This window comes from Neomonachus schauinslandi, chromosome 5, assembly GCF_002201575.2.
Source record: "Neomonachus schauinslandi chromosome 5, ASM220157v2, whole genome shotgun sequence".
Taxonomy (NCBI): domain Eukaryota; kingdom Metazoa; phylum Chordata; class Mammalia; order Carnivora; family Phocidae; genus Neomonachus; species Neomonachus schauinslandi.
Window position 1 is genome coordinate 81,341,892 of NC_058407.1, and position 72,089 is coordinate 81,413,980.

A 72,089-nucleotide genomic window follows, 5' to 3' on the forward strand; every position below is an offset into this window, starting at 1 on the left:
CAAACACTTCTCATTAGAAGGGAAACCCCATGAGGGCAGTGTGTTGTGTCTGTCCCTGGCATAATCACGATGCCTGGGACGGAGCAGCAAAACAAATCATTGTTGAGCCAACATATCTTGCAAAGTGAGCTTCATTTTTGATTCAAGACTGCCCTGCAGGACAGGGAAGTGGGAAAACTAACAGCCCTAGAGCACTGACGTGTTCCAGGCATGGTGCTAGGCACTTTATGTGGGTAATCTCCTCTAATCATCACAGCCCACCTAAATAATTAGGTGGGTATTATCACCTTTTCATGGATGGCTGAACAAACTCCAGTGGGTCAGGTGCGGGCCTTTTTTTTTTTTTTCAGCGAGGCAGCAGAAGAATCATTGCCTGAATTTCAGTCTGTTTGACTCTGCCACTTGTATTCTTTCCATAATGCTGTGGCCAACATGCTGGTGTGGGGAGCACTAGACATACCTGCCTGTCTCCCACTGGGGATAAGTAGGAGGCAAAGGCGAGAAGTCACAGAAAGAGATGCCTGAGATGTAAACTAAATCCTAAATGTTGGTTATTATTATCGAGAACCCATTCGTTTATTAACAAAAAAATATGGGAGCACCTGGGTGGCTCAGTAGTTGGGCGTCTGCATTTGGCTCGGGTTGTGGTTCTGGGGTCCTGGGATTCCCGCCCCCCCCGTTGGGCTCCCTGCTCGGCGGAGGGCCTGCTTCTCTCTCTCCCACTCCCCCTGCTTGTGTTCCCTCTCTCACTGTGTCTCTCTCTGTCAAATAAATAAAATCTTAAGAAAAATATGTATCGATCACACAGATGCATGTTGTTTGCACTTTACTTAATAGGAAATATTTTATGATTTGAAGCAGAGATTCTGAATACTCAAAAACTGACATCAAAGGAAATGATAGAACAGTATTTCTCAAAGGTGATCACTCAGTCACCTAGTTGAAAACCATCTGGGATACTTTTAAAAATCTACCTTTCTGACCCCTACTCAGACAGGGAATCTGAATCTCTGTGGTTATAGCTCCGTAACCCTGCATTCTTAACAAGTATGACTGGCAATTCTTTTGCACATAAAAGTTTGGGAACCAGTGATAAAAAAGTATTGACTTAGTTTGGTAATAAGCTATATATATATATATATATATATATATATATACATACATATGGCATCTGGAATTAAAGTAAGATGTTCAAAGAATAGTGGCAGTGCCAAGATAAAGCACAACTGATTGCTAGATTTTTAGACTTTTTTTGATGATGTGGTTTTAGGAGTTTTGAAATAAAATATAAAATACCTTTAGTAAATTTGAATATATAGAATATCAGCATGCTTAAAGTCAAGAGTGAGGTGACCTGTCACAAAATGGGTTGGGAAAGGGTGTCAGTTAGGGAAAGGGTGTCAGTTATGTGCCTTCTAGGCTTGGAAAGAACTTTCTAAAAAGACCAATCTAAAATGGCTAAATTGAAGTAAACTGAAGACCAGAGGTTGATTCATTTATCCAGCTCTGTATCCCAAATATTTAAAACAGTGCCTGGAACATAGTAGGTGTTTCAAGGCCTTTGTTTAATGAATTAATAAAGACAGGCAGAGGAAGAGAGTAATATGTGTAAAATAGATTAGAATAGTTTGATCATGATTATTGTGAATAAAGAAGTCAAGAAAGAATATGCTGAAAAGGAATCCTAGTGAGATAAGACAAGGACAGGGTTTTAATTAGACAAATATGGTCCTTACAGGAAAGTGCCTTCATGCAAACAAATAAACAATGCAAAAACAAACCTGAGCTTTGTATAGGATTAAATCATCAGGCTACTGTCTGTGTATATTATCGTGGGAGCAGCAATTACTACAGGAGGACAGGGACCAAGTCTGTTTTGTTCTCCATATGATCGTAGTACTCAATAAATATTTATTGAAAAAATGACAGAGTTTCCACATGAACTGGAAAAGAAAGCTTTTAAATGACAGAAAAATGTCTTGTAAAAAGAGGAAAAAAAATCTTTTTTTAAGGTCTTTATTTTATTTTATTTTTCTTATGTTAGTCACCATACAGTACATCATTAGTTTTTGATGTAGTGTTCCACAATTCATTGTTTGTGGATAACACCCAGTGCTCCATGCAGTACGTGCCCTCCTTAATACCCATCACCTGGCTAACCCATCCCCCCTTCCCCCTTCCCTCTAAAGCCCTCAGTTTGTTTCTCAGAGTCCATAGTCTCTCATGGTTCGACTCCCCCTCTGATTTCCCCCCTTCATTTTTCCCTTCCTTCTCCTAATGTCCTCCATGCTATTCCTTGTTTTCCACAAATAAGTGAAACCATATGATAATTGACTTTCTCTGCTTGACTTATTTCACTTAGCATAATCTCCAGTCCCATCCATGTTGATGCAAAAGTTGGGTATTCATAGAAAAAAAATCTTTACAATGGCTAACCAATAGATTGGTGATCATGAAAATAACAAATCTTCATAGGACTGCATGTTCTCAGTCTCTTTAGGGTTTAATAAAGTCTCCATCTGATTCTTTGCCTGTCACCAATGCCTTTCCTTCAATGCCACTTTCATTTTACTGTTTCAAAAATTAGCTATTTAATTAGTCTTTGTTGAATAGTTCAATCAGTGAATGAAGAGTACTGACTTGGGCCCAGGAGGGGGAGGTGGGTGATTGAAAGCAGAGGAAGAAGAGAGTTGTCCTCATTCGCTTAGAATTCTCAGAGTGACACGAGATCCAGAGACCTTTGAGTAGGCATATTTCCCATATAGCTCGAGGCCTGATTGTTGGGATCTTGAGGGGAAGGGTGTTTGCTAAGGTAATGGCTGCAAAGGTGGGTTCAGCATTGTTAGAAGAGGCAATCATTCCTTTGATCTGGGAAGTCAGGCCAGAAAATGTATTGTGGGAAAGATGGTAAAAAGTAATCCTAAACCTAACAGGAGTTTCAGTGGAAAAATGCCTCTAATTCAAGCAGTGTTGTAATGTTAACATCAATGTGCGTCTCATGGCTCAAGCCCCGCATATTGCTTTGGAAATAAAAGGAGATTGTGTAAAGAATTAGCAATACAAGGCATTTTTAAGTGCTTTATTGCAGAGGCCTGTGATACTCTGTGAAATCTATGCAGGCTTTTTCTTCCTGCTGTGCTTAATTTCAGAATCTGATGCTATTACCTATCCTTGGAGGAAAAAAAAAAAGACTCTCTGTTAACTCTTAAAGACCGAGTTTAACATGGCACTTGCTTTCAACATAATCTTTCTGACATTTCTTGGGAAGAGAGAAATGGTGTATTTAGCCACAGGTTTGCCTTCAAGTTTAGTACATAGGATTGCTTCTAGGGGGCAGCATTAGAGTAAGGGCAAGTTGGAAATAAATGTTGAAAGCATAAGTTTAGAAATGGCTCAATCAGCTTGAAGAACAAGGTCCCTGAAAGAGTTGGCATAGATTGTGTTTGGCATGAATCCAGACCTGAAGCCAGAGAGGTAAATGTGTTATAAGATCAGGCAGAAGAAGGCAGAACAGGAGTGAACTCTTTACAATATAGGTGGCTATCTTCTTGGGACATGAAGACACGCCCACCAAAAATAAGTTCCCTGGCATGCCGCCATCACTGTGCCCTTTCTTCTGTCTAGCTTGAAATAACAGTTGACCTTGATTGATAGTTTATTATTGCCAGGCATTGTGCTAAGCAGTTTATTTTTATTTTTATTGATTCTTCCCAGTACTTCTCTAATGTAGATGTAAACGTTGCCCCATTATAAAGATAACATTGAGTTTGCCCCAAAGTAGCATAGCTGTGTAGTGGTGGAATTGAGACTTGAACCTAGAGTGGTCGATTCTGAAGCCTGGGCTTTTACCTATGGTAATATGGGAAGTATATTTTAAGTCCTGTTGAGTCATCCCTCAAAATGATGCTTATATTTCCCCCTTTCTTTATAGATGCACTTCTATTACCCGAGGATAGGCTTTTTCCAGCTTATTTCGGACCTACTGCGAAGTTCCACAAACTAGTGTCCCTCCTTACAATCTGCTGTGTTTACCACTGTCAGGTCAGTCTTCCTGACATATTATTTAAATCATGTGGCCCCTTTCTCAAAAATTCAAAGTGCCTGAGTCCTATACACAGATGGGACCCAGACTCTTAAGTCTGGTTTTTGAGGGTCTTACAATCTATCTCCAAGTCTTCTATCTTTTCAGGCTCATATTTGAACTTTTCCCTTTGAGAATAATTTGCTTCTGATCTGGATTCAAGCTGAACACAATTTCCCAGATGACTCCCAAAGGATCTGCAACGTGTCAGCCTTATCAGCTCTTCTCAGAATGCTCCCACCAGAGGCCATCCCATTGCTTAAAAAGCCACTGCTCACACCTGAACACTGTCGGACTCAAAGAATTCTTCCAGAGTTTCTTTTTCCATCTGCTTCAAATTTGCTCATCAATTGGCTTTTCTTGGTTTTTGATCCACTTGTCTATATTTCTGCTTTCTCTTTTTGTTTTGTCCCTTCATTCATTCAGCAATCAACAAACATTTATGCAACACCTACTATGAACCAGACACCATGTTAAATGTCAGTGATGTAGGGAGTAGGCACATACCTTGTACACAAGGATTTAAAGTCTATGAGGGAAGATAAACTTTAATCAATTACCTGCATTTATGATTACAAATTGTGCAACTCTATTTCACAGAAGTATATACAATCTATAGGAGAAGTATCTGATATATTTAGGGGGGCCAGTCAGAGGAGGCTGCCATGAAGAAGTCACATTTGAAGAATGGCTAATGAGGTAAAGAAGACAAGACAAAAAACTTTTGAGACATGAGGAGCAGCATGTGCAAAGATTCCAAAGAGGGGGAAGGGTATATTCTTGGAATTACAAGGCCAGCATAGCTGGAGCCAAGTGATTGGGAAATGAGGCTCTAGAAGTAGGTTGGGATCAGATCATTAAGCCTGATGGGCCATGTTAAAAAGTTGAGTCTTTACAAAAAGGGTGATAAGAAAACCACTGAATAGTTTTCGGCAAGAAACTAATAAAATTTGTGGCTATAGCATGTAGACCAAACTTAAGAGAGGCTATTGATGTTATTTACACAAGAGAAAAATGGTGGCTTGGAATTGGACTCTAGCAGTATTGTTAGAGATGAAGACAAGAGGAAGGACTTCAGGAAAAAAACATGAAAAGTCACCCAATTTCAGGTGCTTTGTAAACTCTGCCTTCCAACCCCATTCCAGCAACTTACTGGGATATTCCCTCTGGTAATTACCCATTTGTTTCCATGTTTTATATGTTCAGAAGAGAGATGTATGAGACTGTATGTCTCCTGAGATCTCTCCTGGCTGGATCTGTACCCGCTGTAGCCCTTGACTATTCACTCAGAGAGATTTGACACAAAACATATAGTGCTTCCTGTCTACATCTGTATATGTGTCTTTGCATTTCTATGTGTTCCTTTTGTATGTATCATCCCTTCATTTAGATTTCCTGAAACTCTACCCATCTCTTAGTTTCCAAATTAAAATTTGCTATTTCATAGCATCCTCATAGAATATACTGATCGGAGATCTCTCCTTCTGATCTTACGTTATTTACATCTATAACCACTTTTATGACTTAATTATATATTGTACCGTATTGTAAGCATGTTGTGAACATGTCTTATCCTTTGAGATATAACTGTGAGTTTGTGCTTTGGAATGTAGATGCTGTAGTTCATTATTATACCCCTATTTTGGATCATCATTTACCTCTTTTGAGCTGGGCAATTTACTTAACCTCTCTCAGTCTGTGATTCCTCATCTGCAAAATGGGGATAATTATATCAATAAGCAGTTGTGAGGAATCAGCGAGAGAATGGATACAAAGTACTTAAAACAATCCTTGGCACATAATGAGCTCTACCATATGATGACATTTTATGGTTATAAATGTTACTCTTTGAAATCAGAAACCTGTATCTTATTACTACTTTGCCTACTTGGAGCTCAGTAAATATTTATTGAATTCAGATTTGAATTCAACTTTATCACTTTTGCGAGGGGGTACAAATATAAATAAATCTTGGTTATTGTTTGCAAGAATCTTGATTTGATAGGGGAGCTAGTAACATAAGCTGGTAATTATGTATCATTGTGATGGGTGTAGTGATATACTATTTGAGAGCACAGAAGAGAGGTTGGGAAGGGTCTTCTAAGTGAATTAATGTATGAGTTGGGTATTTTAGAAGTCAGTTAAATACATATTAAGATAATGTATGTACATTGTGTAAACTCAAAGTTCTATAATAAATAGCCCTCCTGTCTTAGTAAGGACCATGCCTACTCCATTGCTACTTCTTTTAACTCTGTATTTTTTTTATTTTTTTTTCTTTTAGAGAGGGAGAGGTGTGGGAGGAGCAAGGGGGGAGGGAGAGAGAGAATCTTAAGCACTAGGTGTGGAGCCTGACACCCGATGTGGGGCTCCATCTCACAACACTGAGATCATGACCTGAGCTGAAATCAGGAGTCAGACGCTTAACCAACTGAGCCACCCAGGTGCCCCACAAGTCTGTATTTCTGAATCAAGTGTTTACTCCTTATTTTTTTTTTATTTAAGGAAAAACATTATTTATCTATTTCTTAGTATTTGGCTTTGTTATTCTACTCTTCCTCTACCTTGCTGTCCTAAAACCACACATATTCCTTTTCCCTTTCTTCCAATATAATTTCATCCTTTCATTTGTGTGTGTAGGAGGGGTTAAATCAGTTCAGGAAACAGTTACATTGACTATGTAAATGTTGTTTATCTCTGAGAATATCATGTATTTATTACTTTTACCTTTTATACAACTTCTTTGGATTTCTTGGAGTTAATGATGATCTATATTCAAACCTAAAGTTTTACTAGGATTGTCCAATGTTAACTGGCATCCCTAAGTCAAAGCTTAAAACAGGTGAGTGGCACATCCCGGGTGGGTTTTAGGGGCAGTCAGCCTCAGTGGGAAAGACCATTTTATTACTTACACAATTTAGAATTGTTGGAGCCAGATGATAATAAAAAGCCCACTGCTTTTAGTTAGTTATATTATGCTTCTTAAAATTTCTGCAGACTTTGCACCCCTTTATTGCCAGCACTTGGGCACACTGCTCCCAGCAACCTGCACTTTGTAAGGCTCTGACTTAAGCTAAGTAGGGCAGGGAGTGGTGCTCTGAGAAGGGAGGTGGGTATTCCAAGCAGGCAGTTGGACATAAGTAAAAAGGCGAGGAGGTGAGAAATGGCATGGTATGTTTGTGAAATTACAGAGAGTTTGGTGTCAGTAGAACATAGTAGAGACCAGCTGAGATGAGGCCGTGATTGTTGACAGTAGTCAGATCAAGGTGATATTTTTATCATAGACTCATATGCACCAGATTCTGTCTTGTAGGTCATGGGGATCCTTATAGTGTTGAGTAACAAGGTCAGCTTTGCTTGTGAATGAACTAATGATGTGTTACCCAAAAAATGGAAATCTGGCTCCTTAAGTCGGCAGTTAAAATGCTGTCTTTCCATATTTGGTGACATATTAATACTTTAGGGGTACCCCATCAGTAAAATTTTTAGAGTACACAGTTCTCTAGAATGTGCATATGCTGTTCTTTAGCTAATATTCAGGTCACAATAAACATTTAGAACAAGGTTCTGTTTAAATGACAGTAAAAGTAACAGTGGTAGTACATCAGAATTCCCTGGACACCAACTCTGACATGTAAATATGTGTGCAGTGGGTTTACTGGGAGGGCTTTTGAGGGGCTGAGAGAAGCAGGATGGGCCTAAGGAGAGGTTGACTATGTCACACCTGAGGCTTCAGCTAATCTCTGGGAAGTTCTGGAACTGGATGGCTTCTTAGAGATGTCCTGAACTGAGGCAAGGGGGCCAGGCCTCTATAATCTCACATTGGTGTTGGATATGGGCCATCCCTGGGAAGGGAGTAAACTTTGGATGAGGACAATTCTTAGGAAGGGTCTTAGATGTGAGTCTTCAGCAGCCAACACTCCTGGAAGCTGGGAAATGTGGGCCACTAGGTAGCATGCCACAGCATCCACTAAACACAGCTTTCCAGAGAATTTTTCTCTCTGTTTTTTTGAATTCTTATAGATTGTCCTTGAAATATGGCTAAAAAAGAACTAGCAGTGGTCTAAGATAAACAGTTTTGCCATTTTCCTGTGTTCATTTATATTTACATTAGTATTATTTGAAAATCCCTAGATTTTTGTTTTGTTTTATAGGAAGTCTTTATTAAAGATTAATTAATTAATTTGGGGGGGGAGTTGAGGGGGAGCAGGAGAAAATCTTCAAGCAGTCTCCCCATTGAGCATGGAGCCTCAAGTGGGGCTTGATCTCATGACTTTGAGATCATGACCTTGGGATCCTGACCTGAGCCAAGTCAAGAGTCAGATGCTTAACCGACTGAGCCATCCAGGTACCCCTTATAAGAAGTCTTTTTGAAATCTTTGTCCACTTTATGAAGGTTAAGTTAGCTAAAAATTAGACAATGTAATCCATAATCCATTTCCTGAAGCATATGAGATTATAATGTGACAAAATGATGAAAGAAAAGAGAGAGAATGGCATTAACATGAACTTCTTCCTGTTGTGAATTGAGGGCCCTCGTGGCAATCTATTAATAGTTAGATGAAAACATAAAACCATTCAGAAAACAGTATTGCATTTCCTTAAAAAATTAGAAATAGAATTACCATATGATACAGTAATTCCATTATTGGGCATTTACCCAGAGAAAATGAAAACACTAATTTGGAACGATATGCATACTACTATGTTTATTTCAGCATTATTTACAATAACCAAGATATGGAAGCAACCCAAGTGTCAATCAATAGATGATGGATAAAGAAGATGTGGTATATGTACACAATGGAATATTACTCAGCCATAACAAAGAATGAGATCTTGCCTTTTATGACCACATGGATGGACCTAGAAGGTATTATGCTAAGTGAAATAAGTCACACTAAGAAAGACAAATACCATATGATTTCATTTATATGTGGGATCTAAGAAACAAAACAAACAAACCAAAAAACAAAAAGCAAAAACAGAGCCATAAATACAGAGAACAAACTGATGGTTGTCAGAGGGGTGGGCAAAATGGGTGAAAAGAAAAGAAAAATCATGTGGATCATCTTGAACTTCTAGCTTTGGATAAAATGTCTTTATGGAATGAGGCCAAGGGAACATTTTAATTGGACGTAGGACAGCTGACTGGACATAGACATGTGGTGGTGGAAATGGTATCTCTGTGCATTGGTTAGAGGAGAGGAATTCTTGCCCAGTATGTGGACAAGAGTGTAGGCCTAGGTTTTTCAGGTTCCCAGATGGGCATCTAATTCACTGGTCTCCTAATTTTTTTAGATCATGTATATGTACCATTAATAAAAGGATTATTATTTTACTAGTGGTAAATATCCAAAAATAGAAATTAAAAGGGTTGAGATAAAGAGGGAATAAAGAGTATCTATAGAACAACTAATTTAAATATATGTAATTTTTTTTCTATCATGCCAGTATATTATTTTTTGCATGCACCTTGAAGACTTCTGAACTAGATTTCTAGAGAATAAGTTAATTACTAAATGGGGAGAAATTGCACTGGAGACAAATTTTGACCATTTTTTGAGTTTGACCCATGTAACTATTTAAATAAGATCATGTGAACTCCAAGTATTAAAAAATAGATCAGGTTTTAGAATACAGTTGTGATGCTTTAAAATATTTTAAAACTCGTGGAGGGAGTGTGTGTGTGTGTGTGTGTGTATTTGTGTGTGGAGTTAAGGTCATAATGACTTAGCATTTCCTCCTGTTTAACAATTCCTCATAATTAACTAAAAGGTTGGGGCCACACTGACACCATTACCCCTGTGTATATCTGGCTGTAATTTATGATCCATATCCTGCTTTATATTCCAGAATGCTTTTACTTATTTTTCTCTGGTTCATAAACTTATAAATCAGTTACATGTGATAATTAAAAGATACTTTTATTTATATCATCTCAGCAATAAAGAACCTGAAAAGACAAAACCTTTCATAAATGTAGTAAGTTCTTCATGTCTGTTTGGAATTTTCATGTTTATAAGCATTTTTCTGGCAAAACTCAGCCCAGCTTAAAAGAATTATCCCAGATTCATCTTGTGTCTGAACTTCAGATAGCTTAGCTTCTTTATGAACATCTTTTATTTTGTTAATAAAAATTCATTTTAGTTGTGTTCTCCTTTTTATACTTAATAGTGTGCTTATAAGATACTGGTTGCTTTGAATTTCTTGAAGGAAGCAAGTAAATACATCTCAGGTAGCATTACTTTTCATCATAGATAAAATTAAAAGGTAGCCAGATTTGGAACTAGTATACAGAAATCTTAATAAGGATCCAATCATGGTCGGCTTCCTAAGGAAACCTAACTATATAAACTTAAGGATAGTTTGTAAATTAAAAGGCAGAAACTTCCTTATGCTAGAGAGTGCTATTTTTAAAAATAATTAAATCTTATTACTATTTTTTTTTATGTACACACTAATGACCTCTCCATTATTGAGTAAAGGACATGTATTATCTTGACAGGTTGTGCCTTGAAATCTTCAGGTGATCATATCCATACTTGCTCTTATTCTCCTTACAACTATTTGCATATTGATCTTAATAATTTAAAATAAAAAATGTTGTGCTTGACTAATATTAACCATTATTCACTTATTTAAAATATTTTTATTGAAAGTCTGTTCTTTGTCACATGTGACAAATGTTGAGTAATGGGGTTACAAAGGTAAGCAGAAGAGATTTGGTCCCTGCCTTTATGGAGCTTCCAGTCTAGTGAGAAAGATGGCGGTTAATCATCTAATTGTGCCAACAAATAGAGAGAATAGAGAGACGTTCTCTTCTTTATTGTAATTATGACTCGTAGCTGGACTATGAATTTAAAAAAATCACGTAAGCATAGAATACTAAAGAAGTGATAAGTTTTAAATATTTTAGGATTTTAAACAATGTGCTTTATCAGTGTTTCACTGTTTATCAATTTGCCAATTAATTGATGTATACCCAAGGTTTTAAGTATGTGTCCCCTGAGTGATGATCCTTGCCATCTTCTTGGGTAGGTTACACCCATAATATATAGTCTATGGCATTTTTTTTTTGATTTACTAAAAATGGCGGGAAAGCTTAAAGGCATTTGGCAAGGAATTTAAGTGCAGAATTTGTGTACATTTTTTTGAATTTTATTCCAGTTTTATGAAGTAAAGAGAACTTTAGTGGTTATTAAAAACAATTTGCCTTTATTTTTTCCAAAACATTTAATCTAGTGCCACTAAAAACATTTGCCCTCATATTTTATTAGCTATGTAATATTTAATGAATTTACCCAATTACAATAAGAAGTAGAAATGACATAAACAGACTTGGGATTAAGCAGCAATTAAAGTGGTTAAAGTGGGTGTGTGTGGGTGTGCAGAGTGGACTTTTTGCCATTAGGGTGCCTTGGTCAATAAGTTTCACAGAAGGAGGGGAACATATTGATTACTCTGGTAACTTGGTGAATGTAGGTTGACTAAGAAAGTTGTGCTGTATTAGTGATAAATACTATGCAGTGCATTATGGCAGAAAAGGAAAATTATAAGGAGATGTTACAGGGTAGTTGATTTATTCTGGAAGTCATAGAAGGCTTCCAGGAGGAAGAGACATTTTGGCTGGGATATGAAGAGAGATGGGGGAAGTAAATAGGTGGAGAAGGTATGGGTGAATATGGAATATGGAACATCACGGACAAACTCTGATGTGGGCTACCACTTGGAATGCTGAGGAATTAAGGCGACCAGAGTGGCTGGGGTACAGAACAGAAGGGCAAAAGTTTCAAAGAATGAGGCTGGAGGAGGAGGGTCTTCCTATGCTGCTCCTATGGATCTGGGGTTTTTATCGAAAAAGCAAGGGCAAATTAAATGATTCAGATTTGCATTTTAAAAAGATCACTCTGGGGGCTGCTGGGTGGCTCAGTCGGTTGGGCGTCTGCCTTCGGCTCAGGTCATGATCCCAGGACCCTGGGGTGGAGTCCTGTGTCGGGCTCCCTATGCAGCGGCGAGTCTGCTTCTCCCTCTCCCTCTCCCCTCCGCCCCGGCTCTTGCTCTCTCTCAAATAAATAAATAAATAAAATCTTTAAAAAAATAAAAAGATCATTCTGGCTGTTGTTTGGAAGATGGAATGGATGGGGCATCATTTATGTAGTGATTAGATAGTCTAAATAAGAAATGTCCCTGCTTGATGAAAAACAGAACCTAAATTTATCACAGGTGTAAATCTTTTCAATACCCAGGAAGACTTGGACCTGTATTTTCTATAGTGCACTTTGCTTACCATTTTCTCCTTATATATTTGTATTTATATTCATGATTTCAGCACAAAATATTTTCAAGACAATAGAAAAAAAAGGAAAAGTCAATCTTTTAAGCCTGTACCATGCTATTGACTTTCTTTGAAAGGACAACAAGTGTGTTTATTTTATCACTATCAGTCCAAAAATTAACCATGAAACATCATTCTCTACTTTTAAACTATGTGTAACAAAGAAATGCTTTATTGCAACTTCATCAATAATTCAAACGCCACTTAAAAGAAAGTAGGACAGCATAAGGAAAAAAGCACATTTGTTCCATAATTGAGTCGATTAAATAGTATTGAGTCCCATTGTCATCTTTATATTGATGAAACAACTTTTATAACTACAAAGAGTCTAATAAGTAAGACCTCAGAATTATGAGGCAATGTCATACACATTTCTGTATTTTTTTATATTATAGAGTACAAATAGCAAAAGCAACCTTTACTAATGTGCAATAATGAAGGAACAGTTTTTGAAAAGTGCTCTTATTGGGATTTTAGTAGTTCTCAAGCCTGCGCAGTAATAGCCCAAGCTATTTTGGAACTGTGCATACATTAGTGTTCTGGTGCATCATGATACAATAATGTGTGAAAAAGTATACGATCGCACCTTGTTTAAATTTGCAGTTTTTGTGCATAATCCCACAGTGAGCTCTTGTTAGGTTTTGACTGTATATAGGAGAGAAAGTTTATAGAAGCCCACAGACTGGGGTTGGATGTAAATATCTGTGGAAATAAAGGTTTTTGTTCTTTATTGAAAGATCAAGAGTTAAATTTATATTGTATATAACATTTTGCAAATCGAACCTATGGTTAGTTTTACCCAGAGGAAGCTTCAGAATGTACATATATAACCATCCTAATGAAAATGCATATCTGCTTATTTCATATTTGCAGAGTATGAGTGAAAAGTACCGAGTTTGATTTTTAAAAACAATTGTGCTATAATTTGTGCATTCATATTAATGTTGTTTTTCAAAATTGTCACCCAGAGAAGCAAAACCCTGATTCCAATGATGCCCTTGTTCAAAACATTTTGGAAAACTTCCTCTCAGAAGTGTCTTTTGAATCATTTGCAAGCCTGACTAAAACATCCATCTCATTACTTTCTATTCGTATTTTATACCAAGATTCATCATCCTTTTTTTATTCACCAGAGTTGGCTATAAATGTCTCTCTGAAATGATGAAAATGGCTAAAATTGACTTTCAAATTATGAAATTTGTCACCATTGAGGATATTTCGAAGTGTGTATGCATGTGTGTGTGTTACAGACTTAGAAAGCACTTTCAGAAGGTGGTAGAAATACTGTGGCTGATGGCATCCTTAGGGTAAGCGAGTGGTGTTCTAAGGGGAGACCTATGAAGGGAAAGCACATGTAGATGACATGGTATGTTTGTATAAAAACCAGTCACATTACTTTTTAATGACACCGGTTGTTAGTTTTTACAACGTATACAAAGAAAAATGCAAATAATGTTTCGGAATGCAAGGCCAAAATAGCTTACACAATTAGTAGCATATTTTATCATTAAGACAATTAAAGGATTAAAGCAACTACAATACTAATCCTATGTTGGCAGATTCTTCAGATAATGGTCCCTATGTGGGAATGTCTCTGTATAATTTTATCTAAATACTACCATTCACTGTCTTATCTGTAAACATGTGTGTTTTTATTAGCATCTTACATAATTCATACTTATTTTCATGTCATTTGAAGGTACTATTTGGTAGCATTTGAAATTTTCATTTTAGTTGACCTCTTCACATAAGTAATTGACTCAGTTTTTAAAACTATTAGTGCTTGTTTTCTTAACCATCAGTAAAGAACCAGTTACATGTGCTTGAAATGTAAAATAATTGAATTCCAAATGTTTTCTCAATTTAAGAAATTTGTGGCCATTTGGTACCACTCACACAATGTTGTGTATTGAATGATTTATGAATAAAATAAAAATGAAGTAGTAATGTATGTATCCAAACATTCACCATATACCCCCAGTTGAACATCTTTATTGTGTTCTTTCTCAAATGGGTAGGAAATGAAAGAAATAATTGCCAGAGAGACTCAGTTGAGTAGTTTTTATTTTCTGATTATTAGAATTGGAATTAGTGCTGTTTAATGAGAGAGAAAACAATTCAAATAAATTTTTTCTGTGATCAGTTTTTGTGACACTGTACCCTATTGCTTCTGACTTCCAGCTTTGCACATTAATGATAGGGATCGAATGCCTGTATTTCAAGAACGTCACCAGTTGCTCTTCGAAAATTGATAGATTTAAGTGCAAAGCCATGTTCGAATACGAAGGTCTCGTATTCAGTTTTGTGCTACTTTCCAGTATCGCTAACTCACCTCTTGGAGACAATAAAGTTTTCTTGTTTAAGTATGTATGTTTTGTATGTAAGTTTTGTAGACTGATTTGTGTTATACTGATTCTTTTATCCTGGTTAGCTATGATAGCATTTCTTCTTTACTGGTTTTGTAGTACTAAATGTACTAAATTTCCTGAATGCCTTTATCCTCAACTATTCTAAAAATTTTAAAGCACAGCGTTTATGCAGGAATTGTTCTAGACTAATAGTTATTTCCTTCTTATTTAACATCTTAGATTGTATTAATGAAATTGGGTGCTGTTTTGTTTTTGCAAAAAAAGCTAGTTTTTAGGTAAAAGGGGGAGCAGTTTTGAGGTACTAAATCAAACAATGAACTGTATGACACCTTTAGTTCTTTGGTAACTTTATTTTACCTATTAACTGTCATGGGTTTTTCACAACAAATGTTGTTTTTGAAATTCCATTGAAGGAAAGCATAATATTGTGATAATGTTCATTTACAATATAATTATTCACTGGAAATTTAAAAATCTGTAATGGATTATAAAATAAAATCCCAGTAGCTTTTTTGTTGCCCAATAAGAAAAGTAGATTCAGAAACTTGTATTATAAATGTAGCGTAGTACTGCTTACCAAAAGTTAGGAGTTTTATTCTTGTAGGAGTTAAGCTAGTAAGTAATGTTTATATAATCCTGATAAACATTTCTCCATGACTGAATTTTGAGTGGAAAACTTTATTTCCTAAAAGGCTGTATGTGAAAAAAAAGAAAAGAAAAATAGGGCCTATCGTCTGATTGTGAGTAGTGTGTGTGTGTGTGTGTCTGTGTGTGTGTGTGTGTGTTTGCGCGCGCGCGTTTAGATCCAGTTTAATACCAACTAATGCCAACATCTGGCAAAGAGATGGAGATCTGGGAATTTGTTGCTTGAAACCCTGGGACAAAGTGTTCTGATCTGACCAGCAAACATAGCTGTGGACTTGAACTGGAATCTTCAGGGGCAGAAACGTCTTAAGTGTCTGGAAAATAGGCCTGTTGAGTCACCATGAAGGCACTAAAACAAAACTAATTTTAAGCAGGTCAAAGTTCAGTGATTCTCTCTGGAATTCAAACTTTTTTTAAGAGTCTCATGTTTAAGAGAAAAGGGTCAAAGTTGATGCACTGTTACAATGTTTTGAATGCTTTCCCTTAAGAACAGCCACCCAAGCTGGGATTATCATGAGGAACTGCAAGGCTGGCACTTCAGCGTCTGGGTTAAAAATATTTTAAAGCAGTAAATGCAGTCAGTACAGAGAGATCCCTGGGAGCCTTTCTATTCAAAAATGTGTGAGCTCAGGGCAGCGACTGCAATGTAATTTAGGGCAGTGTATGCTTCATAGCTTTGGAGAATATTGCTTCCCACTAATGTTCCATCAGAGGATGGTAGGATAGTAGTAATTTTAGAAGGTGGTATTCCTGTTTGTCTTACATCGAAAACTTCAGAATAAATAAAAGGACATATCAACTGAGCAAGAAATGTAACTATGGAAAAGTACCAATGAATCTAAATTTGAACTGAACAGATACAAAATCAGCATGGGTGTAGGAATATTTTTAAGGAGGAAGCTACACCAAAAGCGACTTCCCAGGGAATGGATCGCACAGGTATGTACCATGTGTGACACCTAGCCTGCAGAAACTTTCAAGAGAGTGTCTTGTCAACAGCGAGGTGCTTTAGCTGTGACCCGATGTCATGCTGTTGGATATTTGAATTGAGGGATTATTTTAGAAAATGAAACATAGGGGATTTAATTTCAGTAGCTGGAATTCAGATGATATCTGGATATCCTGTGGATGCCAAGCAATTAGCTAGTCGGAATTCCTTGAATGAGATTGTATTGGGATCGTAGGATGGCCTCACTATGAAGTGAGTGATTCCAGGACTTTTGATGTTAAAATGTTATATACTGCAGCTTATTGTGATTGACTAGGCTTTTTCTGAGACTGAAGATCTCATTGCTGACTAGAGACTTAAACAACATTCTTAGACATTAAAAAGAACCTATTATTTTATGGGTTTTGTCTAGGAAAAGGAAGAAGAACATTTACTCTGCCTTCAAATTTAGCAACTCAGCTAAAAGCCCTGGTGTAACTATGAAATTTGGCTGGTATCCATAGTCTACTAAACTTATAAAACTTTGGTTATTAGCTGTTTTTTTTTCCATGATACCAGTTGCAGAATAATTCTGTTGCTCTTCACCATAAACCTATGACACTCACTTTGAAGAAGTTTTAATTATTCAGTTACTTATTCAGTAAATATCAGTTATTCCAATTTGAGGAATTACATTTTGCATTGTGTTTACTGTGTCTCAAGAGATATGAACTCAGTCGTGTCTGTTTATTTTAATGAGATAAGCCAGGCACATGTGATAATTTTTTACCAAAACAGAATAAAAATGCATGAAGAAGAAGGAAAAGCTGAGTTATTATTGTATGACATGATGACTCTTGTACAATTTTTAATCGGAGAGTGATCTGAGTTGGGCTCAAAGATGGGAAGATGTCACGCGTGTTCTATGTGGTTCCTTTAGGTTACAGGTTAATAGAAAGCAGTCCTTGATTGGATTCTTGAACTCAGTTATGTTTATAATTATTAACGTTGTGAATCCTGCTTATTTTAATGTAGTGATGAAGAAAGAAGAATAAGAGAGAATCAAATATTACAGGGGTTAAATTAGAAAAGGTCAAATGCCAAATGTTTTCAATAGCTGGTGCTAGGATGATGATGCTGGGATGTTTTAGGGTGAGTTCTTAGATTTCTTTGCATCTTAATTATGGACCAGAAATTTAAATTTGTGTGCAAGGAATTTCAAAACAAAATTTATTTACCATCTGAACTGTATGAAGAAATAGAAGCATCAATATATTCAATATTCTAATTTAACTCCACGTGACTAGTTAATAGTTTTATCACAAGCAACCCTTAAAAAAGCCGTAGCTCTGGACTTTTGCCCCTCTGCATGGCTTTGCAAAGAAAGCTTTCAAAGAGAAGAGTCTTAAATCTGTCTGATAGTAAAATATCCTGATCTGTTTTCATTTCCCTCCATCTCTAGGCTCTGTCAGCTGTTAAACTTGTGCTAGCCGACTGCTGGCTCCCCATGCTGTGCTGATCCTTTTGTTTAACTGGCATTTCTCGTAGCTTCCCCACTTAAACTAGCTATCAGAATCCTATAGGTCAACCAGATAGTTTGCCTTCTCACAAGCTCACCTGAAACATCTTTTGAGGTAGGGCCTGTGATTTCATGACAAATAGTCACCTCAGTGGGGAGCTGCAGAGCTCACCTCTATCTTCCAAGGGTTAACCGTAACCTATAATAATAATTTGGTGACACAAAATGCTTCTTTTTATGCATTACCTATTTCCAGAGGCCTAATTTAGGTTTGTATCAAAATGGATATCACAAACAGTACAGCTTCCCGCTGAGAAGCAAAGTGCTACTGAGAGACTTTCTGTGATTCTTTTGGTGGCATCTGGGAGGGGTGAAGAAATCCTGGGGGAGTGAAGCAATTGTCAGTTGTTTATAGAGTAGCTGGGACAAGCCCTGGTGGAGAATGGTTTTCAAAAGCAGAATAGCTTTGTGGAATCGTTATATCAGGAACAGAACTTTGTTCTATTGCACTTGCTACGAGGCAAATTTTAGAACAAGGAAAACAGCAGAAGTGGTTACAACAGATGCCTTATTTTTCTGTATGATTTTCATACTTCATGCTCTAGCAACAGTGACAGTGTTTACCCAGGTGTAAATACAAACATAATAATATAGTACTGGGGAAGTTTTAAACCTTAAGAGTCCGTTGAGAGTCTTAATTCCTCATCACAGAATCCATGGTCATGCCAACGTCAGTCCAATTGGAAAAGCAAGCCAAGTTAATCTGTCGGTGTGTCCCATCTTTAACCATTTTTAAATCACCCAGTGTCTACCCCAAACATGCTAGGCTCCTTTATTGTCCAAGTTCTTTTCACAAAAGAAAGCAAATACAAATTTATAATTTTTTTTTTTTTTTTTACTTAACTGTACCCAGGAGTATTTGTTCTTTAAATAGAAACGTATGAAGGATTGTTTTTCATGAATGTTTACTAGACTTAGAATTTCTGGCTCTTCTAGTAGTTAGGGATGGGAAAATATAGCAATATGATTTTGCAGAAAGGGTCTTCCAGCGAGCCCTGGCTTCACACCATCTAGGCTAAATTGCCGTTAGAACTACGCCTGGGAACTGATTTGAGCCCAAATACGGATGGTAAATGACCTGCGGTTTTACAATTCAGTGATGGAGATGTTTCTACATTTCCACACTTTAGGTTCTGTGGCAGCTTCCAGCTGCAGCAGCCTTTTGCCTTGACTGTGCCGCATTCTTGTACCTAGTGAAGGGATGGGAAAACGTCAAGGAGCCAGGCAAATTGTCAAGAACTCCATCCCCAGAACTTTAACTCCCGCTCCCACTTCAGCCTTTTGCTCTTGCATGTTTTCTGAGAATGAGGGTTTTTCTTGGCCTGCTGCTTCCCCAAGTGGCCGGCCCTTGCCTCTTCACTGTTCTCCGGGGATGTGTTCCCAGGGTGCCCATTTCCCACCCGCCCCTGGGAGCACCACGAAGGAGCAGCTGTCCTTGCTTTCCCACTCCTACTCCAAGGAGAGGCTTGGGTGCACAAGCTTCTGTCACATACTTAATTTGTGCATCTCAGGCACAGCTTGCTCAGCTCTGCATTTTTGGCTCAGTGAACACACTGAACTTGTCTGTATAGGTGTTCGTCTTGGGGTACAACCATCTAGGGGTAATAGACATGGTTTCTCTTTTCAAGGACTCAGTTGTTAAGAGTATTTAATGGCTATTGGGGGGGGGAACACTGATATTTTTTTTTTTTATGTGCTGCATGTGACATGTTCATGGTATTCTTTTTGATTCTTTATAAAGCTGTGTAAAAACTGGAATTTTAAGGAGTTTCTACCATAAAGACTGCTTTCAGACACATTATACCTATTTCCTTATTTAATTGGCTATAATTCATTTTGTAAGCATTTCTCATTCAAAGCAGGAAGACTTTCTACCACCATGGTCTAAGAGTTTGGTCACTTTTCTTAGGGATTGCTTAGATCTTCCTTGTAATAGCACCTCCCTGAAGAAAACCAGAGAAAAGAAATAACATCAAACCTTCAACTGCAGCTTTTGTCCCATTTAAATTGCAATAGATAATTTTGAAAAACTGTAAGTGGGGTGATGATGTAAGATGGACTTTTAGTTCTCCTTTCAAAGTTTCTTCTAATTTTTGTGCTTACTTCAAAAGCTTTACCTAGAATGAGAGTACATTCATGTTGTTTAATGTCCTTTGTTTTCATGGTATTGTTTTTTATAATGATTGGTGGATAGAAATGTGCCAGGGCCATGCTTTGGGATCTGAGCCTCCTTTGGACCCCATAGGATGTCAATGGACTCATTAGGATTTAGTCAAGTTTTATGCATTATTCATAATATACATTCACAGCGTGCGCACTAACGACTGTCTCCTGTGTCTGCTTAGTCAGAACCATTTGCATGCTGTATTATGGAACCATAATACAGAATGCATTTAGCCACATTTTCTGTATTATCCTTAATATATATTGTCATCATATTCTGTTATGGGGTATGTGGTGAATGTGTTTAAACAATACCATGCACTTGTGCATTATGATTCCATAAAAACAAATGTATAATAAAAGTCTTGATGGAAGTAATTATTGCATATGTGCAATAATAGTTTCTAAAAAAGCCTTCATATTATTTCTAGTTTGCTTTTATTGTTTGATTATCTAGTTATTTGTTTTATGTTGCTTTATGCCTGCTGGACTGATGTCCTGAAATTTTTAATTTTGAAAACAACATACCTTCTTTATCCCTCTCATATCTTACCTCATTAGTTTCCCTAAATGAGTATTTAAAAATATAATACTTAAAAGAGACTCGATGATTAGGAAAAGCATGTTTCCTAACTACCAATTAAAGATCTGTAGGGTATTTGTTATAAAGAGTCTGTGCTCCATGTAGCAGCAAGAACTGTGTTATATATGTGAGAAATTAACATCAAATTATTAACATCAAATTATCTTCCATATCCAGGATCTAGAGGTTCTGAGTTCAAAGTCAACAGTGACTTCAATACGTTTAAGGGGTTGTCACTTTATCTCTTTATCTTGGACATCTTGCTTGCAAAATGGAAATGACCACTGTTTAATTGCAATAGAATATCAGATTCATTATGTCTTTTTTTTTAAATGTTGATTTGGAATAGACAGAGGGAAAAAAACTTAGAAATACATCTCTGTGTCACAGGTGTGAAAGAAAAAAGAATTTATTTAAAACTTTAAAATGGTAACTTATTGAAAAGTTATACTGTAATGTGAATCTTAAGTGCAGAATATAGTAAAAGGATTCATTGAAATTTTTAAGTCTTTTGTGAGCATTACTGGTGGTTTTCAGTAGTTTGAAGTCATCTGGTTTCTGGTTAGCTACTAGTGAACTCATTTTAGAATGCTCACTTTGAAAACTGTAATTCATTTAGTGTCCTCCAAATCTAGTGCTTTTGCAAACGACCACTTTTTATTTCATTATGAAACCATTTAGGAACAGATTGGGAGTTAGAACATATAGAAGACAGTAGTTTTAGTTTGAAGGGCCATTAGTCTTTTTATTGATAATGACACTTTTAACAGTAATCTGTTTTACTCATAGTCTTATGAAATTTATCTGTTTTGCTGGACATTATTGGTGAATTTATTCAGATAAACAATCTCACTGAAAATTTGAAGTGTACCATGGTAATATAGCAAGCCATCCTTCTCTTGTCTCCTTTTCAGCAAGTTTGATACTATGCATCCAGATAAAATGGCTCTTTCAATACTATCCATATTCTTTGGAAATCTAAAGGGTATATAAACTTGGGGCGCATGGGTGGCTCAGTCGTTTAAGTGTCTGCCTTTGGCTCAGGTCATGATCCCCGGGGTCCTGGGATCAAACCCCATGTCAGGCCTACTTGTCCTTCTCCCTCTGCCCCTCCCCTCCACTCGTGCTCTCTTTGTCTCTCAAGTTAAAATAAATAAATAAATAAATAAATAAATAAATAAATAAATAAATAAAATCTTAAAAAATAAAGGATATATAAACTTGATGCAAAATCTGACTAAATATCTTTTTTGCCTATCTCAATATATTATTCTTTATTTCTCCATTGACTTTTACATAGTTGTTTGGGTCATGTGTGCATGTTGAGATGTCAATAGATTAGAATCTCCTGGTTCTAGATATAATTCCAAATATGGTGGATTGAATTACAAGTAGCCAAATCTCAAAATAGGACAGTGGAGGATATGCTACTCACCCAAATTTAGATATTTTGGTTGTCTGGAGTAATATGAATTTGTCAGATGAAGAGAGATAAATTGAGTATTAGAGAGATAGATAAAAGGGTGCATCTCCTTAAATGGATGTTTTTCTGTAATACAGGGAGGGAAAAGACCTCAGTGACTTCTGTCTTGACAAGCTATATTCTTTCTACTTTCATTTGATATTTCCTCCCAGTAGGCTTACTTAACAAAGTTGATCACTTTGTCCAACTTTTATTGTCAGTTTAAATAGTTCCCCTGCCCAAAAAGTCTTCAGGTTAATTCTGGCTATTTTTTTTTTCCACATTTTTAGAGAAACTGTTGATCCTCAGTGTATATGTCTGGATGAAGTAGAATGACTAAAAATGTTTTGTTTGTATTTTTACTTATTAAGATACATTTATAAATCAGATGACTAGAAACTACTTCAGTTTTTTAAAACCATAAATTTTTATATAAAGGAGTGTTGACTCTAATTCAGCACGGTCACTTTCAAAGCTATATACATCTTTCAGTGATAGTGAAGTTGTTCAGAATATTCCGGGAGCACCTCCACTGGAACTGACGTAGAGGCTGCAGTATACTCTCTTGATGATCTCAGTGGGCAAATTTTTTAACTTGGAAGAGAGGTGTTGTATTTCAAAATAGTCAAAAGATATATTTGAGCCAAGTCTGGTTAATAAAACAGGCAGGTAGTCAAAAGGGGAGTGGGTGTGGAGGGCAGTACAAATTGTGGCGCTCAGGTAACAGATCTGTTTTCTTGGGTCCGTTGTTAATTGGAGGATGAGAAAAGTGTTAAGCTCCAAAAGTGTTTTAAGCAATGGTAGTAACAGGAAGATGAGTACCTAGTTTCTTTTTTTTTTTTTTTTAAAGATTTTTTATTTATTTATTTGAGAGAGAGAGAATGAGAGACAGAGAGCACGAGAGGGAAGAGGGCAGAGCGAGAAGCAGACCCCCCGCCGAGCAGGGAGCCCGATGCGGGACTCGATCCCGGGACTCCAGGATCATGACCTGAGCCGAAGGCAGTCGCTTAACCAACTGAGCCACCCAGGCGCCCCGAGTACCTAGTTTCTTAAGTTCAGTTACTTGAAGGACCATACTTACTTTCCTATCAAGGTTTAAAATAGTTTTAAAATATGTTACATTAATTTATAAGTTATACTTTGCATAATCACAATGTATTTCAAGGCTTTTTGTGTTCATCTATTATAACAGACGTACAAAAATGTGTCCATTTTTATAGCTTGGTGTGTGCCTGCTCTTTCCAAATTATGAAAAAGGCAGTCTTTCAAAACCATTAATTCCGAGCTAAGATAAGGTGTTCAAATGGAAAAATAATATGTCTTTTTGGCTTTTCAGATTATAATTTCAATATTTCCAGGGCCTAAATATTTTAAATGTAGATTTAATTTTTTTTCTGCTTAATATTGGTCAGAGGTTGCCTCAATTTTCATAACAAAATTTATTTCAGGGAGTTTCTGCATCTGAACTTATTTGTTGACTCTTTAAGACCAGTCTGGCCACTTGTGGACTGGTGCAGTTGCTTGCAAATAGATCATTCTGTAGATTAACAGTAAGAAACATAGCCAGTTATATATACAAAGAGAATTTCATGACTAACATACATAGTAACAAATTTTTAAAAGACTATCATTTTGGAGACTTACTTAATAATAAAGTGATTATTCACCAGCTCATATCATTTTCATGTTAGAGGGATTTCAGGTATGCCTATGTCCAAATCCCTCACTTTCATAACCCCAAAGTTCCTTGGAATGCTCCATCATAAGGAATAATGTTAGAAGGGTTGATATAAGCAAAAGTAGGTTCAACAAAGAATGTTGGATTAAGAGAAAATAGCTGAGTACTATTTTATCTTATTGCAGATAATTTGAAAACTCAAATTATTTAGGGAATTGCCATTTCTTGAGGATTAAGAAATAGAATAAATTTTCCTAGTGAGGTGACTACTGGGGAAAATTCAAATTAATGTATATACTAAAAATAAGGTTTGGATTAGTTGAATTAGCTATCAGTTTCTTTAAATTTGAATTAAGTTTGATTTGGCTTTGTAAATAACCTTTGTTTCTGCCATGAGTTTACCACAGACAACTTTTTTGAGAGTACAATGGGATCTTAGCAGTTTTAATAGATTTTAGCAGTTTTCTTTATCTCTGTATTTCTATGTAAATTTCAATTACAGATTTTTTGGTTTAAATTTTAAGACATTTCTCTTTAACCTACTCTGTACAATTGCATATTGCTATCACAGTCTCTAGTCCAGAGAAGAGAATCCACTTACTTAGCTAAGTTAGGAAGTTTATCCTTCCTCTATTTCTACCTTTCTCCTTTTGTCCTTCCTTCCTCCCTCTTTTCTGTTTTTCTTGTACTTTAAATCCCTAAATCAGCTCTTATTACATATTGGATATTGAGTGGAGAAGGGCAATAAAAATTGCCTTTCTAGGAAAGTTCTATGTATTATTCTTACAAGACTACTCCTAGTTCTTAATGGCTTAAATATATGTTGTCCATTAGTCCTATAAGACACCCCACCTGGTTTTTTGTATTGCTGCTTCAAAAATAGCCTGGGAGGGAGAGAATCTAAAGCCATCATCTGGGTTTTTGTCTCAGGCCACTTAATTTCTCTGAATTTCCCTTTCTTCACCTGCAAAATGGGGTTTAACGCATAGGATTTTTGTGAGCATTAAAATGAGTCAGTTGCATGAACACATTTTGTAAACTGTAACATTCCAGTAGATGTTAGTTGTTCCTTCCTTGATTTGGTGAAATACAGAGCAGCAGTGCAGCTAGACTTACAATTATTTTTATTGATGGGTTTATGATCTTTTTTATATGCTGTATACCTTTTGATAAAGTTCAAACTTTATCGTTTTCAGCTGGAATGGCACTAGTTCTGCAAGTTATAACCCCTGGGGGGAAAAAAACCCACAAGGTCTGCTTTTGGGTTATATTCGTTTTGGTTGTTCTACAGTTTGGAATAAGGTTTCTGACGGTACCTTTGAGTGTTGACAGTACCTCCTGTGACCTTTATACTTGAACTCTCCCACGATTCTGCTCCTTGTTTTCTTTTTTTTTTTTTCTTTGACTAATGTCAATATAAATTTTAGTTCAGGCCTAGGGGATAATGTGTATATTTTCTTTTTGTTAATAGGTATGTGGTATATAAATCGAGTATTTATAACTCATTATTTTGATAACATGCTACAGAAATCCCAGTAGCCGTGTTTAATATTTGTTTTAGGAAATTTGCCACTGCAGACAAATTTATTTTAGACTGACTTCTCTGAAGAACAGTGAATTAAATGGTGGGGAAAAAACCCAATGTGGTAAAGTAATGTGATATATTATCTGAGTTCATGGGAGCCATTTGTAATCTTTCTTTTCTCAGAGATTTTTTTTTTAATTCTCTCTGTATTTATTGCTTGTTTCTGTCCTCTATATAGTAGCTGGTCTCTAGACGTGGGCTTGTACCGATGAGTTATAATTCCAAGTGAAGTGATAGGGACAAGTATTTCTGGGTGTGGAACCTCCATTCTGACTTTATGCAAGTCACTTGGTCTCTTTTCTGCCCTCATTCTCTTTCTTTCCTAGTTTGTGAAGGAAGCAGTTACAACGCATTTTGCAAGATTGCTCAGAGGCCTAAATGAGATAATGTATGTGAGAGCTCAAACATTCTGTCATTGAAAAGTGGCATTCCAATACTAGCTATCAAAATACTGAGTATTTGCCTAGTAAAAAAAAGACAAACTATAATGCCCAGCCTTTGAGGGGTGTTTTGCAGAATTTTTTTCAAGATTTTAAATTGGCCAGTCGAAATAGAATTTTAAAACTGGGACATCTTTAATTCATACTCCAAACCCACTGGAGGAAATTGAGGGTCACCTAAATAAGTAGGAGAATTGGTCATAGAACCCAGATCTCCTGGCTCTCTGGCTGGGCTGTATCCTCCACTCTGAACATGGCTTGGTCCACCATTTGTCCTCCTTTGGTATTAAGATATCTTTCAAATGAGAGTGATATAATAGCAGTAGCATTCACCCTTCTCTCAGAAATGAGGGACTCTAGAGAGGCATTTTCCTTTTGCTTTCTTTTTCCCCTTGTGGTTATTGACAAAGCTTGGGATCATGTTGAAACTTGTTGCAACCACCATGAAACTCTTTCAACTTTTAATAGTTATCACCCTGATCCTAATTAACAAGTAGCAAGTATGATTATGCTCCAATAAGTTGGAAAGACTTATCAGACTTTAATATTTAGATGAGGAAAAGACCTCCAGCCATGGAAAAAAAAATCCCTGTTGATATTTTCCATAAAAGGGGACGTACATTCAAAACCAGCAGAGCCAACTCTGCCACTTTGTGTAAATGCAATCCTGAGATGTGGCTAAGAAGAGAGCATGTTAGTCACGGCTTATATTAACACAGTGTCCTCTTGATTTCGTTGGCTTCCTTCTCATGAAAATGCTGCATAATGAGCCATAAGGAGGTTATTCTTTCTTTATATTTGCCCTGAAATAAAACAAAAATAATACAAATTATTAAACTTGCATTTAGGGAAGTGTGTGATGAGGATAGCTTTTTGTAAATGAATGTTTTGCTAGTGTCATCCATTTGAATCAAATAAGTAATGTGCCCTAAAGGAAAAGTAACTTTTAAAATCATATAAACTTAATTCACCATTTCTAAAATAATTGATACTTACACTTATTACAACTGGTGGTGATTCACTCACTCACTCTCTCAGAAAAATAGCTCTTTTTCTTAAGAAAGAAGTAGGACATTCAGCTCCCCTGAGAAACAAGTTGGTTAAGTGCTCATGTCTATGTTCCTCAAGCTGCTCCAAGGTGAAGAGTTGAACCTAGATGTTGACTATGGTCCGGGTTAATGTACTTATTTGCAGAATGTCAGAAAATTCCCATTATTTTCTTTAAGTTATATTTAGCAACATTTAAAGAGACAAAAATAATCTACAATAGAGAAAATGAAAAGAAAAACAGAAGTAGAGTCCCTATTACTGGTAGTGTTTTTGGTGGAATTTGAAAACAGAATTGTTGTCTCAGTGAAATAACTAGAGGTTAGTTCAAGTCATGTCCCAAAAGAGGTTATAACTAGTTTCAGAGTTCCTGTATATGGTTTCAGCAACAAATATAGCCCATAAGTTGGTCAATGAGGTTCTTACTAGGTGCCATGCACTATTTTTGGCATTGGAGCTAAAGCAGTGAACAAACTAGACAGCCCTTGCCCTCAAGGAGCTTACAATCTAGTGAGCATGACAGAAAATAAACTATTAATAAAGAAATATGATACTTTATAAAGAATAAGAAGAAATAGCAGAGTATGATCAAGAGTAGTTCCCAGGATCTGCTTTGGTTGGGGTAATCCAGGAAGACGATGACATTTGAGTTGAAATCTGAATGATAAGAAGGAAGAATCTGTGTGATGATCCAGGAGAACAGGTTTCATGGGAGAAAGACTAACATTTGCTGGGGCCCAGTGGTGGAGGAGAGCCTGGCTTGCTGTGGCCGGGAGAACCCACTTTCCTTCTTTTTTTCTTACACTCATTACACTTGTCATGCCTCCTCTCCCATCCACAATCTCAGCTCATGGTCTTGCATCCCATTTCTTCTAGAAAGTTAAATGAACAAGAAGAGGATTCTCAAAACTTCTGTCACCATAGCTATGTACCCACTGGCGTATACTCTGCCTTCTCCTCTTTCCTGTGTATGCAGTGTCACTGGTCTTAGTAAAGGCTCACTCCTCCACCTGTGCACAACATCCTACAGTCTGTTTCCTCTGGCCGGCTCATACATTACTCCATCCATATCCTTTCTGTCTCCTGCATCATCAGTTTTTTTCTTTATTTGGTCCATCTTCATCACTGTAATCTCTAAACATTGGCGTGCCCTAGGGCTTAATTCTTGGACCTCTTCTCATTTGTATCAAAACAAAAATCTTTGTTCATCCAGTCTAATGGCTCTAAATGTCCTATGTACACTGATGACTTCTAAATATATATTTGGACACCAAGCTCCTCTGAACTTTAAACTCCTATATCCAACTGCCTAGTTGACAAATGTCACTGAATGTTTAATAGGCAATTTTATATAATAGGTACAAAAATGAACTCCTGCTTTCCCCCTGCTTCTCCTACAGTCTTTTCTTTTCTTTCTTTCTTTTTTTTTAAAATATGGAACGCTTCACAAATTTGCGTGTCATCCTTGCGCAGGGGCCATGCTAATCTTCTCTGTATCGTTCCAATTTTAGTATATGTGCTGCTGAAGCGAGCACTCCTACAGTCTTTTCTATCTCAGTTATGGCAACTACATTCTTTCAGTTGTCCAGGAGAAATCCTTGAGATCATCCTTATGCTGTTCTTTCTTTAATATCCTAGTCTCTCAGGAATCTTGCCTTTTCTACCTTTAAAATATATCCAAATTCTGACTGCTTCTTACCACTTTTTTAGCTACCATTTGAGTTCAAGCTATCGTCATCTCTCATCTGGATTATTTCGGTAGCCTCCTAACTGGTGTCCCTGCTAACAGCATTGCCCATCTCTAGCCAATTTTTAACAGACAGTCAGAGTGACCATTTAAAAATGTAGACAGATCATGTTTCTCCTCTGTTCAAAGCCTTCATGGTTCCATCTCTCTTATGAATCAATAGCCACGATATTACTGTGGCCTACAAGGCCGTCATATTTGTTATTGTCCTTCCTTTCGGACCTCCTAGCCTAATACCTTCTCTTTTGTTTAGTCTGGTCCATCCACACTTGATGCTTGTTCCTCAAATACTCCTCACACTCTCCCACCCTGCGCTTTGGCACTTGCTGCTCCTGCTGCATAAAATACTCTTCCTCCAGATACCTGCATGCCTTGTTGTCTCTCCTTCTGTAGGTCTTTACTCAAATGTATTTTCTTAGTGAGTCCTTCTCTGGCCATCCTACCTCAAAATTCAACAGCCTTTCCACCCCTCTTCAAGAACTCACTTGCCTCCTCTCTTCCCTTTCTCAACTTCCTGGTTTGTTTTTCTTTGCAGCTCTAATTACCATTTTGAATTTACTATCCATTTTCTTAGTTTTCTTGCCTCCCTCAACTAGAAGGTAAGCTCACTGAGGAGAGAAATATTTGCATGTTCTGTTCATTGCTGTATGCCCAGTACTTCCAAGTGCTCAGTAAATAAAAATGTATGAATGAAGGATTGAATGTAAAAACATATGAACCAGAGAAAGATGAAGGTAGCAAAAGTTGTATAGTGATTTAATGAGATGGAATTTCATTTCTAGGGTTCTAGGATCCAATGCCATGTTTAATTTTCTGGCTCAGAATTGTTTCCTGGGCATAAAACCAGTTTAACTTTGAAAGAATAAAGATATTTTTAAAAGGAATAAAGATTTTTAGATCCTCACTTGGAAGTATAATGATCATGCAAATCCTACATACTCATACCTTATTTAAGGAAGTTAGGAAATACATAAATGAGCTATAGAACATTGCTGTATAGGATTGCAGAAGTTTTGTTTCCTAAATATTAATACAAATATCATGTTAAGGAAGTAAAACAATTTAAAGTAATGGTTTTTTAAAAAACTTACAGGTGTAAAAGAGAAGCATATGGTTGAACAGAGATTGCCAATGAAATTGACAGATGATTAACATTCATTAAAACTTTTAATTAACACCTTGGAAAATTCCATAAAATGATACTGTATGTAAATGACTATGTGTGATATCTTTGAGCATTCTCTTACCTGTTTTACAGAAGGGAAAAAATGGATCACAAAACTGCTTATGATACAATTTTCCCTAGCCCTGGGTTTGTTTTGAGTGTTACCTACTTGTGTCAATCATGCCAATTTGAGCTGCCAATATTCTAAATATATTTGGCTGAGATATAAGTGATTCTTTGTATATCCTGGAGGAAAGAAAAGCTATCTTTTAGTTTCTTATTCTTTCCTTTTCCCCAGCATTTTCTGATTAACTATGGGAGAATTTGAGCCTTAACATGGAGCTTTTCCAAGGTGATTTAAAATCAGGTTTGTTTAAAATCTGGTTAATAAAATTTGTGATCAGTAAGTCACATATAAAATAACACTGAAGTTTGTGAGAAACTGATTTTCTGAGGGATTCAAGACACTGAATTGCACTTTGTTCTCTATTTGAAACTACATTTTCTTTTGACTGTTTGTGATGAAATGGGAGTGGTTTTCTTTTTTTTTTTTAGATTTTATTTAACATAACATAATAAAAAAATAAAAAAATAAAAAAGTAAAGATTTTATTTATTTATTTGACAGAGAGAGACACAGCGAGAGAGGGAACACAAGCAGGGGGAGTGGGAGAGGGAGAAGCAGGCTTCCCGCTGAGCAGGGAGCCCGATGCTGGGCCTGATCCTAGGACCCTGAGATTATGACCTGAGCCGAAGGCAGACGCTCAACGACTGAGCCACCCAGGCGGCCCTGGGAGTGATTTTCTACTTGAAAATAGTAGTAGTTGGTGTCAATAAGATTTCCAGATGTTTGGGCGCCTGGGTGGCTCAGTTGGTTAAGCGACTGCCTTCGGCTCAGGTCATGATCCTGGAGTCCCTGGATCGAGTCCGGCATCGGGCTCCCTGCTCGGCAGGGCATCTGCTTTGCCCTCTGACCCTATCCCCTCTCATGTGTTCTCTCTCATTCTCTCTCTCTCAAATAAATAAATAAAATCTTAAAAAAAAAAGATTTCCAGATGTTTGTAGAGGTATAGCTACTATACAGTTGTCTTATTAATTTTTAAATTAATTTGAATTCTGATGAAAGGACAGCTTTTTAGTGTTTTGCTGAGAGAATTGTGGCACAAATATAAGCTTACCTGCCTATTGCTAATTTTTAAACCTTTAGGGGAGGGTGACAAAAAACATACAAATATGTTTTCTTTGACAGAAAACATTTGTTAATTGATAATATGTTTGGTCAGGGTTAAACATCCATTGGTGGTCCAGAGTCATCATTAAGGATATGAATTATAGTTCCAAGCTGTCATCTCTTGAGACCCAAGGACTGCCTAGGGTATATGACTCTCTTTTTTTCTGTCTGCTTGTAGTAATTGCATTAAACTTCCTCTGCTTCTCTTTTTTGATACTTTCTCCACCTTCCCACTTCCCCTATCTTATCGTCTCTCTGCCTTTCTCCACTGAGTTTTCCGTGCTTCTGAGCTTAGTGCCTGTTGACTTGGCCATTAGATCCACACTCAGCAAGTGATGGCCCCCCTCGTTTTATTTTTTTTTAAATTTATTTATTTATTTTAGAATGAGAGAGAATGTGGGTGGGGTTGGGGGGAGATGGAGAGGGAGAGAGAATCTCAAGCAGACTCCCTGCTGAGCATGGAGCCCAGTGCAGGACTCTATCTCAGGACACTGAGATCATGACCTGAGCCGAATTAAAAGTAGGATGCTTAACTGACTGAGCCACTCAGGCACCCCTGATGGCCCTCCTCTTATGAGCTGCATGGTCATGTAGAGTTATGAATGGTTTTCGGTCTTTTTGGAGATTTCTGTTTTTAAATGCTATTCATTTTATTAATTAGCTGCTCAAGATGTTTCCTCTTTGGTAGAAAGGCAGCAAGACATGGGGGGCTAGAACTGGGTGTCACAGCCATTTCAGATGGCTGAGGTTTGGAAAACACTTGATATATAACTGAGGCATTATTATAATTTAAATTACTAAGTATGATTTTAAAGGATCAGTTATAATATGCCTGCTTTTGAAAGCTAATGTGTATTTTAGGTTCAGTGTTTAAATTCCTTAGAATAAGTTTTTATTTTCTTGTTTATTGTTTAGTAAGTATTAAGATTTTAAATCATTCTACAGATTAATTTAAGGAGTTAGCACATTGCAAGTAAATATAAAAGCTTTAAAGATACAAAAGAACAAATTTATATTATTATTTTTATCTTTTCTAGTGTTAGGAGCCTAAATGTTTTGAAGCTGAAACATAAAGAATGGAGGAAGAAACAAAAAAATTGTACTGAAAATACCAATTAAGCATGAATGTTGCCTGATTTATAATTCCTTGTACAGAGATTATAAAGAAGAAATATAGCTCACGAAGGATGAGATGCTCTAAAATTGTAATTCTGACTATATAATTGAGAATAATCCTGCTGAGAAAGAAAAGAAGTTAAATAAAAGTGTAACTATATCTGGAACTCTTTGATAAACTCAGAATTTAAAGGGGTAAGTATCAAAGATACAAGGGTACAAAGCGAGGGCCTATTAAGAAAAGCATGAACTTGAGGAGAGTTAATGATCATGGACATTCATTCATTCTACAGACATTTATTGGGAACCTTTTCTATGCCACATTATCTTGTTTGCACTGTGAGTACTAAAATATAATAAGATCTTTGCTCTCAAAAATCTACTGTGATAACACTGGACTATAATATTAATAATTGACACAGCAGAGGAAGAACTCCTCTTGTTTTGTTTCCAAACTGGAAGGTTGAGGTTTCAGCATACTTAAGAGGAAATGAAAGCCTATGCTGGAGTAAAGAATAGAATAAGGGGTGCCTGAGTAGCTCAGTCAGTTAAGTGTCCGATTCTTGGTTTCGGCTCAGGTCATGATCTCAGGGTTGTGAGATTGAACCCCACATCTGGCTCTGCACTCAATGGGGGGTCTCTTGATGATTCTCTCCCTCTGCTGCCCCCCCTCAAATAAATAAATAAATCTTAAAAAAAGAGAATAGAATAACAACTTCTTACAATGAATTCAAATCTCCAGTCCAAGATGAATGTATATTTGAACTTACAGAAGAACTTGCTTATATAGTCGTGAAAAAAAAATGTTGGGTAATGGGTAAATGAGAGCATGAGATATTTAGGTAGATTTTTGGTAGGAAGAACAACTGAACTCATAGATAATTGATTAATGGATTAGTGTTATTGGGATATGGACACTGACCTTGCCCTTGTCTTTATTGACAACTTCATTAAAAGTGTGCTCACCAGATCTTTAGGTGACAAATATCTTGAAGTGGTAACTTACATATTTGATCAAATAATCAGGATTCAACGTACAGATAAATGTAAAAGTAGTATGTAAGGCTAAAATGATACTCTTGAGAGTGGTTCCTTGGAAAAAAAGAATATAGATTTAAATGGTTAATAAGCCAGTGGTTTGATGGTGGTATTGAAAGAAGTCATTGGCTAATTGTTGCAAGGCCCTACTGATAAACTTGAGGAGAATCAGAAGCCCACGTAGGGACATCGCAACTGTCTTCAAATATTTGAAGATCTGGCATATGGGAGAGATAGTAGATTGCCTTTATGTTGCTCTCAAAGAAATACCAACAATTAAATGAAAATCATATTAGCACCATGAAATGGAAAGCCTCCAAAAAACTAGAGTTGCCCAACAATGGAGAGGACTGCCTTATAAAGTAGTGAAAAAGTCTTATTATAGAGAAAGAGGTGGACCATTTGTTAGGATAAGAATTGTGTTAGAAAATCTCTAAGGTTTCCTATCTTTAAAATTGTATAGTTCTGTAGTTTCACAAACTTATCATGACAATTTGAAAAGATAAGAGGAATTTATTTCCTCCAGGGGAAATATGCATGTGAGTGGGGCATTTTTTTTTTAAACGGATGAAACTCAGTGGCAATCCTGAAAACTATAATTAAAGTCAGAATAGGGAGTAGCTATAGCATTTTCCCTCAAACATTTCTGTGCTGTTCCCAGATAAATACAAAAGTATGTAAAGAAACATAATGGTCTGAATTTGACCCCTAGTTTGTCAGAGAGGAAAGGCATAGGCATATATTGGAGATCCCTTTAATTATTCCCAAGTATTCTGCTTCTCCTTTGATTAGAAGAAATGCATGCCAGGTTACAAACAAGAGATTTCATTTGGGAAAGCAACAACCCTTGCCTTTGTATTGAGTTAAATATGGAGATTTCATCTGTAAGAAGAAACCATATTGGATTCCTAAGTACTTAAGAAAATACCTAAACACCACTTTGAATGTTCCTCAAACCTCATTAGGCCTACTTGATTGTTTTTTTTTTTTTCTATCAAGTTAACACAAAAGACTCTGGGTGGATTATAGAGTCCTTGTTTGAACAGATTCTACTTGAATTTACACATAACTCTATATACCTGCGATCCTGGATGTGGAAAAGACCTGAAAAATAACTTGATATGAAGTTCCTTATGTTATAGATGCAGAAATTGAGTTCTAGAGTGAGTGCTCAAGGCAATTTTATTTGGTTAGAAACAAAGTTAAGATTAGAACCCAACACTTATGACTTCCAGTGAATTCACATCTCTTTCTGTTGTACCATTCTCTCTACCTCTTCTTTTAAACTATGCTGCAGATATTCAGTGTGTCAAGATACAGAAGGAAAAAAAAAAGGAGCATATATCCACATTGTCTTCATTAAGTTAAAGGTGTTATATTTAAGTCTTAAGTATTTTTCAGTTTTATTAAACTTTGATCTCTGGAAATAAAGTAAGAGTCAGTTGTTAAACTTCTGGTGAAAACGGGAGGGATGGAAGTAGGATTTTGTGGTTAATTTCAAAAAGGATTTAGAGCTTATGACAGTCTTAGCAACTTTCCTAAATTATGTAGATTACTACTCCAGTAGTAGAGAGATCAAGTATCAGTATTTTAGGACAGCTTTTAAACTGGGAAAATCTAAGACATCTGAACAGAGTATCACTTTACTAGAGTTGATTCAAGTTTCTGAACTTCTGGCGGAGAGGAAGGTCAGCGTGCTTGAATACTTTGCTACAAAGTTTTCAAGAGTTAAAAATCTTTTTTGTTATGATTCTTTGTTTTTTTCTCCCTTGTGATTGGAATATAGATTTAAGTAGTGGTACTTCATTGTTTCAAGCAATAACCAACTCAATACTGGATTTAATCATGATAATGGATAGTCATTTAAAATGTATTGCAGTGATAATTTCAATGTGTTTTTTATTGAGCAAATTCATAAATGACTATCTGACTCACTAAAATTTATGATAAAAATCAGAGGTGATCCATAAATGTTTATTGAATTGATTCCATTGAGATTTTGAAAAATGAACTCAAATGTTATATTTAGAAATAAATCAATGCAATTTGAAGTGACTAAATGTTTTTTGACAGCTCCTGATCAGTAATTTCTAGGTTCATGCCATATAAATTGACATAGAGATTTCACATAATCATGGAACCTTTGGTATGTGGAGAAAGAGGTATGAGTAGGTTAAGTGGGAGGTGAATAGATTATCAAAAAACAGTTAATTTAGAAAATTAAAAATTATATGAATTTAAAAATAAATTCAGATATTTGAAAGCAAAAGTCAAAAGAGAAATAATTGTTCTGGTTCATGTGACTTCAGGGAGGAGGACAAAGAGCAAAGGGAGGGGGGTGGTGTAGAGTTTTTTTGCAGTAAAGTAGTTATAGTAATTTATTGCATGTCTTCTGTATACCCAGCCTATTCCAATAAAGTATAAGTCACATTCCCTCGTCCTACAGAATTTGCTTTCTTTGGGAGTGGAGACGTGGAGACAAGGCAAGACGCTCACATACGAAGCAATTTGTTATAACTGCCTAAGATTTGTGTGATTGTGAAAATAAGTGGAGTGCGCTCTAAAGATTATCCTTTCTTGGCTTCTCTTCTTTCATTTCCTTTTCCAGCCAGGAACACTTAGTTGCTGTTCAGCATGAGTACTTATATCCTGGGACTGACTCCTCATCCAGATTCATGTGTGTAAGAAATTCTTGCTGGGGCCAGATCCTCGCCTCAAAAACATGCTAGTACCTCACATGTGTTCTTTCTCCACAGAGCTTCTACCTTTTGATTTAAATTCCCTGATTTTAATCCTGTTTGATCATCAGAATCACCTGTAGAATTTTAACGTTCAGGCACTGTCAGAATCTCTGGGGCTATTTAACATTCAGGCACTGTCAGAATCTCTGGGGCTATTTACCCAGGCCAGTGTATTTTTAAAAGATGCATACATGTGTTTCTGATAACTTTTAACTATCCAACTTCTGTTGCCAGTGATCTGCATCCCATTTACTTATCTACCTGGTCTTCCTGCCTGGTTTTTCTCTTCCTGCCTATATAATGACCCCTCCAAAGGGTGTTTAATTTGATTTGTCTTAATCAACATTTGGGGACATAACTCTTTTAAGATCATTAAAAATTTGAAAATTGGAACCAGTTGATTGAATTGTAGAGAACCAGATCCAGTTAAAAATCTCTGTCATATGGGGGCACCTGGGTGGCTTAGTCAGTTAAAGCATCTGACTCTTGGTCTCAGCTCAGGTCATCTCTATCATATGCATAGTCTCTGTTCTGGGCAGTGAATATGTATTTATCCACTTTATCATCAATGTGTGGAATATCCTATTTTTTTTTTGTATTTTTATTCTGTGTTCTGTAGTTGCTTCCAAAACACACTGTGCTCACCTGTGTGTTGATTGTTGATAGCAAGATGAACAAATGTCTATTTTGAGCTTGAAAATGCACTTGTTTTCTGTAGCTACCCGATTGCGGAAGTAATTTGAGAAAGGTGATTCCAGTCTATTTGAATAATTTTTCTAATGTAGTAAACATAACTTCTTATTCAGATGACAACTCTCTTCTTATTTATTCTTAAAATGGTTTGTGAAGCCATTAATACAGATTAAGTGAAAAGAAATCAGATCAGTTTTTACTAAATTTTGTGGTCGATATTCTCAATGTCTAACAATAAAATATGATTGGGAATGTCAGATTCATTGTCTGGGTTTTATGACTGTAAATGGATTTCTGGTTCCAACATTAAAGTACAATCTGTTTGACATGATTTACATATTTAGTGTAGATAAGACAAAGTTAACGGATTTGCTTCAGTAACATGAGCTAATTTTCTAGTTATTTGCTGGGCCAAGAGCATGACAACCATATAGAAGTGTGGATCAAATAAAAGCGAGGGCCTCTTTATAGCTTGCTGACAAGAGGCCAGCACATTCCACAAGTGCTGGGTCTGGTTCATCTATCTAACTTCCCAGAGGTTAGGAGGTCCAGTATTACGTGCTCCCATGATTCTTACTGGGCTAATGGCATTTTGGTCATCATTATTAATTAGTTTTTATCCCCAAAGAGAATTTTAGGAACTTATCTATTAGTATTTCTTATGTTTGTGAAATATTGGCATAAATAAATTCTGGCTCTGACATATCTCATCTGTCATCTTTTATTTGTTGCCATAAATGTCATGGTCATTTTTATGTTCATATAAGGTCCATCACTTTCACCCTGAAGCAGTTTAGAGACCACTTATAGAAAAAAAAAGGTGGGAGAGGAAATGATGAAGCAAAGCACAGAGAGTGAGTAGAGCAGAAGTCCAGCATAAAATGTAATGGATCTCAAAGTGGTTACTTGGCTTTTACTATCTTCGGAACACTTTAAACCAAAGGATTTGCTTTTGTAGAATTTTGGAATTGAATGTAACCTTAGAGATAATATAGTTCATAGGCTTCATTTTAAAAATAAGGAAAGAATAGAAAGGTTAAATGACATGGTCATGGTCACACAGATAGTGGTATTGTCTACTGACTGGCCATCATGCTGCTACTTATCTTTATTTTTAGGATGAGAAAGTAGGTCATTCGCCTCAGAGATTCAGGAAGGCTAAGATCATCGGTACCTCGATTTGGCCCAGTGAATGGACAATTTGTTTTTGTGGCTGTGTGGTCTCTGTCCTCCTTCTCAACTGCGCCTTATTATTTACTTCCTTCAGGGGACCTCTTTATGCTTTCACGCTTTAGCATTGAGCCTCCAGAGTTCTGCCCTGAGCTCACTGATCTGTGCACTCTTCATGCTCTCCTTAGGCAATCTTATATATGATTTATTTAGTACTTCTTAAGAACACCACACCGTGCTAGATACTGGACTAGATACTGGGTAGTGACAGAACAACACTTGGATCATGGAGTAGAATGTTCTTGTCCATTCTTAGGGTTTTAGCTGCTGTCTATATTCTGAAGATTCTTGAATGAATAGCTCTGGTTGTGATTGATGCCCTGAGCTGTACATGTGTAACTAGCTCAGATGTCCCACACAAACCTCAAATTTGACATACTTAACATGAACTTCATCATTTCCTCCCTCCCCCTTTCTTCTGAATATACTTTTCCTCCTGAATTCCATATCTCAACATCGAAGTCACTTAGCTACTCCTTCAGAAAGTTGAAAGTCACCTTTTGATTCTTGTTCTTTCCCTTCCAATGGATAATTCCTGGCCCCTCTATCTTACTCCCACTCTCTTTTGGATTTTTTTTTTAAAGATTTTATTTATTTGAGAGAGAGAATGAGAGAGAGAGAGCATGAGAGGGGGAGGGTCAGAGGGAGAAGCAGACTCCCTGCCGAGCAGGGAGCCCAATGCGGGACTCGATCCTGGGAGTCCAGGATCATGACCTGAGCCGAAGGCAGTCGCTTAACCAACTGAGCCACCCAGGCACCCACTCCTGCTCTCTTTTAATCCTTTGTTATCCCTTGTCTTTTTTTGCAGCAGGCTCCTGACTGGACTTCATTTCTTCAAGCTTGCTTTCCTGAAATCCACTCTACACTGGGCTGTTGGAGTGATGGTTTAGACTAGAGTGTAATCTAACCACATCAATCTCTGCTTAAAACCATTGCTTGGTTGCCCATATTCTACAGGGTAAAGCCCAAGCTCCATAGCATGGCACTCAAGGTTATCTGTTACCTGACTCTACCTTGTGCTGCTGTTTCCTGAGTCATGTTGTTTCTTGAGTCAGAGCTTGCTTATGCCATTTTCTCTGCTTGGTCAACAATACTCCAACTCATGCCTCCCTGCATTTGTCATTTGGTTAAACTTAAAAAATATATTATAAAAAATTTCAAATAATCACAAAAGGAAAGGTAAAAGTACAAAGAATTCCTGTATTCAACATTGGTTGTTTAATTTATTCCTCCCCACCCCCTTTTTTTTAATTTGCAGAAGTATTTAAATGCAAATCCAAGATACCATACAATTTTACCCCTACTTCAATAAGCATCTTCAAAAGTATGAACATATCCTATATAACAACAGTGTCATTATCAAACTAACAAAACTGGTAGTAATTCCCTTGGAATCATCTAATTCCCTGTGCATAATAAAAATTTCCAAGTTGTTGCAAAAAATATTTTTACAATTAGATTGTTTGAATCATGATCCAAATAAATACCACATATTAAATTTGGTTAAGTCTCTAATTCTTTTTTAATCGAAAACAGTTCCCACTCCTCTCTCTTATTAATGCTATTTTCTTGCAGAATCCAGGTCAGTTGTCAAATAGAATGTTCCAGAGTCTATATTTATTTATTTTTCTTCTGTGGTGTTACTTAACTGGTTTCTAGATCCACTGTAGAACTATATCCAACTGTTTCTATACTGAAGATAGGAAATGTTTACTATACATGGAAATTAGTTGCAGTGGCTTGATTAGATTCAATTTCCATTATCTATCTGCCTGCCTATCTCTCTATCATCTCTCTTTCTGTCTTTTAGTGTGTTAAGATGGATCAGTGAGTTCAAGTGGTGACAGCCTCATCCCTCCCTTATAAAATTCACCATCAATCATTGTGCAACTAATGGTTTAATCCACTGATGATTACTGCCTGAATCAATTATTTCATTAAGGGTTGAAAAATATTAATTGTATAATTCTGTAATTTCTTTCACATGTACTGGCTGGGACTCTTTTCTAAAGAGGAATTTTACTTCATCACCAAGAGCATTTGGTTGCTCTGAAATACAGATTGTAGGAGAGGATGGAAAAAAATACTAGTTTTTTCACTTTGATTATCTGGCTAAATTTTTTTTTTTTTTTTTTAAAATACTTCTTTTTTTTTAAAGATTCCACTTATTTATTTGAGAGAGAGAATGAGAGAGAGAGAGCATGAGAGGGGTGAGGGTCAGAGGGAGAAGCAGACTCCCTGCTGAGCAGGGAGCCCGATGCGGGACCCGATCCCGGGACTCCAGGATCATGACCTGAGCCGAAGGCAGTTGCCCAACCAACTGAGCCACCCAGGTGCCCTATCTGGCTAAATTTTAATCATCCTTCAAGGCTCAGCTTACGGGATTGCATCTGTGGGAAGTCATTGTTAATCATTCAGAGCTAAAGTAAATGTTACTTGTCCTTTCCGTGAAATTCCATGCTTACCTCTGCCCTTAGCTTTCTCATGTTGTATTGAAAGTATCATACTTTTTAACTGGAAATTCATTTCACTGTAGATGATTTGCCTAAAGCAATGCTACTAAACCCAGTTTGGTAGAATAAAAACTACCCAAATAATTTTTTCAAAATCATTATTGCCTCTCATTTTTCTCTGAGGCAGTTTTTTAAATTGAAGTATAGTTGACATACAAATTACATTAGTTTCAGGTGTACAACATAGCAATTTGACAAGTCTATACATTATGCTCACCACAAAGTGTAGTTACCACCTGTCACCATACAACACTATTATGGTATTATTGTCTACATTCCCTATGTTATATACCTTTTATCCCCATGATGTATTTATTTCATAACTTGAAGCCTGTATCTCCCATTCCCCTTCACCCTCTTGCTCATACCTCCACCCTACTCTCCTCTGGCACACCAGTTTGTCCTCTGTATTTATGGGTCTGTTTCTGCTTTTTTTTTTTTGTCATCTTTTTGTTCACTTGTTTTGTTTTTTAGATTCCACATATGAGTGAGTCATATGGTATTTGTCTTTCTCTGTTTAACTTATTTCACTTAGGGTAATACCCTCTAGGTCCATCCATGTTGTCACAAATGGCAAGATACTCTGTTTTATGGCTGAGTAATATTCTATACACACACACACATACACACACACACACACATCTTCCTTCATCTATCAATGGACACTTAGGTTGCTTTCATAGCTTGGCTATTGTAAATAATGCTTCAATAAACATAGGAGTGCATATATCTTTCTGAATTAGTGGGTTTTTTTTTTGTTTGTTTGTTTGTTTTGGGTAAATACCCAGTAGTAAAATTGCTGGATTATATAGTATTTCTATTTCTAATTTTTTGAGGAACTTCCATACTGTTTTCCACAGTGGTTGCACCAATTTACATTCTCACCAACAGAGCGTGAAGGTTCCCTTTTCTCCACATCCTTGCCAACACTTGTTATTTATTGTCTTTTTGATACTAGCCATTCTGACAGGTGTGAGGTGGTATCTCATTGTGGTTTTGATTTGCATTTCCCTGATGATGAGGGATGCTGAGTATCTTCTTCATGTGTCTGTTGGCTATCTGTATGTGTTCTTTGGAAAAATGTCTATTCAGGTCCTCTGCCCATTTTTAAATTGGATTATTATTCTTATTATTCTTATTATAATCCAAGTTGTATCAGTTCTTTATATATTTTGGATATTTACCTCTTACCAGATGCATCATTGCAAATATCTTTTCTCATCAGCAGGTTGCATTTTTATTTTGTTGATGGTTTCCTTTGCTGTGCAAAAGCTTTTCATTTTGGTATAGTCCCAATAGTTTATATTTTTGCCTTTGTTTCCTTTGCCTGAGGAGACTTATTTAGAAAAATGTTGCTAAGGCTGATGTCAAAGGGATTCTGCCTATGTTCTCTTCTAGGAGTTCATGGTTTGAGGTCTGGCATAGGTCCTTAATACATTTTGAGTTTTTTTTTTTTTTTTTGTATAACTTAAGTGGTTCAGTTTCATTCTTTTGCATGTGTTGTACAGTTTTCTCACACCATTTAGTGAAGAGACCATCTTTTCCCCATTGTATAGTCTTGCCTCCTTTGTGATAGATTAATTGGCCATATAATTGTGGGTTTACTTCTGGGCTCTCTATTCTGTTCCATTTATCTCTGTATCTGTTTTTGTGCCAGCACCGTACCATTTTGATTACTGTAGTTTTGTAGTGTATCTCAAAATTTGGGATTGTGATACCTTCAGCTTTGTTCTTTCTCAAGATTGCTTCGGCTATTTGGGGTCTTTTGTGGCTCCATACAAATATTAGTATTATTTGCTCTAGTTCTGTGAAAACTGCTATTGATATTTTGATAGGGAGTGCATTGTATCTGTAGATTGTTTCTCTGAGGCAGTTTTGTAAACTTGTATACATCTTGGAGCATTTTTGTTCATTTTTGTATTTAAAAAAATTTTATTTTGAATTGGTTGTCAGCTAGCTGTACTTGCTTCTTAGATCTGAAATAGTTAAAAGTTGAAAACATGGGGCGCCTGGGTGGCTCAGTCGGTTAAGCATCTGCCTTCGGCTCAGGTCATGATCCCAGGGTCCTGAGATCGAGCCCCACATTGGGCTCCCTGCTTGGCCGGGAGCCTGCTTCTCCCTCTACCTCTGCCTGCTGCTCTGCCTGCTTGTGCGCTCTCTCTCTCTGTGTCAAATAAATAAAATCTTTAAAAAAAAAAGTAGAAAACAATAGAAATGTTCTAAAATGGAACACTACTTAAATTATGGTATCCCAAGCAGTGAACTAGTATAAAGTTATTAAAAATAATATTGTGAAAAATGTAACTATCAGCATGTAAAGATTTTTATCTTCTACTATGAAGTGGCAGAAAGAGATTACAAAAAATATGCTGTGGTCCCATTAATGTTTTTGGTCACATTTGGAAGTGTTGCTACATTATTATTATCATTGTTATTATTGTTCTGCTAAGAGGAAAAGTTTTAAGGTCTCTTAATAAGGCAAACACAGCCTGGAGTCAAATTACTCTTTAAAATTTCCTCAAATTACTCTTAAAATTTCCATAAATTCTCATAAAAATGCAGGATGTTTACACTAGGAGGGACACTCAGGAAGCTGCACTGTTTGGAGGAGTGCTAGACTCACATCTTCTACATATAGCTTGGGTGTACAAGTCCTCTGGGTGGACAGCAGGCAGGAGAGGTGGATGCATGCCTGATGCTGCCCCTCTGCTTGCACACAAAGGATCTGGATGGACACACATCAGGGTGATAGCAGTGTATCCCTGAATGGGCTGGACTTTGGGCCCCAAATGAAAGGCAGAATAAGTTTTCTATATGAATAAATTATAAATGCTTGTGGTCTAAAAGGTATCATTCAGGTTAGATTTGGGGGCATTGTCCTCATGAAATCACTGTTAATAAAATTTGTATCTATAATGAATTATGACTCACATTAAAGGGAAAAATGATATACAAATGAACTTTGTGAATGCTGTCATTCTGAGGTGTGTGCTTCTGTATTCTGTTTACGCCTTGAATAGGAGTTCTTAAACTAGAGTGCATAGATGACATTCAGGGGTATTTGGATTCTATGAAATTATGTGTAAAATTTTAGGTGTATGTGCATTTTGGGGGGAAATTAATCATAGCCTTTATCAGATTCTCAAATGTGTCCATTCTTCAAAATAAGGCCATTAGTTTTTGTGCCCAGAACTGGAATAAAACAGATTTTTACATGTATGGAATTTTGGAAATATCTGCCTGACCCAAAATTTGGCTAGTAGGTCAGCCTATGAATGTATCATAAGATATATTCTGATATCTCATAACGTCCACTTATGATGCGAATCAGAAGTATTTATGTAAGAGTACTATCCCAACTAACCCCAATTTTACATCCTTTCATTTGCACATGAAATATGATATACACATTTAGAAAACATATTTTATGTTTTTGCTGCTTGAAGCAATGAAATTAATTAACACCCCAACTTTTTGTTGTTGTTTTTTTTTACTAGTTCTGAGCTTTCCAATGAATAATAACTAGCTCTTTATTTTCTTATATATTACTTTAATTACCCATAGAAATTAAACAGAGGGGGTAAGAAAAATATCACACTAAATCAGGGATCTAGGAGATAGAAATCAGGAGACCCATCCTCTGGAAATGGACCGAGGAGGCAGGGACAGGCGACAGGCCTAACCAGAAGTGTTAGGGAGTCAGAGCTCAGAGCCGAGAGGTCTCGGAATTACATTAGGGGTTTTTATGACAGAGAAGGAAGTGGGAGGGGCTTATAGTGCTTTCAACTCAGGGTGAGTTATGTGAGTCATGTGTTGGTACCATTCATTTACTCCATAAGATAACATTTAAATTCCCCAAACTACAGAAGAGACGGTAGAAGCTTAAGAATATCAGCTGTGGGGGTTGGAGGAATGGACAAAATAGGTGAAGTGGAGGTCCAGGCTTGCAATTATGGAATGAGTAAGTCCCAGGAATAAAAGGCACAGCATAGGGAGTAGAGTGGATGGCATTGTGCCAGGGTTGTATGGTGACTGATGGTAGCTACACTTGGGACGAGCATAGCATAATGTATAGACTTGGTCAATCACTATGTCATACACCTGAAATTGATGTAATAGTGTGTGTCAACTCTTCTTCAATAAAGAAGAGAAAAAGAAAAAGAATCAGACGTGGGGCCCCAAATCCCAAATTTAATCCCAGCTTGACCTTGGGTGATTTGCTTAATGCTTCTATATCTCAGTTTCCTCATCTGTAATAAATGAGCTTACCTCATAATGTTCTTTTGATGATTAAATTAGTAAATATGTATGAAATGCTTAGAACAAAGTGTAGTAAATGTGTGCCTCAGCTGGGCTGGATAGAGCTGTGGGAACTGGTTGAGGAAAAGGGAAAACAGGAAATGCTAGGAATATAGGAATATCTGCTTGCTGCCCCTCAGCCCCCACAGACACCCAACCCCTGGCCTTCCAGGTATAGGAGTGACACAGTTTTAATCTGAATGACATGCTATTAGGACAGTATTTTACATAAAAATTGATGGACTCATGGTGCATATATGTTTGAGAAGTTGTGTAATAATTGCCTGTAAAATAAAGAAAAAAATGGCTTTTGATCCACTTGGCTGGTTGGTTGCCTCAGATGTTGATGAACTTAGCTGTTTAACAGTGCTATGACAGCATGAGTAGTTTCTTGTTATTAGAGCACCTGTTTTCTCTGGGTGTGTTTACAAAGTTCTTATGGTTAGGTTTATCTACCTCATGGCTAAATATGGACATATTTAAAAGAAGTTCCATTCTAAAAGCATGATGCATATTGACTCTTCTTACTTTTTAAAAATTGTTACCTAATTCAATAACATCACAAGAAACTACCACCTTTTTCTTATTTTTAATTTTCATGACATCTGTTCTCTTATATTGATTCTATTCCTCCAGCGAGTTTCCACTTCACTGTCTCTGTTGTTTCTACGGCTTCTTTCTTTGTTCCAGATATAACTCAAGGTTTTGCACATTGCAAGCTTTTTGTTTGAGCTCGATACTGATATTATACAGATATTGATCTAATTTAGCAGTTTGAGCAGTTGTTTCTGAAGCTTACAAAAAAACAAAAACAAGTAGGCACAATGGAGTTTCTTGTCTTATCCAGACTTAGGCATAGGTTTATGACATATTCAAATCTCAAAATTGTTGTACTAATGCTACAAGTAAATCCTAAAGTCCCCCACAAAGATTCTGGTTTTTTGTTTCTCCTTGTCTGCATTGCCTTCTCTCTATGCACAATTTGCAACCCCCAGGATTGAAAGGTAATACTTTAAATAGTTTTGATCTTTTTTTCTCACCTGCACCTCATCTTATCTTAGATGCAGTACGAAAAAAAAGTGAGAGCAGACAGGGTGGTTGGAAATATTGTAATTGCACCTTGTTTGAATTAGCTTGAGGCTCAGTTTGCTAGGCTTTCTAATCTACTCATCAAGGTAGATATGAAATCAAAAAAGATGAGACTTTGTTTAAAAAAAAAAGAAAAGTAGAGGAAGATTTCACATCATTAGCCATCGTGAACAAAAGGGATGAGGAGTGTTTATGTACACAATTTATTTTCATAGTTCTCTATTATTTTTGCATTTGACATCAATTTTGGAAACATGGTTCATATTTTGAAAATAATGTGCATATACTTTAAATTTTAGGTTAGTCATGAAGGAGACTGTGGCATGCTTGTATTTGTTTGGAATATTATTAATTCTTATTAAAGTAGTTACATTTGCATATTTTGTTGATAACTGTTTTCTTTTTTTTTTTCTTTTTGCCCAACATGGGGCTTGAACTCATGGCCCCAAGATCAAGAGTCGCATGCTCTACTGCCTGAGCCAGCCAGGTGCCCCTGTTGATAACTATTTTTACTTTCAAAAATATACCTGTGAATTAGGTATAGGTTTCAGTGAAGATCCTTTTAGTGACCTGTAATTTTTAAATTTTTAAAAATGTCCACATTTATATTTTGAAGATATTATTTTCAAGGCCCTAAAGTCTGTCCTGGGGTTGATATTTAGAAGACTTACCATTTAGTCCTGTAAATATAAGCACAATGGAACTGCTGACATGACCTAGAGTCTGATAAATTCATAGCTTAAAGACATAAGTGTTGAAATTATTAAATTGTGCCATAATGATCAGAATAGCTCTAAATGAAAATTAGGCTATAAAATGGCTAAATTAACTCAACTGGTTATTAATTAAATTAAAAAGACTGCTATGAAGCAAAGCCACAGGGAAACATCCCTGGAATTAAAGAAAATAAAACATTTGCCGTATGTTCCCCTGTAATTTCATTGGAGAAAACTTGCAATTTCTAATTCGGGGAACTCAAAATGTTGTTGTTCAGTCTTGATGACTGTTCACTTAGACCTTGGTGGTTCTACAGTGAATTTTATTAGCTTCTTTTTACAGTCCCTCACACTATCCCCTCTTCCTTTTGACCTATGACTTTTTTAAAACTTTGTTTTGAAATGATTTTAGACTTACAGAAAAGTTAATACAGAGTTTACTTGCAGCCTTCCATCCAGATTTTGCTTATCTTAATGACTTACATAACCATAGTATAATAATCAAAACCAGGAAATTAACATTGATACAATACTATCACTAAATATAGACCTTATTCTAATTTCACTAGTTTTCTTACTAATGTTATTTTTCTGATCCAAGATCCAATCCAGAATCCCACGTTGCCTTTAGCTGTTGGATCTCCTTAGTCTTCTGTAAGATGTGACAGTTATTCAGCTTTTCCTTGTCTCTCATGACCTTGAACTTCGATGAGTAATGATCACATATTTTGTTGAAAGTGTCTTGATCGGGGTTGATTTCCCATAATCAGTTGGACGTTATGCATTTTTGGCTAGAATACCACAGAAGTGATGTGTTTTTCTCAGGACATCACATGAGGGGACGCATTTTTTTTTATGACATTATGTTTATGTTAGTCTTGATCACTTTGTTAAGGTGCTATCTGCTGCGTTTATCCCCTGTAAATTTATTCTTTTTCCTAGTGAATTAATAAATATCTTGGGGGAAATACAAGAGACTGTGAAAATGTCATATTTCTTCTTCAAATTTTACCCACTAATTGTAGTACCCATCAGTGGATCTTGCTTGCAACAATTATTACTGTAGTGTTCTAATGGTAATTTTGTATTTCCCTCTTTTTCCTTATATTTACTTGGAACTTCTCTATGAGGAAGAGCTGTTCCTTCTTCTTCATTTACATATTCACTGATTAATTTTTATCAAAACTTTCTTAATTCTATCATTTTGGACTCATGGATATTTATTTTTATTTTATGGTTTGTGGTCTAATAATATCTTTTTTATTGCTCAAATTGTTTCTGTTTTGGCCACTGGGAACTCATCAGGTTGATTCCTGTGTCCTTTTGAGATACCTTTACCCCCCACCCCCTTTTTTTAGCACTTTCTTAATTCTCTGGTACAACAGGGTGTTCCAGGCTCACCTTATGTTTTTCCTGCTCCATCATTGGTATCAGCTACATCAAAGAGTCCCCTTACTTGTAGCTATATGCCACTGGAGAATGGTGTTTAGAAACTAAGATCTTGCCCTATGAATTTATAAAGAAGAACTGTGTTTTTAAGAGGTTATATAAAAAGTAATAAATATTAAATAGATCAATCAGGGTATTTAGAGATGCGTAGCTACAACCAAGAAAGCTGTTTCCAATTATTAGGTCTTGGGAACCTGTAGAAGGTAAAGAATTCTTTTCAGGATGTGAAGACATTGGAGAGAATTGCATATGCATCTTTCCCCAAGAGTATCTAGAATCATTTATAGTAATCTTTACAAACAATCCATTTCCTTCCTCTCTTCCTCGCTTCCTTCCTTCCTTTGTTTCTTCCTCCCTTTATCCCTTCTTCCCTTTCTCCCTTTCTCTTTCTCTCTTTCTTTCTTCCTCTCTTTCTCTCTCTCTCTCTTTCTTTGTTTCTTTCTTTCTTCTTTCCCATATCAAGTAAGAATTATACTGTGCCAGTGAAGAAATGTATTTGTTTTCATTACTTCTTGAAAGAATGGAACATGTAACAAAAACAAAATGTAATCTGTCTATTAAAATGAACACTTATGTTAAAAGTCTTGTATATGCTAGTTTGGGTTGTGAGAAGAGAGAGCTTGTTCATGTTATTCTTCCCTGTACTAGATCTTCTCAATTGAAGGAGTACACAGAGACATGTATCTTGCCCGTATTCTGGCCCCTCATCCCTGACAACTAAGTGGGCCTCTCTCTTTTGAAAAACAGAGCAAACTCAACAAGATCACAACCTTAGTGCTACAACTGCTCTTAATGAGGTGCTGTGTATGAATTAATTAAATTAGTTTTCCCCTCATGTGGCAAGCTCTGTTTAGTGTTTGTCTGGTTGACTAATTTATGAGGATACAATTATGGTATGGTCTCTGCCTTGCTTGTTTTCATCAAAGAGATGGGCTAATTTGTAATGAAACTTTATCAATCAGATCATGCTGTTGGTCCATCCTCCAAGCTCTGACTAATGAATTAAGGCTGTTTGAGTTCTTTCATACACGCACATCCTGTTGCAGCTGAGGGGGAAGTGTGTGTTGGCTCTAGGTTGATTATAAGATGGATTGCTGCTTTTCTAGCAAAAGATCACCAACTTTTCTGTTTTCTGTTTCTTGGCATGTTTATGGCTCTATGATTGTCTTTCTTTTTTATGCAGGGTATGAATTTAAAGTGGAAAGTGTGTAAAAATGCTGTTTTATATTTGTTTGGGAGAAACCAAAGATTGTGCATTTCATATTGGGGCAGCAGTAGCTAAGAACTCCCAACAATGGGAGAAGGAATAATAGTACAGCCAGCAGAGAAATGGAGAATTTTGAAAGGCAATATTCTTCAATGTTGGGAAAGTAATGAAAGGTCAAAATGAAGCTCAATAGAAAAGCCGTTATGAAAGGAAGGGGGAGAATTTGGCTTTTATGTTGCTGTCAGGATTTGGGACTTGTTTTCTTTTTATTCTGACAAAACTCTTTTGGGGTGTGTTTTTTTTTTTCTCTTCAACTCAAACAGTTTATACAAGTGTTATTTTAAACTTTCTTGTGTTTACATCATCGTGTCTTTTAAAAAGAAAGTTTTTTTTTCAATTTTGTTATCTGGGAATTTTTAAGGACAAAGCCACTGTTTGTAAGATACACACACTCACACATATATGCATTAATGTGAATATTTCTGTTTTCACTGCCTGATGGAGAAATAAATAAGCACAGGATAATTCAGGAATACTTTGTAAGTGACTCCATTACAAGTCTGTATATATTGTATTAGTGTGATTGTTTGGGAAATGCATATTACTTCCTAGTCACTGATTAGTTAATTTATAAAACGCTCACCATATAAAGATATTTTACAAATACAAAAATGATATAAAGTTCCATGTCAGACAGCGAGTCAGTGGCAGAAGTGGATTTAGGATTTCAAGTTCTGACTTCTGTCCTGTCATCAGGCCACTAATCTGTTTGATTTTCTGAAAGAATTTGAAGCCTGAGGAAAGAAGATGCCAGAGACACATTTCCAAAGAGATGAGTCACTTCGGGTGGTTTGATATAATAAAATCTGTGTTTATTTTGCAAAAGGCTTTTGAACAGATATTAGAGAAACAAATTTCATCATTATGTTCAACTTTATACTTTGTAACATTGTACTTTCTGTTCCAGTAGTTAACAGCACTAAGTTCATAGTTCTCTTCCTGTTCTCTTGGGAGTCTTCTATTTAAAAAAAAAAAAAGGCAAAGATTTTTAGTGTTTTATCAGAGTGACTTAAAATGTTATTAGTATCCTTTGCCTGGACTATTAAATTAGCCTTTCATCTTTCTAATGCTATGCTGTGCTTTGCGCCTGTCACTTCCTTTGCTGAGAAACATTCTGTGGCTCTCTACTACCCACAGAATTTTTCCTCCTGACACTGAAGACCCTCCATGATATTAATTCAATGTGCTTTTTAAATATTTGGATGTATACCATCCAAACTAGATTATTCCATGTTTCTTGAACATGCTCCAGATTTCTCTCCTCTGTGTATTTGCTTGTGTTATTTCCTTTCCTTGCAGTGCCCATTGCTTCATCTTTGCTGAGCTGTCACATCCCTATTAAAATCTGTATCTCATGCTATTGACTTTGTGAAATCTTTCTTGTTCAGGAGATTCAGAACAAGGCTCCTTATCTTGTGGGCCTTGCTTTCTGGATGAGGATGGGGTTGCAGACCATAAGCAAGTCAATAAGATTTTAAAATACTTAATTTCTGATGACAATACATGCTGTGTGAATGCAGTGAGGTAATCGTGATAGAACTGAACTTGGGGTGAGAGGGAGGAGAGTGTAGGCTGAATCAGGTTGAGTGGTCCAGAGTGAGCCTCTTTGGAGAGGTGGTATTAGGCTGTGACTTGAATGCAAAGAAGGAGCCAGCCATGGGAAGATCCGGGAGAGGAGGGAAAAGGCGCAAAGGTCCTGAGACAGGAGAAATCTTGGTGCGTTTCAAGAATAAGAAAGAGGTCAAGTGTCTGCAGCACACTGAGCCTGGAGGGGGTGGTGGGGGGGAGTAGTAGTTAGTAAGAGATGCCCTGAAAGAGGTGGGCATAGGCCAGTTCATGCAGAGATTTGTGAACCAGTGTTCCGTGTGTGTTGATTATAAGCTCTCGGTAAAGATTTAGGCACAAGAGTGTAATGATCTGATTCTTTGCAATTCATTTCATTTATTTCAATTATTTGTATAGACCCTTTAAAGCAATGGATTATAAACTCTTTTTTGGGCAGAGATTATGTATTAGTCAATTTTGCTCATAGATAAAAAGCAGTCAGTAAATATTTGTCAAATTTTTGAATGAATGAGGCTGGGGGATTCTGAGAAATTATTGCTGTCAGTGTTTGGAATTAATATTTTACTGAAGCAGAATGAATCAAGATCACACTCAGCTCTTTACTGTTGGCCATGCTTATGCTCCTTTGAGGAAGGTAGGGTTGGAAAGAGTGTAAGCTCATTTGATAGGGGCAGTGCAGCAAAGGGACAAAGAGCGGGACTGGAAGTTGGGTTGTCTGAGTATGGAATCCCAGCTCTATCACTGACTTGCTGGATCTTTGGAAGGTTACTTAAGTTCTCTTAGACTTTATCCCCACACCAGTAAAATGGTAATAGTAATACTATGTTACCTTATTAGTTTAGTATGAGTCTTGACAGAAATCATCCATCTGAAACACCAAAAATGATGCCTGGCATATGACAAGGGGATAATAAATAAATTCCCAAACATTGGGACAAAGGCTCTCCATAGTGTCATTGCCTGAAGGTCTTGTTCAAATTCTTTCAGGCTCTCAAACCAATCCTTGACTTCCTTGCCCACTTTGTCTAGGAGTTTAGAATGATTCTATTGGTAGTTTATAAGGTGAAACACAGGAACTTAGTTTTTAAAAAAGAAACAACTCAAACAAAAACTTCTACTTTTTTTCCTTGTGGCAGGTAGAAATATATCTTCAACAAATAATATTTTGGAAAGAGGGATTCCAGCAATTTTGTAAACAGTGACAATCTAAATACATCTTATTAATTATCTTTCACAACTGATTCAACTATAAAATTATATGAGAAACTATAGCCTTAAGGCTTTAACCCTGATGGTACCATGTTCTGTAACTTCTATGTTCATATATGTTCATAGATATTCTTGCAGTGGCATCATTAAGTTATCTTCAGTGTCTTTGCTGTAGGACTGTGTTACAGGTAAGATCATTTCCTTACAGCTTCCTCTAGTATGAGGTCCAGAACAGCTCTGTGTCATAACAAATTCCATGCTTAGTGGTGCTTGTAAAAACCGCAAATAGTGGAGAGATGAGCTTTTGTATTTTGGGAGGAAGCCAGGAGAACTTGTATATTCATAAAGAGCAAGGTGCAAGGTAATAAACTCAGCCTATGTTCTTTAACCAAATTATGCCTTAGAAGTTTGATTTCAGGCAAGCCCAGATTATACCAGCACATTCTTTGGGTGCTCTTTTATTCTCATTAATACACTAGAATTTTGGATTGGAAAGCCTGGTATAAACTAATGGTGGAATTCAGACTGGAGCTCTTTGAGGGTGTGGTTTATTGTTCCTTTTCCAACTCTTAAATAATTCTGAACATTTTAACCAGCCAAATAGAAAAATCCCTTAAGGCTTTTTGTACAGTTGTTTTGTTTCTCTTCTGCTACTCCCAGTAACATTACATAAGTTACCTGGAAATTGTGAAGCTTGGGTACACTGAGCCAGACAGTCAAAATTCCTGGAATTCTCACTTCTTCAGACATAAGAGTGAAGCTGGTTAATTTTTAGATGATAAGGAAGGATCTGGGAGAAGTATTAAAAATGAATGATACTTTTTCTGATTATTGTTCTTTTCCATATAGTTAAAGCTAGAAAGGACAGAGGCAAACCATGTCTCTCAGGATTTGTGACCCAATTTGGCTTTTTCAAAAAGTTTGAGTAAACTTTAAGTAACCTCTCGATGTTTAGGCATTACTCTTTATAGGTATTTTTGCTTGTGTAAAACACTTGAAAGTGAGCAGAAGTTACAATTATTAAGATTCTGGGATTCTACTACCTCTCCCTCTCCCCCAAAATACTTTTTGGATCAAGGATTATGGAGATGATTGTGCTTCAACTTCAACTCTATTTGGTTATGACATTAGACTGTTTCAAGTTTGTTCTCTCTTGAACAGTTTAGATCATTGTGGCATATTCAACTGAATTTATTATCACAGAATAAAGTTATGGGATCCACTTCATGTTTATCCTCAAATATAGTTTAAAAACCTGGAATTATTTATAACACTTAGAAATTATCCAGGGTCAAATCCCAACTTCATCTTTGACTTTGCCAGGAAAGGACTCTCTTGGAACTTTGCTTTAAATGTAGGTCCATGTTCCTTGCCATACCACACCCTCCCCAACCCCGTGGTTCTTTTGACTTGCATTCTCAAATCTGTACTTTCTCTGGTTATGTTAGTTAATAAGCAGTTATTAATGAATGGTGCAATATCGGATGTTAGTGTGTCATGAGATATACTTGACGACTTAAAACACTTTCTTTAATTAGATCCTTGAACCTAAACTAGAAATGACTTGTATCTTTTTGATGTTGTTCTGGAAGTTGACCTCAAAGTAACTATTGTTCTCAAATGTTCACTCAAGCTGAAAAGAAATCAGCATCCAGATCCATTATTGGTTGATACTCTCTAATGAAACCTGGTTAAATTCTCTGGAATTATATTCCCAAGGACCATTTTGTGAATTATCTCTTCTGAATAACCTTTCCAGAACTTTAATTATCTTTTGGGCTCATTTATAGTTCTAAGTGGGAGAAGGAAAAGGAATAACAAGAGGGTTTCTGATATTCCCTTCAAGTCTTGGGATTCTGTACCTAATTATACTGACTTCCCTTCATTAGACTAAGTTCCCAATATATTGGGGTCATGCTTTATTCATATTGGGTCCATATTCTGGTGCCCACAGCAGACACTCAGTAGATAGTCATTGAATGACTAAATCACTCTGATGCTTTTTTAGTTGTAGTTAAATTGAACAAGAACTAAATTTCACTGTTTCTTGAATAAATGTCAGGTTGTAATGAGATATCCTTAACTTGACAATGGTTCATTGAAAACAAGATGAATTTTAACTCTTCTGTTAACAACTTTATAACAAAAGTAGCTACTGACAGTTGATTAGCAGTGAGTGTTCCAAGCTGCCATGCTATCATGGTATCACAGAATAGATTACTTTTCAAGGCAAGGATGATATAATATACAATAAGGAGATTCAACATTAATGGTACACTACTCATTTACATTTGGAGACAAATTTGTTAAATTACGTAAATAATCAAATCTATACTTAATTCTGTAAGCAATACTTTTTTTTGGCATTTGTTTTCATTATGTTATTGAGGGAAAGAATGACCAATTTTGTTTTAGACTCTCATGCCTTTTTTCATTTCATTTAGCATTTATGTTTTACAGGAAATTGTGATACATTGGAACAGCCTCACCATAGATTTCTGTTATACTTGGAATGCCATGCATTGCACTATAAAATACAGCATTAAAATAAAAGAAAATCTTTTCTGGAAAGCACATTATTCCCAGGTACAAGTTTGGATGGGGTGGTTGATGTTGGGAGGGCTAGATCCTCATCTGAATTCAGTCACTTATTTATGGTGTGACTTCAGGTAAGTTTCATAACCTTTCCATGTCTTTGTTTTCTCCATAAACTGTGATAATGATAATCTATGCTATCTGTTTCAGACAGTATTTGTGAGGATAAAATGAAATAATAAATGTGAAGCACTTTGAAACTTTCAAAGGTATTATTATCTGCTTTCATTTTTATTAGATGGCCTGGATTAGAAAACATATTCTAGTTTCTTTCCTTGGCAATTGATCTACAGGGAGCAGTAAACCCATCAGGTCTCACAATTATCTTGCCCTTATATACTTCATTAGTGCAAGAGGAGCTAGGTATATATTTTTCATTACCCTGCCTCGTCTTGTCGCTGTAGGGGGAAGAGAAGGGTATGGAGTTCCTTCCTTATCCAGTCAATCCATGTATACATTCTACACATTAGTATGGTTTAACCAAACATTTTTCTTTTTTTTTTTTTAATGCATGAAAACCTTAAAGTTATTTTGATTGTGGGCAGGGAATCTCAACAGATAGTATTATTTCTAAAGAGCTTGTATCAGTTTTTTAGTTATTTCACATCAGCCAATACATTGTACCCTTGAGGTAGTTATCAATTGATATAAGTACTTCTGCATTTAAAGATGCAATTGCATCATTACTGACACTGACTTTGTTTAATTGGACTTTTTATTTTAGAAGAGTTTTAGATTTACAGAAAAGTTACAGTACAAATAGAGTCTTATACCCCACCGCCCACAGTTTCCTCTATTACTAACATCTTACGTTAATAAGGCACATTAGTTACATTACAATTGATGAACTAGTATTGATACATTATTATTAACTAATGTCCATATTTTATTCTGATATCCTTAGTTTTTCCTTAATATTCTTTTTTGTTGTTGTTCAGGATCCCATTCAGGATCCCACATTACACTTAATATCGTATTTCTTAGGCTTCTGTTGGCTGTGACTGTTTCTTAGACTTCTCTTGTTTTTGATGATCTTGACAAGTCTGAGTACTGCTGACACTGACTTTTAACTAGAAATTTCAAGCTTACTCATTAGAAGAAAATGATGAGACCCACTCCCTCACTCCCCAGATAAAGCCCCAAAGTGAAGAAGGATATAATGTATTGGGAGTTGTAGGATAGGGAAGACTCACAAAGACCAAGCAAGGAACTTTAACAAGAGATTGGATTCCTTTGGGACACCATGCCCTTTTGGCAAAGCAGCGTGTAAAGTAGCTAAAAGCATTGAACACTGAGAAAAACCATGCTCTATATCTATTGTGTTCATGGCAGGTAAAATATTTTACTTAATGAAGCAGAGAGGGGGAAAGAGGTCATCAAAAGATTTGAATGGCATTCATATACATTTTAATATTCTTATTTCAGCGTAATTCTTTCTTAAAAATTTTTTTAGTACACACATAAAACTTTACATCTTAAATCTAACATCTGAGACCTTGTGTATAGCAATAAATCTAAAGTATTTTACAGCCCATTCTTTCATAAAAGGCCAATTTTCATCCAGAGCATCAAGAACAAAATATATAAGTATCACCTGTAGACTCCAAGAAGAGATTCAGTTATGGTAACATTGTTTAGCATCACTTGCCAATGACAAGGTGGCCTTAAGTATTTATTAAATTCCCAAGTCTCTGTTTCTATTAATACTTGAGGGGATTGAATCATTAACTTTTCAAAGCAATGTTACTGAAGTCTATGAAATGATTGCTTTTCATCATTTGAGGATCATTACTGGTCTGTACCTTATGGCCTAGAACCCGTTTTTCACTTATTTGTGGTCGTCCAGAGATAGATGTACCATAGTATACAATTTATTTTAATTTAGGCAAGATATTTGCTACCAGGAAAAATGTTGTTATCTGTGCTTCATAGCTAAGAGGGTGAGACTTTTCAGGGACTTTTAAACTGAGGGAACGAGGCTCAACAATCAATCAGAAGGCACATGTTTCCTTTATTACCTGAATTTTAGTTAGTTACCAAAATCAACAGCTCTTTCAGTTGTTGACTTTCATTGGCAGTACATTTGCACTTTCAATTGTGGAGCCCTCTTTAACCAGTTTGAAATATATGAAGCTAACAGGCTAAATATGAAGGGGAGACAGATGGTAGTTCTTCCTTCCTCTTTTGATTAGTTTGTGCTTTAGAATTTCAGTATGACCAAAAATTTGGTGAGTATGTGTGTCTGCTTGTAGCTCTTGCTTTAACCAAAGCCATTTATACTTCATTGCCTCAAAGCAATTAAATGGAGTGAAGATGTTGAGTTCCTAATTCAGCAAATGCATTCTGAACATGTAGTGACTTGCTGGCTCCTAATTTACCTTAAGAAAAGAATTCTAATAGGAGCGCAAAACAGCAAATCTCTACTATGGTGAAAGGCAAAGCAGTTTCTTTTGCCACGAGGAAAAACAGTACAAGGAAGGTAGACTGAGTTCCAATACATACGTACTTTTAGAGTGAGTGTTAATTGCATTGGACAGCCCTGGATTTGAAATGTGATCCCAGTGTTTATCAGAACTTCATACATCCATTCCTTTGTTCTCTCCATCTGTCCTTTATCCCATTGTTCTCCTTTATGGTTTCCTATTATTGGTCAATTTAATATGCTTTGGTTACGAGTGTACTCCAAAGGACTTTTGTGCATCTCCACTTTTGATTCCAATATCATTTCTAGAATTTAGGACCCAAGATTTATCGATTTGTATTGCCTGAGAAATTTTTTTTTTAACCAGTCACATGACTCTAGTGAACATTGCTTTGGAGATGGGTATGATGAGGGATGTTCAGGGTGATCATGATTAGTAGAATAAAGGAGGCTAAATACCCTGGGAAAGGCTACCATAGGAAGAGGAGGCTCCTGAACCCTACCCAGAAAGCCTGTTTAGGTGCTGCCACAGCCTGGAAAAATTTCCATGTAAGGACCTGATTCGAGTCAGAGTTACAGATCACTTGCCTTGGGTTTGACCACAAATGTAAATCAGAGAGCCCACCATCTAGAGTCCTCTGTAATTTCCCCATTAACTAGTCCCTTCACTCTAAGTGCACACAAACCAGCATGAGTGGTTACCACCCAGGCAGCAGCTCCGACATGAAGAGAGAAAGAAAAAGATGTTGGGCTTTTGTTGGTTGGTTGATCTATCTTGATTGGCTTTGGGATGCGAAAAGAATAGGGCTAAGCTTGTCTTACCTCTTATTTTGAATGTGGCAGCTCTTTTGGTATTTTGTTATTTTTAAAATCTTTTCTGAGGGGGTGATATCATTTTTAGCTGTGTGTTTTAGAAAGCTGGTGCTAATGTTTAAGTTAAAATAGGCATAAAGGACTATTAGAGTATCACGCTACAAGTAAGTTAGCAAATGAGCAATAGACAATAAAAAGGAAATGAGAGAGTTTCTCCGTGCCCGTTTGGGATATTTATATGGATTTTGAAGCTCTTCATGTGCCTCCAACCCACCCACACAACATCATTAAAAAAAATATGGTGTGTGTATCAAATACAGTCTGAATTTCCATGAAAGCATTCCAAAAGAAACTGTGAGTTGCCCATGTAACCAATTTTCCCCTGAATTTTCCTGTGTTAAGTGGAAAAAAATAGCTGTCCGGATTTTAGCCACACTCGTGCTTACTGGCTTCATACCTGTTTCAAAATGTGCTTGCATAGTACGAATGGTCATCTTTAAAGAAAAGTCTTCATAAAAAAAAACAACAGGCTAATTTACTTTATTAAATAGGAGTAAAATGATATTTAATGTGCTCTACAAAGCAATCTACCTTTTTTCCTTTTTTAGCCCCTGAATGTTCAATGCCCATCTCATAAACAGTCTTGGAAAACCACAGTGCAAAATTACAGGAAGCAATTCTTTTCTTGAGTTAAGAACTTCATACAAGTTCAAACTAAAATCTGAATCTGTTCTAGGTGTCCTGGATAATTTTTCTTTTTGTCCTGTATACTGATAGAATACATGTTTGAAATCTGCCATAAACTGCAGGAGGACTCATGAACCCAAGGGAGGTTTGCAGTTAGGGCTTGGACATCAATTTTGCCATCTGTCCTGTGGTCAGTATAAAGTGAACTTGAATCTAGGTGTCTCCATGCATCACATTAAAAGTTAGAAAATGTTTTGGGTGCATTTGTGGGTTATTTTTCATAGGCAGAAACCCCAATGTGTGGTTAGCAAAATGTGAGGGAAAAATCATCTCCAGCTGATCTGGAAGAAAAAGTGAAAACATACACCCCTCTATCTCCACCAGAGGCTTCTTTTCTGTTAAGAGATATCCCAACTCCTTTTTGGGGGTGGCAAGGAATATGGCCAACTTGTGTCTTGAAAATCGGTAAATATTAATTGGATAGGTATATCTTTTTCATCATCTGAGTTTTACTGAATATCTGGGAGCAAGAGTCCCTAAAACTCCCAGCTATTTGGAAGCATGAAGGCTTTTTGTCAAGTGAAATAGCCTGTGACCTTAATTGTCAGACTTATTTCCTTTCCTCTCTATTTTTCTTCCCTCATACCCTTACTGTTCTGAAGGAGGCATGCTCTGGCTAGGCCTTGTTGGGTTTCTGCCAGGCACTGTGTGGGATGTCTAAACAGCCTTTCAGAAGCCCACTAGACCCCAGGGAATGGAACCCCCACCCCCCAACAGATTTTATCACATGTGTCCCTCTCCCGCAATCTCCCTCTTATTTGACAAATGTAGGCTTGGAAACTTGTCTCTTTTCAGTCCGACATTCAACTTTGATACCTGGTCTGATGGCTGATCAAGTATACTGAGATCTATAAAGAAGGAAATAATTCTAATATCTCTATCAAAGGCATTTAGGAAAAGAGAGTTGAAGTAACTAGAAATCAGAGTGCAAACATCACTGCTCCCTTCTTTAAGAGATTTGGACGTCTGTGTTGGCATAAAAAGGTCATTTTAGGCTTGAGGGGTTTCACATTGTTCTTTTAAGTTAGACCTTCAATGTAAACTATTTTCACCACTTGCCATGAAGAACAAATGACCTTTAGTTACTTGCCCAGAAGACAAATAATACATTGACACAATAAATATAGTTTGCTGGGATCTCATCCCATCCTGACTTTAACTTTCTATTAGAATATTTTAAAACTATAGAATCCTTGAAATCCCTTTGGATTAAAATTAATTTGTGATACTTTTTGAATTCTATGTACAGTTTGTAATAATGCCACTTAATGGAAATCACCTAAGATCACCTATATGCTTCAGAACACATCCTAGTCTTAGAGTGGATGTATTTAAAAGGGGTCATTGGGATTACAGAATGATTTTTAAATGTTGGCAATTCTTACTTGTGGCAAAATAAAAGATTTACTATTGAACATCTTCAAATTTGAATGCAAAATTTCTAGTCAGATCTAACTGGTTTTAGTAATATTTTAGGTCTTTTTTGAAACTTATTGGTCAGGCATGCATTACATCTGGAACATGCATCTGTACTGGGAACTTGGCAACTCTTTGTAGCAAATAAATAATAGGACAGGGCCTATAGAATAAGTGGCTGAGGAATTTTTTTAACCTTAAGTAAAAGCAAACATTTTAAGTCATGCTTGAATAGATCCATAACAAATCACTGAATTATCTGCATTTTTTCCCTCTTTTTAAATTCCACACCTTTGACAGTTTGACTAAATATTTTAGTTTTGCTCCAGGGAAATACGTCTTACTTAGTTTTCCTCTACTGTGTTTTAAGTGGGAGATAAACGTGTTCCCTGATCCTGCTATGGGAGAAGAATAAGAGCCAAACTCCTATTATTTTCTAAGCTTTGGTATGGAATGTAATGAATCCTAACATCATCTGGACCCTAAAACTGTATTGAAAGTTTTCCTTTTTGGTGACAAAAAAGGAAATGAGGACACTGGTTACAGTAGTCCCCCTTTATCCCCAGTGTCACTTTCCTTGACTTCAGTCACCCATGGTCAACCAAGGTCTCAAAGCCCATGATCTTCCTGAGGTATCAGCAGAAGGTCAACCATAGCCTAACACTATGTCACAATGTCTGTTTCATTTACCTCGCTTCATCTTATCATGTAGACATTTTCTCATGTGATAGCATCACAAGAAGAATGGTGGGTATAGTACAATAAGATATTTTGAGAGAGAGACTATATTCATGTAACTTTAATTATAGTATATTGTTATATTTTTTCTATTTTATTATTGTTGTTAATCTCTTGCTATGCCGAATTTATAAATTAAACTTTATCAAAAGTTTGTATGTATAGGAAAAAACTGAGTATGTATAGGGTTCAGTACTATCTGTGGTTTCACGTATCCACTGGGGGTCTTGGAACGTATCCCCCATGGACAGGGGGCCTACTGTAGTGTGAACCTGATGGACTTAAGCATTTATTCATCTCCTGGCAGCTGTTTCTTTAGTAAAGAGACATTAGAAGTTGTAAGGATGACAGCCTACTTGAATGGGACCCTGATCTAAATATTCACAGTCTTTCCTTGGGTGAAATATCTCTGATAGTAGGATGTCAGTAATTACAGAGGTTATTTTTGTTACTCTGGGGTAATTTCCTGGTTTAAATGGAGTATTAAGGAGGCTTATGTGTTTTTATTTTTATTTATTTGTTTTTTTAAAGATTTATTTATTTTAGAGAGAGAGAGTGTGCATGTGTGTGTGGGGGGAGGGGCAGAGGGAAAGGGTGAGAGAGAATCCTGAAGCAGACTCTCCACTGAGCGCTGACTGCCTCCAATGCCGGGGCTCCATCCCAGAATCCTGGGATCATGACCTGAGCTGAAATCAAGGATTGGATGCTTAACTGGACTGAGCCACCCAGGTGCTCCAGTTTACATGTTTTTAAATGAAGATAATGGGCCATGGCAAATACTCAAAGAAATGTTAGGGAAACATTTGGGCTTTTTCTTGCAAATCCAGCCACCTCATATACTTGTTTTGTGTCCCTTTTAATGAATATTCATGAAATAATTCTGTTTTGTGCAGACTTCTCATGTATAAAGTCTCCTTGTAGTATTTACCTTTTGATTTTTGTAAAAGGAACATTGCAGGTATTTAGAGAATGCAGGTTGGGTTTTGAAAGTTAAAATATTATAAACATTTATATAAAATATATAAAACATAATATTATAAAACATAAAATATAAAGAGAGCTTATCCCCCAATTTTTTAAATATAAATTTTATTTTCAGATAAATGAAGCAAGATGTAAATCTTCTTTTGGTTCTAATTCTAAATTATTTGGAAATCTACAATCTTTTCAAGGAATAATTCATGGGCTTATCTTACTTGGTGGGGTAGAGGGGGCTAGGTTGATCAGTGATAAGTTTTGATCTTTTTTTTTTTTAATCAACCTCTGATTTTAACAAATGCCTATGGCATGGAAGTTTGTTTAATGTTCTGTTCCAGGTGACAGGCAACTATCCCCAATTTTCATTTATTTTCTCTAGATGCCAAGGTGTCCTACAAGATAGTTCATGTTTCTTTTGTTAATTAAGAAAAGAAAGAAAAAGCCAGACATGGTGGAGGTATTGTATTTATATATTGGCAAGGCATTTTTTGATGACATTGAAACCTGTGACATTAGGGTCAAAGAATGCTGATTACATGGATCTATGTAATAGTGAAAACTTCTAGTGTCTTGCCAGAGGGCTCTGTCCCTTATCATGGTGTATAACTCACTCTCTCAATGAGCACCTTCTGGTAGGATGATCAAATTTGAAGAGCCTTCAGGACTGGAATAAATTAACAGTATATTGTTGACAGTATCAGAGTTCAATCTCAGCAGGATGGAATAGGTCATTTCTACTGGGATCAATATAAAGTCTCTACCACAGGAGGTAGTAAAGAAGTGATTTCCTCATATTGCAAGGGAAAGGGTTTAATCACTTTAGGGGACTCAGTGTGGATTAACATTGTTGTATTGTTAAGATTATTTGGGCTGACCCCCAAACTAGTTTGGTATTGGGTTGCATTGACAGAAGTTGAACATCTGTTCAAGGATAGTAATACTGATAAGGAAGTGCAACTACTCTGTAACATTTTAGGAGTCTTATTTTTAACTAATTTTAAGTCACACCTTGAAAGTATTATAGGAGATCCCAAGCAGAATGATGAGGGGACTTGAGGAAGAGACAGGAGAAGAGAGGCCCCAGGAGTGAAGGTGGCTCCCAAATGGAAAAGACCTTTGGAGGCAAGTGTACTTAGATTTCTTTCTTGTTCTGCCATGATGGGGAGATGGGGGGAGGGGAGGGAAGGCTCAGTCAAAGGAAGAGCCTTTTATTATAACTGCTTCAGATTGGAGTGGGCTTTCATTAGAAATAGTGGACCTCCTGAACATATTTCACAGAGGTTGATTTATTTATCTGCTAGGCTATTAGAGAAGAAACTCTACGTCTGGTAATGGTTGGACCGGGTCACTTCTGAGTCTCCTTTAGGTTCTGAGATTGTTGAGTTCTGAGATTATTTATTGAAAGGGGTATGGTTTTTCAGTTAATCTATTATGTATGTTGTATCCCAAGATAATTACAAAAATTGAAAGGCCCTGAGAAAAAATTATTATCAGGAGGCATGTAGTGGATATGTATAAAATGTAGTGATTATGTATAAAATCATCATGATAATAGTTGCTTGAAAGACTCACATTTTTGACAGGTAGAGAAGGGAAGACAAGCATTTTATGGTTGAGGGCAGAGGTGACAAAAAACATTTAATCATATTATACAAAGAGGTCTTAGAATGGGAAAGTATATAATAGTAATAGTTGGCAATTATTGATACTAATTATATGTTAGACATTTTTGGTGGGTACTTTTAGATATATCTTTCTAGCCATCACAACAAATGGGAAAGGTACTTGTTAGACATGTTCTACAGAGGAATAAACCAAGTGAGTGCAGAATGGTTACCACATAACAAGCCAATGGCAGAGATTCAGCAAAGCCTTTCTGGTTCAGTCTGCTCTTTTCCAACATTACTAAAAAGTCTTGCTAACAATTTGGACCATTCTGTGGCTTTAATGCCAATTCTGAACTGCTCATATCCTAATCTAAACTACTGCTAAAGTTATTTTTTTTAATAGCCTCCAAGATTGGAGTCTTGATTATGAGGGCTAGAAAATCTTGGGATCATTCATAGAAATTTGGAGCCAAGAACCCCCAAATGTTATTTTTTATCTAGCCTATGTTTTTCTTATTATTTGTCGGGAATTGGTATTCACATTTTTCAGTCTTCATTCTGCTGTGATATATTATTAGTGTTTTGTTGAATAACTTGCATTTTTTTCCTTCCATTATTTTACTTGAAGTCATCTCAATTTTTTTTTTCTTTTTTGGTACAGGCTATTTCCCCAGTACCTAAATGCTCTTATTCCCTTTTCCATCTGTCAGGATCTTGTGAATCCTCCTTTAAATTCCAACTCCTGAATCTAAGTTTTTCTTTCCCTTAGAGTTTCTCATCCCTCTGAACACAAAAGCACAGGTTCTCCCTCATAGGTTTTTAAAATTATCTTCAATAAAGGGCCTTATGTTATCTAATTTTTTCATTTGTTCATGGGTTTTTTTCCACTTTCAGATTTCAACTTTTTAGATTCAATCTTATACAAAACAGTGGGTTGAAAAGAGTACAAAATAATGATGACTATAATCATTTGATGGGGATGCCTGGGTGACTCCATCAGGTAAGCGTCCGACTCTTGGTTTCAGCTCAGATCATGATCTCAGGGTTGTGAGATGGAGCGGCACGTTGGGCTCTGAGCTCAGTGCAGAGTCTGCTGGAGATTCTCTCCCTCTCCCTCCCCTTCTGTTCCTCTCCCCACTTGTGCGCTTTCTCTCTCTCAAATAAATAGGTCTTTAAAAAAATAATCATTTTATGGGCAGAATGCTGTGCATTTTGGGGGAAAGATCCGAATACTCACTGGAAACTGAATTCACAAATCGTTTTGACACAGTTTTTTTTAAAGGAAAAAAAGGACCACCTATTATGATGCATGCACAATGTTAATTCTCACTGGGAAAATGTAAGTCAGTTTCTTTAGGAGAATTATTTTATCACAAGGCATTTAGTAATAGTAAGTAATCCAAAACACATAGATACATACACACAGGGCCACACACAGCATCTCTGTAGTGTAAAAGTCTGAATGTGCTTAGCTGTGATCAGTTCTTTTCTAGAAGAAGGAAGCAACAAATGAAGCATTCCTAATTAATATGATTTAAAACATAGCAAAAGGCAGGGTGATTCAAGATTATCTCCAGTAAAGCATCTTATTTCTGTAACTCATTTTTAATTCAAGAAAACATGATCCTTGTCCTCAAGAAGTTTGAATCAAAATTAAGAAGAGGGAAAGTCTTTAGTTAAATGCTACCTTCCTACTAACCCAAATGGAAATAAAGACAAGGACCAAAAAAGATTAATGAGTTGACGGGATTGATTTATGAGAAAAGATTAGAAGAACTAAATATGTATAACATGGCTAAATGAGTACTATAGTAAGAGACATGATAAATAGCCAAATTTACTCCTTTGTTAGGTTTTGGAGACCAAAGACTCTTCACATAGGCAGGGTGATTTTATCAATACTACAAACTTCATACATTTCTTGCAACTCTTTTAAGTCAGCAGCATTTACAAACTTGAAATGTAATGGACAATACAAATATAATCAATCTAAGCCTTTGTGACCTAATATATATCTGATTAAATACTTTTCTTACATAGAGAATGAATTTTTTTTTTAATTACAGTGTGGTTGACATAGAATATTGTATTAGTTTCAAGTGTATGACATAGTGATTCAACATTTATATATACATTATAAAGTGATTGCTAGGATAAATCTAGTTTATTATCTGTCAAGCACAAGGTGGTTACATATTAACTATATTCCCTATGGTGTACATTGTATCCCCTTGTCTTATTTATTTTACAACTACGAGTTTGTATCTTTTAATTCCCCTCCCCTATTTTACCAGCCTTCCCTCCCTCCCCTCTGACAATTACCAGCTTGTTCTCTGTATTTATGAGTTTGTTTCTGTGTTTCTGTTTTGTTTTTTAGATTCCACATATAACTGAAATTACACAATATTTGTCTTTCTCTGTTTGACTTATTTCACTTAGCATAATACCCTCTAGGTTCATCCATTTTGTTGTTGCAAATGACAAGATTTCATTGTTATTTATAGCTGTGTATTATTCCATTGTATATGTGTGTTTTATATATATAATACACACATCCATACATATATATACATACATATGTTTATATGTGTATATATACTACATCTTTTTTTAATTGCACTATGGTTGGCATACAATGTTATTTTAGTTTCGGGTGTTCTACATAGTGATTTGACAATTCTATACATTACACAATTCCCACCATGATAAGTGTAGTTACTATCTGTCACCACACAGAATTATTATAATATTATTGACTATATTCCCTATGCTGTACTTTTCATTCCTGTGACTTACTTATTTTATAACTGGTAGTTTGTGCCTCTTAACCCCCTTCATCTATCTTGCCCATCTCCCCCACTCCCATCCTCTCTGGAGACCATCAGTTCTCTGTATTTATGAGTCTGTTTCTGTTTTTGTTTGTTTTGTTTTTTTAGATTCCACATAAAAATGAAATCATATGGTATTTGTTTTTATCTGACTTATTTCATGTATCATAATACCTTCCATGTTGCTGTGAATTGCAAAATTTCATTCTGTTTTATGGCTGTGTAATATTCCATTGTATTTAAATACCACATCTTTATTCATCTATCAGTAGACACTTAGGTTGCTTCCATATCAAGGCTATTATAAATAATGTTGCAGTGAACATAGGGAGGGGTACATGTATCTTTTTGAACTGGTGTTTTTGTTTTCTTTAGATAACTACCTAGAAGTGGTATTGCGGGATCATATGTTCTATTTTTAATTTTTTGAGGAACCTCCATATTGCTTTCTATAGTGGCTGCACCAATTTACATTCCCACCGGTAGAGCACAAGGATTCCCTATTCTCCACATCCTCACCAGCACTTGTTCTTTCTTGTCTTTTTGGTGATAGCCATTCCAACAGGTTATATCTCATTATAGTTTTTTTTTTTTTAGATTTATTTACTTGTTTTAGAGAGAGAGAGAGAGCACAAGAAGGAGGAGCAGAGGAGAAAGAGAGAATCTCAAGCAGACTCTGTACTGAGTGCAGAGATAGACATGAGACTCAGTCTCATGACCCTGAGATCATGACCTGAGCTGAAACCAAGGGTCAGATGTCTAATCGACTGTGCCACCCAGGAACCCCTCTCATTGTAGTTTTTGATTTGCATTTCCCTGATAATTAATGGTCTTGAACACCTTTTTATATACCTGTTGGCCATCTGTAATGTCTTCTTTGGAGAAATGTGCATTCAGATCCTCTGCCTATTTTTAAATTGGATTGTTTATTTTTTAAATATTGAGTTGTGTGAGTTCTTTATATATTTTGGATGTTAATTCCTTATTGGTTGTATCATTTGCAAATATCTTCTCCCATTCAGCAGGTTTCCTTTTTGTTTTATTGATGGTTTCCTTCACTATGTAAAACTTTTTAGTTTGATGTAGTCCCCTTTGTTTATTTTTGTTTTTGTTGCTCTTGCCTGAAGAGACAGATCCATAAAAATATTGTTCAGACTGATGTCCAAGAATTTACTGCATATGTTTTCTTCTAGGAGTTTTTTGGTTTTTAGTGTTACATTTAAGTCTTCAATCCATTTGAGTTTATTTTTGTGTATGGTGTAAGAAAGTTGTGCAGTTTTGTTCTTCTGCATGTAGTTGTCCAGTTTCTCCAACAGGATTTATTGAAGAGACTGTCTTTTTCCCATTGCATATTCTTGCCTCTTTTGTCAAAGATTGACTATATAAGCATGGGTTTATTTCTGTACTCTCTTTTTTTTTTCTGTTCCATTGATCTGTGTGTCTGTTTTTGTGCCAGTACCATACTGTTTTGATTACTATAGCTTTTAGTAGAGAGAAAATATATATATTTTTTAATTTAGTAAAAGCACTTTGAGGACTTCATGTGTTGTTTGGAGACAGACAGGTGAAGAAAATGAACAAGATTGCTTATAAAATGAGTTTTGTGTGTGGAACTTAAAATATAAAAATGCTTAGAAAACCAACTTACACTCATTATGGCCAAATTATCATCACCTAGTAGCTAAACAAACATGTAGATAATGTAGATGTTGGTCCCATAAGCCTACCACCATTCAGGTAAAATGATTTATGTGGGCAGATAGCTGTTAAAAGAAGTTGAAAGTCTCTGTAGATGATCATTAATGCATCTTTGAAACAAAGGACTTCCTCTACCATTGGCAACTGGAATAGTGGTAAAGTACACAAGTACTCATTTGCTTTTCAGTTTTGATTAAGAAGACTGCCCCTATCATTAGCATCTCATCTAAGAGGAACTTATGATGCATTTAAATAACTGAAATAAAGTGACAAAGAATGGGGATGCCCAAAACGGGGTTTAGTTTCTCTGGTGAGTGATTCAGAAAAGCCCCAAAGAACTTTCACTGAAAGAGAAAATTGCTCTAGAGCTAAGTTAATTTCACCTGGTGTTTTCACTTTCCAGAAAAATTCTACATGTTGTTATTTTCTTTGGTTTTGGGGTAAAAGAAAAAGAAACATTATCATCAATACACAGTTATTTTTGAAGATTAGAAAAGCCTTATGCTTTTTAAAGGAAAATTGAGTAATCTGTCTACAATGTCTCTTTCACTAGTCAACAAACTGAGGAAATAAGTAGCATTGTAACTGAATTTGAATTGTCTTTTTTTTTTTTTTAAGATCTTATTTACTTATTTGATAGAGAGAGACACAGTGAGAGAGGGAACACAAGCAGGGGGAGTGGGAGAGGGAGAAGCAGACTTCCCACTGAGCAGGGAGCCTGATGCGGGGCTTGATGCGGGGCTCGATCCAGGACCCTGGGATCATGACCTGAGCTGAAGGCAGACACTTAACAACTGAGCCACCCAGGGCGCCCTGAATTTGAATTGTCTTAAACATTGTTTCAACTCTGCATTTTCACTGTGGTTCTCAGTATTTTCCCTCTAGCTGATACACTGGTAGCCCTGGAAATACATTTATTTATAGTATATTTATGTATGTAAATATGTTTATATATTTATACACATGCCCATCAAGGAGCAAAAACATCCAAAATTGATTTTCCATTAAAGAATAAACATTGACATAAGTAACATATATCAGTGAGATAATTTCGAGCAACCTTTTATTCACAATACTCTTACTGTAACTTTTTAAGTGTGCATATACAACATGTCAGTTATCCACATTCAGGTCATTTTCTGTGCTCTTTGTGGTCTTTTAAAGACACAGTCTATATAAATTTAAAAAGTATAAAATGGAATCACATGAATGAAAAATTATTTTGAAATACACATTTTCTAGAATGAAGAACTTTGGAATGTTACTTTTTCTATATACTTGACTCATAAATATACGGTTTGTAGAATGGTTGGACAGACTGAAATTGAATTTCAGTGAAAATGTGAAGATTTTTATTCCTTAGGAGATCTAACATTCTATTCACACTGATCAAGGATTTCTTACATCTTCACTCTGATATATATTGATATGCATAATAGTAATAGTAGTGGGTAGAATGTCATTTCTGGTAATGCTGAGTGTCAGCATTTCAAAGACTGAAAAATCTATGAGTAAAATTGTTCTTAATATGTTATCATTGCCAAATGAAAGCTATTCTGATTTCCCCATTCTCTCCTCTAGGGAATTATACTTATCTTTCATTCTGTGTCAGGAGAAACTGTCATTTAAGGGCAATTTTTGTTCCTATGCTGGCATATTTCTTTTGTTTATGTTCTTTCTTTTCCCATATGGGAATCTTTCTCAGCATGTGACTGTACAGCTTATCCATGCATAAATGGCAGCATTTCTTCTACTTCTTCTGCTGTCTTAGGAGTTGTTGCTGTTTGAGAGTTGCTGCGTAGGATGGATACTGAGGGGAACGGCAATTTTCTTCTAATGTCTGAAGTTAAACATAGTTCTGTGCATGTTTTGTTTTTCTGCTTAAGATCTCTCAACCTATATGGCTTTTGATGGCTATATCAACTACTATGAGTAAAATTAATCAAGAGTTCTCTCAGGTCACATTTGATTTACCAAAGGATATTTTAAGAATTAATTTCAAAATTTTTTCAATTTAGTCAAATGGTCCCATACTGTAAGCAGATAATCCAGCCTGTGCTGAGATTCTTGAGGGTAGATGGAAGCCCAGTGTTGAGAAAACAATATGGCACCATGGCTCAGTATGTAGGATCTAGGGCTATAACTTGGGCAAGTTAGCTAGCTAGTTAATTAGCTAGCTGTGTCTTTGTACTTCTAGTACCCTCTTCTAAAAATAGTAATTGTATAGCTCTCAGAGTTAAACAAGTTAATATTGCTCACATTCTTAGAATTCTGCCTAGGGGAAGTATCCAGTAAGCATTCGTTATGATAATTTTTTTTTTTTAATGAGTTCTTCAGCACCTAGCACAGACCTATCTCATATTAGGTGATCACAAAATAAGTAAGTATACACAGAATTGAATAAATACCTGGATAACCCTTTGTCATTTTCCAGTGTAAAATTTTGTAGAACTTCTGTTTCATTTAATGTATCTTTATTCAAATTATAATGTGTGCAAGTGTTATCTTAAGCACTTCAGAGTTGGAGATACATTACACATGCTATTTAAGTAGTGTGTGGTCTTGCGTAAGTACTTTAACCTCTCTTTAGCTCATTTTCTTCAACTATAACAGGGTTGTTGCAACAAGTAAATGAGACCCTACATACAGAAATGCATATGTAGAGTGCTTAGCTAGTGTCTGGTTATAGTAAACACTTAGATATTAGCAGATTTTCTAGGATGGGAGGTAAAACACATATAAAACAAATATGCAGGGTGGGAAATGACATGTACAATAAGAGAGATTAAAGTGTTAGTTGTGCATATTTCTACCAGGGCAGCAGTAGGAGGTGGAGAGGAATAGTCAGGGAAAGTTAGGAGGAGTTGACATTTGACTTGTATGTTGAAGAATGCATGGAATAGACATCCTCTGTGCAGAGAGATGGCATTTCAGGTAGAGGGAACAACAACTCTGAAGACCCAGAGTTAAGAAATCAAGTGCCTAATGGGAACAGTTGCAAAGTTCATCTTGCTTAGATTAAAGGACGCATCCGTTCATACTATATCAATAGGGAAAATAGCAATAGAGTTGGGGAGGTAGATTGAAACCAGATAATAGAAGTCCTTGAATGAGTTGGATGTTCTTTGTCGGGCATTTGAAAGATGTTTAAGATTTCTAAGCAGAGAAATCATGTGATCAAACGTTTTCTGAGCTCATTCAGGAAAGTTTCATTTCCCATTCATAAGTAGGATGAGATGGGAGATGGAGGTATTGGAAGCAAAGGCATTTGTAAGGAAGGTGTAATGGAGAAGGACTTGTGTACTGGTGCAAGCAAGAGATAATGAAGTCCTGAGCTAGTATGTGAGAATGCAGTGGAAGGAACAGACAGAGAGGTTACACTGGAAGAATTGTCAAGACTTGGCAGCTGGAGGTGGAAGGTGAGAGGATGGACAAGTAGTGCTCCAGAACTTCTAGTTTTAGCTTTAAGAGGATGCTGCTGCCATTAACAGGAATGAGGGACACAGGACATGGAGCAGGTTGAACAGGAATAGGAATAGTAACAAGCTCTGAGCTCTGTTTAAAATTTATTGAGCTTAAGATATTGGCTTCCATCCTGGCCATCTGGGTGGAGGGGTCTTTCTTTAAGTAGGTGGGAAAGAATACAATTCTTTTTATAAACTGTGAAATCTGTGGATGGTCGGTAAATATTGCTGTGTTCTGATAAAGTTATTGAGTTACAGCATTATATAAGACTGCCTTTGTTTCTTTTCTTTCTTTGTTTAATTTTTTTAAAGATTTTATTTATTTATTTGACAGAGAGAGACACAGTGAGAGAAGGAACACAAGCAGGGGGAGTGGGAGAGGGAGAAGCAGGCTTCCCACTGAGCAGGGAACCCCATGCAGGGCTCGATCCCAGGACCTTGGGACCATGACCTGAGCCAAAGGCAGATGCTTAACCGACTGAGCCACCCAGGCGCCCCTCTTTTCTTTTTTTCAAGAAAATAATGAGAGAAGTACAAACGGAAAGATGTAAAGGTGTTCTTTAGTGCTCTTAATGGATAAATGGAAATCTGTTCCTTTAGGAACTTGGGATTTTAGTATCAAATACAATAAATTGTGTTTAAATAGTGGTGAGACTTTATGATATGTCAGGTGAAAGAATAAAATGCAAGATTAATTCTAGCATCATAGTAGTAATTTAAAAAGCTCTTTCAATATACTATCAAAAACATTGCTTAGGGTATGACAAAATAGATAGTCCTCAATTCTGGACTCCTTAGGTGTTGGACAAACTCACTT

The 72,089-nt window shown here is 36.3% G+C and overlaps 1 non-coding gene across 1 annotated transcript; it reads right to left on the bottom strand.

Annotated features, from left to right (window-relative positions):
• Window positions 1–28,326: 28,326 nt before the first annotated feature.
• LOC123324922 lies at window positions 28,327–28,433 on the bottom strand. The gene has a single exon (XR_006540100.1). It is a non-coding gene; the product is annotated as a U6 spliceosomal RNA (small nuclear RNA).
• Window positions 28,434–72,089: the final 43,656 nt, after the last annotated feature.